Consider the following 72,089-nt stretch of genomic DNA (forward strand, 5'->3'; position numbering starts at 1 on the left):
GCTCTACATTTCAAAGTGTGTACTTCCAGCTGGGGGTTGTCTCACCTGTCTAACTAAGAGACACATCAAGAGCCAAATGAAAGTGCATTACATCAAAAGTGCATCAGCACAAGTGCGGTTCTTCTTTTGATGGGACAAGGGAAGCCTTAAAGATAAAGACTCTCCAGAACATAAGAAATTCCTTTTTCTGTATTGACTCCTTTCTTGGCCTCCTCATATTTGATACATGACAGATGTCATAGAATATTTACCCCTACCTTCTAACATCCTCTATCGACTCAAACTGTCAATGGAACCTGATGGGAGGTAGTCAGAGTCTGAGCTGCTGCACTTTGTCAGCAATACCACAAAACCTCGACAGGAAAAAGCAACTGCCCAACCAGCCCGGCAAAAGCAGTTACAAAATAGAATCAATAGATGGTTGTTGTATGCGAATATGGACATTCAATCTTTCCACGAAACTCAGCACGTACTGAAAAAATAATATTGTTTGGTTTACACTGAAAATTAAGGAAGCAATATCAAGTGGTGGAGCAGCAAATAACTTAGATATATAACTCTCTTATGCAGCTTAATTACATTGTTCCTCCAGAACCACATGTAAATCCAAATTCATGTGAATATTTAGGCTGATGCTAAAACAAAGCCACAAGATAAAAATGTGGTTATCTGATGTTTTTAGTTTCGTGCCGCAAATGAACATTGACACAAATCAATAGATATAAATTTAGACTATTGTACCAACTGTCGTAAGACCATATTGGCCGAATTCTGAATGCCTTAGTCACAATTGTATGTAAGTATGTATGTATTATTATTGTTATTATCATTGTTATTATTATTAGTTTAGGATATGAAAGGTCAAACTGAAGGACTTTTAAGAACTTTAAGATGGAAACAAGTGCCAGTAAATACTGTTGCATACTCTACTACATGTTATCTGTATAGGTTTATGAAGATCCATTCATTTACTTTGCAAAATGTAAAACTTTCATCACCGCTTGACAGCTGTGTAGGCATAGATGCTTTTTGATGATTTATTCTTTTAACTTTTCATATTTACTTTTAGCCCTAATCATATTTTCATTTCAGAGCATATGGCTTTTTTTCAAGTTACCAGTGTGGATATAAATGAATGCCTGATTACTTACCTGGTTCAATAAATGCCAGGTTACAGTAAAGAAGGTTTGAGTTAGGCTTAGTTTTTGTTTTGTGTTTTGTTTTTTTAGCCACATGCGAATTAGGCACGTTTTCAGACACCCTTAAAAAAGTCTCAAACAATAATTTTGGAACAGTGATGAAGCCTAAATTGAGATTTTTGGTTTAAATATAAAAATAGCATAAGAAAATCATGCAGGTTCATGATAACCAAAATTTAGCATCCACAATAATATAAAATGCAAAAGACAGTTAAACAAAGTTTTTTTGTTTGTTTTTTTGTTTTTTACATTTTTGTAGATTTAAAAGGTATTGGTTAACATGAAATGGCCTTTTGGCACCAGTGAAAATTTTACAACATGCTTTACTTTTTTAGAATGCAATTAAAAAAAAAAAATTTCAATATTTGTTTTGATCAAATCAAGAAAGAAACCAAAGTGCAAAAATAAAACACAGCTGAAATGAATCAAGGAAGATAAAGCAAAGCAAGTTAAAACTTAAATGAAAAAAAGGAAAACGTTTTTAAAATATTCATAAAAAAGTTCATAAGCTTAAGCAGCAGTAAAAACCGAAACCAAAATTTATTAATATAAACCAAAAGACTAAAACACACAAACCTAACAAATTCCAGAGACAGTGACATCATGGTGGTCACTGTACTGTACTGTCAGACTATGTTTTCGCTTTTAGATATGACCCACATACGATATTTATATTATTTATGAAAGGATAGGATGAACATGACACAGCATTTACAGAATTTGCAGAAAAAATCTATTATATACAAAACATTTACTATATAGAAGGTGATTACATATTTAAGACGATTAGGAGATCAATCAAATATCAGCACATGCAATCAGATGGTAAGTGTTTATCATTATTAATGCTTTTAAATATTCTTCACTTAGATAAGCTATTTTTGGAAGATATTCATAAACTGAATAAAAAGAAAATCTTAATATCATAAATAAACATTAATAATATGAACAGGGTGGGTGGGGGGGAGAGAGAGGCACTCATTTTTCATCTTTAAACAGCCTTGTTATCTTGTCACCGGATGTGCCTTTGCCATTAACTTGCACGCAGGGAAATATGAAGGAGCAAACAATGAACATGACAAAATGTGAAATTCCCCAAGCCTCTCTCAAGGTCTCATTTCCCTGGCAGCTGCCGGGGAGCAGGAAAGATAGATCCTCTATCAACAGCCTTTGGGAGGAGGGCTGCACATTTTTTTCCCCAGGCAATTTATCTACATTCAGTCAGCTTAAGTTGCAAAGAAGCTTAATCCCTCTAAAATGTATCTAAGAGAAAAAAATTATAAATAAGTAAATGCTCTGACTGTGAAGTCAATTTAATCTCATGGATTGAGCTCATTAAAAGCAACCTGCAGTGAATTATGCCCAGAATGAATTACCCCAACCCTTCATTGTGAAGAGAGCTGCTATGTGCAGGTCACCTGTCATGCAGACATATTCACGTGCTCAATCACAGCAGCAATGATCCCTGTACCTGCTACAGTTGAGTCACAGGAAAGTAATCTCCAATTCTAATAATGCCCAGATTTGAGTATCCTCGCAAATGGTGAATAGACCTCAATCATCTTACAAATTGCCACACTTGGGGTTATAAATTTAAGAACATAATTTTTCATGGAAAGACTGATGGACTTCATTTCACATGCTGCTCTTACACTGCAGAGTTTGGAGCAGGTGTGCAAGTGTTTCTCAGTATGCCTAGTATGTTACTGTACAGTACACGCAACAAATAATGATCAAGCTGGGATATAAAGATATCCTGCTCTGTTTAAAACAATATCGCTTCTGTTTCCTCAAAGCTGTGGCAATACTTCGTAGAGACAACCTGTCAAACAATATTCTTCTGGTGAAAGTATTTGGTGCAGCCACAACCTTGTTTTTCCAAAAACAATATCTTTCCAAAGGCTATGACTTTGAAACTTATTAGAATTTTTATAAACTCCATTTTTCATTTATATACTGCATTTCCATGTATCATGTCCTGTTTAAATGAACTGCTGCACCTGGTTCCCGTTTAACTAGAAAAATCTAACGGTTTGATTTAACAACAATCCAAACAAGATTTATCAAACATAAATGAATGTAAATAAAACAATTATGAGCAGCTACTGTTTGTACTTTCATTTATACAAGCTTGGTATGGTTCAATAAAAAGGTATAAAATGTTATATGTCTAAAAATGTTGGTGATATTTATAGAATGGAAGAAAACAGAATATCTTTTGAAAGAACTAAAATGTTTTTAAAACAATCCATGTCACTTGCTCAAAGTTGCCTCTTTGTTATGTGGACATGACATTTAGCTTCTAGTCCTATAATTTAGCATATATGATGTATTTTGTGACTTTTGTTTGTTGCTGTATTTAAAATCCTAAAATGTGAAAATTAGAGATGAAACAAAATATAAAACTTTTCTAAGTTCAGATATTGATGATAGACAGCAAGTAGCTTTTTACCTGGTTCACGTTCAACATTAACTGATTTGCCCTGCAGTAGTAAGCAAGCAAGTATGAGTGGATGGATATCAGCGGAATATCTGAAGCTGCAACAGCTTTAAGAATAAAAGTGAAAAGTATACACAAAGCCTACGACTGACTGTCCTGTTTGGAGTGTTGGGGAGTAACGGAATACATGTGCTGGCGTTATGTATTTAAAATACAAAATATGAGTAACTGTATTATGTTACAGTTACCGTTTAAAAATGTGGTATTCCGAAAACAGTTACTTTGTGGAAATAAAGGGATTTTCCTGTTTCATATGTTAGGCTGTCCCCTCTCTATGTTTAGTAATTCCACGCCAGTGGAAACCCAAACAAAACACGCATTAAGAGGCTCTAATGCCCGTGTCTCAATCTCGCGGCTCATGTCACCTCTACTTGCAGCTCGTATAATGACATGAAGAAAGAAAATGTTAAATTCTTGTTCAAACAAATTATTTAATATGAAGGCAATAGGCAGAGTGTTATAGGTATAGCCCTAAAGAATGAAGCCTCATGGGCAGTATAGCGTAGTTGTAAGTAAGCTGTTAAGACTTGACTGTACACAACTGTACTTTCAGCGCCTCTCTCTGTCTCTCACTAGCAAAGTTGATCCAGACAACAAAGTAAAGCTAGTTTTTGGTTACGAGCCCGACACAGAACCCGACATATTAGCCAGAGGTCCATTTACTACGGTTCGGAGTCGTGGACCTGTTTTATATATGCGCGGAATAGTTTTCTATACGAAAGCGCTGCAAAAAGTGTAGCCTTACCTAATGTCCACCCTACTGTTACTCATTTTTATTAAGATTTAAAAATCTAGTTGGTATTGGTATGACGAGTAGCCTTCAATAATAATAATAAATCACACAGAAATAGTACATTCATGTGGTTTTAAAAAGCATGATAATATATTAAGTAATCCAAAGTATTCAGTATACGTTACTCTCATTGAGTAACATAACGGAATACGTGACAAAATACATTTTGAAGCATGTTTTCTGTAATCTGTAGTGGAATACATTTTAAAAGTAACCTTCCCAACACTGCCTGTTTGTAGCAACAGTCATTTCTCCTGTTTTACAGGTCTGTCCTCTATCAGTCACTGCAATTGGGCCTGTACGCTAATGTTAGTTTTTATGAATCACAACTATTTGACCAACATTTTGTAACACAATAACTGCAGGTAATCTGGTAAAGTTTTTGGTCAACTAGTTTTTTCAAGCAATAAAACATTAACAAACTGGAATTTCAGCACCACCTTCATGTTTTTAAAGTTGCCACTTGACATATACTGTAGCCATCACTTTCACAAGCAAATTTGGCCATTGCGTATCCACCTACTGCTAGGGCATTCAGTCACGCTGTCCCACAAGCTCCAACGGCAAACAGATGTTGGCTGTCTAAAGAAATTGTCACCAAGTGCAAGATATACAGTTCCCAAGTATGCACGCATACTTCCAACACTTAAAGGAAATACTGTCAACTGTCTGACAACTAGTGATGTGCGGATCGATCCGGAAATATCGATTCCTCCGATACCAATCATTTATGTTCTAGAATCGATTCTCACATTAAAATATCGATATTTTAGTAATTTAGGGTAAATTTATAGTTTATCATTAACAGGAACACAGTGGAAAGAAACTATATCATTCGGATTGTCTACATTCAAAGGAACTACTTCCTCTTCCGCCTTTCATAGTTGTGTGCGAAATACGGCTGTATAAATGTCTCACAGTCGCTGGCGTGCGCACTCACATATTTTACCTCCACAAACAGCTGAGACATGGTTTGCGATACATGTGGCAAAAAAGTGAGGTGTTGTGGCCATACTTGCCAACCTGTTGGGGTGGGGGGGAGTGATAAATAAATTTTACAGTGTTTATTTATCGGATAAAATACGTTAAATGTCACCATTATTATTGGCCGGCCCGGAAACAGCGGGGGTGTCCAAATTCAGAGGCTGCTTCCACCTGAGGACTTCGTGGTCTAAAGAAAGCCGGGTAGTACGTCACGAGCTCCCTCGGTGGAGTGAAACTCTGCCGTCTGCTCCTTGCTATCTAAAATATAACCGGGCGCTGACGTAAACTCTCGACCGTCTCACACTTCTGTTTAATCAGTTTTCTGTTTGACGTTTATTCAGCTGTGTGAAAACCCAGAGGAACCCACCCGATGGATTAATAAAGTTAAATTTAATTTAATCTAATCTAATAACTTTAATCTCAGCCAAACCGATTTACTCACGAATAAATAAAACACTGAAAAAGCCAAACAATAACATTTTTAAGTTATCAAAGTGACTTATATATCATGTTTAACCCGAGTAGCGAAAGACCGCGGGGGTTTGAAAACGATGTGTCGGGTTGGCTCAGATATTTGAAGTTTACACGGCTACATTATCACCTGAAAATATGTTAAAAGTTTTTTTGCGACCCAGAAAGAGAAATAAGAGTAATATTAAAACTAAGTATCTGCCGCCATTGTTAGAGACTGGAATTGGCTGGGCTGCGCTATGAATTCTGCGATATGGTTTTTCAATTTTGTTGTCCAGGTGGAAAATCGGGAGAATGGTGGCTCCGGGAGATTTTCGGGAGGGGCACTGAAATTTGGGATTCTCCCGGAAAAATCGGGAGGGTTGGCATGTATGGTTGTGGCAACATCACTAACCTTGTCAAACACCTCAGAGTAAATCATATCACAGAATATGATGAGCGTATGTTGAGGCAAACTGAAGAGGAGGACAGGGACAGGTGCTGCTAGGGCGAGACAGACGTCTCTCACGGAGTCCTTTAGTGCTGCAGGCAGGCAAGGTGTTCAAATAGCGCACAACTTCAGTTTTTTTTTATTTCTACTGAACTCTGCATTATTAAGTGATAAGAACAAGAAATCTGATGTCCTGTAATCATTATGACGCTATAATTTGAGATACAATAAATAAAATACGTTTTTGTATCTGTATCGGATCAGTATCGTCGATACCACCCTGAATATTACTTGGTATTGGATTGGAAAGGAAATCAGTGGTATCACACATCACTACTGACAACTCAAGAAAGCTCGTCGGGTAATCCCTTCCCATGTCTCAATCTTGGCTGGGCCTTATCTGAAATTTTGACTTGGCTACTGTCACAGGATCTGCTATGCCTCTCTTTTACCTCATTTTCAGTGATTTAGGATTCCACTGAAAACCTGTCTAAAAGTCTAATATAGTCAAATGCTAATGCAGATGTCAGGCACTTACAGTTTTGGACATAATGCTATTAATATTACATGACACCAAACATTTTTTTTTAAATGGACGTGTAAAATGGACGTAAAATGTGGTGGTACTGGCAAATGTATTTGCTTGCTAGTTGTAGTGGTTTCACTCCCAGACCGCTCCTTGAACCTTTCTCACCTTTATAATGTATACTTTAAAAATGTAATTGTTTATAAAAAGTATAAAAGGCAAGGTAGACACATTTTGTGTATTTAAGAACCACAGTTTATTTCATCTTTGTTTGTTTGACATTACCCAGCTCTGTGATTAAAAAACCAATGAATGTAAAACTAACTTAAACTGGGTTAAATGATAGTTTAGCTAAAACTAAATACTTTTGTCTATGTTAAATGGCTTTACGGTATAATGCATTTAATTTATCTGAATGATTAACGAAATGTTCTTTATTTTTTGTGTTTAACCCTTAAGGACCCACAGTGACACTGGTGTCACCGCCCCTTTACACTTAGAGAAAAACTATTTATAATGGTTTAACTTTGACTTTTAACTAATAAAGTCCCTAAGTGACATCTACTGCACAAACTAGTTCAGTCATGTGACAAGTGAGGCACTCTGGGTGTTCAAGACACCATTTTCAAAGTCTTGGTCCACCTGGTTAGCTAATGAGACCACTATGCTAATTTTAAAAACTTTCTTTTCTTTTTGCAAAGGTAAGCTTTTACTCATTCAGCAATTCTAAACTATAGATAAGATGTCATAGGTCATTTGTAACCTAGTTTGGTAATATTTCTGAAACAATTTGATCTAGAATCAGTTTGTTAAATATCGCTGTGACAAATATGTCACATCGGGCATTAAACTCCAAATTTTCTTAAAAAAAATGTTGTGACATATTTGTCACAAAAAGACAAAAACTGATCATTTGCTTAGTCAGTTTAGCTCATTCAGTTATTTTAAGTAAATGTATTCTTTGTTGTTAATTCTCAGTCATATTTAACTAAATTCAAGCATAACTAATTTATTAAATTACCTAAATTTGTGATGGAACTTTACTTTAGCTTTTTTTTTTTTGTCATTTTCACTCTTTGGTAGAATGGATAAAAAGAAAAAAATATAGTGTTCAAGATGCGCTAGAGTTTATCACTGCAGAGGAGAGTGAGTATGAGGGATGTGAAAGATTCTGGAGACCCTAATTACATCCCCCACAAAGATGTGGAGAGTGATGAATCAAGTGAATCCAGTGATTCAGACAGTTGTGATTCAAGTGATTTAGAGACAGAGCCACAGCCATATGGACACTGGGCAGCCCAAGGCAGCTATCAAAGGACAAAAATTCTCCTGGAGAAAGAAAACGTTCGAAACCTCTGAGACCACATTCAAGGGACCCTGTGCCAAACCTCCAGATGAGATCCACACTCCACTGGAGTACTTCAAAAACTTCATCACAGATGATATGCTGCTGTTGTTAATGGAACAAACAAATTTATACAGTGTACAAAAATCCAACCACCTGAGAAATGTAAATACCACTGTTAAAGAACTAGAAATACTCATTGGTCTCTATCTGAGGATGGGTCTATGCCAAATGCCTGGAAATCGAGCATACTGGGAAAATGACACCAGGTGTCCTATGGTAGCAGATAACATGTCCCGCAACCGATTTCAAACCCTGTTGGGATCTCTACATTTCACTGACAATACAGATTTATTACACAGAGATGCAGAAGACAAGTGCTGGAAGATCTGTCCATGGCTTGAAATGTTTCGCAAACAATGCCTGGATATCGTCCCAGAGGAGTACAACTCTGTTGATGAGCAAATGGTACCCTTCAAGGGGACACACAGCCCAAGAAGGCAGTATGTGAAGGGAAAGCCCCACCCCTGGGGATTGAAAATCTGGGCCCAGTGCTCATCCTCTGGTATGCTCCATGATTTTGTTGTTTATCAAGGTGGTACTGGGAAGAAGACTTTACTTGGGATTGGAGGAGATGTTGTGGTGAAGTTGTGTGAAACTCTGCCAGCTGAGCAAAACTACAAAGATTTGCTGATAACTTCTTCTCCTCAGCCCCACTTGTGCTCACACTTCTTCAGCGACAGATCTGCTTTGTAGGAACACTTCGTGGAAATCGCTTAGCAGGTTGTCAGCTTGAAGATGAAAAAAAGTCTTGCCCAGAGAGGCAGAGGATCTGTTGATGCCAGGGTGACTAAGGAGGAGAGCATGGTTATTGTGAAGTGGTATGACAACAAATCTGTTACCCTCATCTCATCCTATTGTGCAACTGAGCCTCAAGATACAGTCCGTCGCTGGAGCAAATTGGGCAAGGCATTTGTTGAGGTCAAAAGGCCACACATTGTGAAGGAGTACAACACATTCATGGGGGGTATTGACCTGCTTGACGCCTGCATTGCAAGGTACAAGTACCACATGAAGTCACGGAGGTGGTATCTCTGTTCTGGCAAACCACCATGCTCGGTGTTGTCAACGCATGGTTGATTTACCGTCGTGACTGCAAGCTACTTGGTGTCCAAAAGCCACTGAAAGAAAGAAGCTTCCAGGCAGAAGTTGCCACAAGCCTGATCCTTTGGAAATCACACAGGGGGCGCCCATCACAGAACAGAATTCTGTTTTTAAAAGCAAGAAAGTGTTTACAGAATTACTTTCTAAATATGGAACAAATGTACCTTGTATGCCCAATGTGACGCATATGTGACATTTCAGATCTGGGGCAGTGGGTGGAGCTATTACAAAAAAAACTTCAGAAATGTGTTATATATGATTCATTTGATATAACTTACAACCCCCGTAATTTTCATGAAAGTAGAAATAGGTCTGGGTTCTTAAGGTTTTTCACCTACCTATCTAGCAAAACGGCTATCTAACTAGCTAACTACCTGATTGACTGAATGAACTTGAAACTGGTCAAAATAAATTGAGTGAAATTCAAAGTCTGGTTTTTTTCAAGTGTGGGCACCTCACAGACAGAGAACACTTGACACAGACCAGGATGGGACTGCCTGGCAAACAAGCAAGGCACTGCCAGGCTTGTATGGTGATCATTTGTAAGCATCAAATGCAGAAAACTTGATCTGCGAATAACCAGACCTAGTATGCTTTGCAGCTCTTGCACTCTTCCCATGCCAAAAAAAGGGCCAAAAACACAATGTTTCATGCTATTGAGCAGACGTTGTTCTGAAGTTATGAAAATATATTACTGTAATTTAATTCTTGCTTTGCGTTGTGCTTCTGTTGCTGGCTGTTTTCGGTGAACGTCTAGGTTTCCAACATGATTTTGCTTGACCTTTGGCGTGAATGCACCATTAAAGGCGGTGTGACAAGTTGAATCTTTCAGGGGAAGATTGAACTTGTCACACCGCTTTTAACTTTCTTGGAGTACCACTGTTGGCCCTCCACATCAAAAGGAATCAGGTGAAATGCTGCCTAGACACCTCCTAGCTGAGGTATTTCATGCAGCTTTTTGGACGATGCAAGAAACATCTTGGCTAGGAGAAGGAAACCCTGAGGCAGATCTAGAACAGACTGGAAAGTTTATGTCACCTGACTGGCTTTTGAACACCTCAGTATCCCCCATGAGGAGCTGGAAGTTGGTAGGAGGGAGGACAGTTCTCCCAGGGAGCCACATCCAGATAAAGGGTAGAACATGGATGACTTCTGAGTTCTTTCCCTCGCTTCAATTGGCCCCCCTGGTAAGTTCAACCAGCCATGAGCAAGGCTTTTGACAGCTTCCTATTAGCGAGCAAACAAATCCACGTGGTGCTGAAATCAAGAACAGTCATTTGAGAGTCACATATAGAGGGAGTCCAATCCTAACAAGAGTCCCAGTTCAACTCTGAACCAACCTGATCTGCATAACCATCAGTAAAGCAATGCTGTTTGGGGAAGGATTTCTGTATGCCTAAGCCAAATGCTGCTGGATTTCTTGTTCTCTATATTGATTTATGTCTTGGGTTGAGCAGGTTAATTAAATGTGAATAACGTGGCAGCAACATTATATTGAGCCCACAGTAAAGGCAAGTGGAGTGATTGTTTGAGTTGCTACAACAGCAATCAATGCAAAATAACGAGGGAATATCTGTCAGCGTGCCCCAAATGGAGGGGGTGGAGTGTGATGTGCAGATGAATTAAGCAGCTGCTATAAGACACTTGGGCTGTGTCTGAGGTTTAGCTGTGCATTAGTAATGAGTTAGTGGATTAACAGGGGGAAGATTCTCTGACACTTTCAGGTTACCTGTGGAAAATGCCATCACAAGGATTATAAGGGACACCATGTGGAAAATATGAATGATATGAATAGGAAAATAAAGCCCTGTGTTTGTGCCTTACATCTCCGCTCTCGAGTTATGCATTCGGGAAAAAAAAAAAGTCCTTTTTCCCTCTAACATTTGAGACTGCAGAAAAGTTCACAAACAGGAAGACGACTTCCAAACCACGCGAACAAATTATATTTGTATGTGCTCTGTGGACTAGTTTTTATTACTGCATCTACGGCTCACTGAGTCTTCTCAAATCTGTCTCTCAGTGGGTCATAAAGTGTGAAATCTGTGTTCACACAAATCATCTGACAGCAAGACTGCAAAAAGAACTGGAGCACTCATGTCAGAGATGGCTGTTTTTAACACACTGCAACAGCCAAAAAAACTATTCCTGGATTTAAAACTGAGTATTTTAATATTCCAATAAACAGGATTATGTTTGGTCAGTTGGATTTATATTTTATCAGGCTGCTGGGCCCTGTTATCATTCCCAGGGCATCAAATATGGCCATTTTGTCCAAACCTCTTTGGAGTCCCTGAGGACCTCAGTCAAAAATATGAAATTCTGCCTACACAGTTTTAATAAATTGCACTACTACTCACTTAATATTTGTCAAGGTTTCTAAAAGTAACCTACAGTGTCCAGAGATGCAGGGGCAGTCGGTCGGGCATTTTAAAGAGAACAAATCAGATGCCCTTGCTGTCTTCATCATCTGGATGGTGAACTTTGCAGACTGGAGGTTATCAGAACTGGAGTTTTTCCTTCCCACTGTCACCAAGTGCTTGCTTGTAGGGGTCATCTGATTGTCGTGGTTTTCTCTGTACAATTGTAGGGTCTTTACCTTACCATATAAAATGCCTTGAGCCAATTGTTGTTGTTTTGAAGACAGATCAGGTGGTCCTTTTTCTTCCCTGACTTCCTTGCTTTTCTACTGGTCTGTTTTTCTTTTTTGATGGCAAACTCCCCCCCCCAAGAGAGACAACATTTACCATCTAGGTCATAGGTGTCAAACTCTGGCCCGCGGGCCAAATTTGGCCCACAGCCTAATTACATTTGGCCCGCGAAGCCATACCAAATTACTATCAGAGCTGGCCTACTGGTTTTATACAGCTAATTAGGGCTGGGCCATATTATACCATTCACGGTAATACCGGTATAATGTTAGGCAACGATAGGAAAATGAAATATCGCGATAGAATATAAGTAAAACGCGCATGCGCAGTGCCTTTGTTTTCATACGCACATGGCCGATTGTTGAGTGAAACAGATGAACCAGAATTGGTTTGTAAAAATGGTGCAACTTCAGTGATGTGGAACTGGTTTGGTGTTTGTCCGTCAGATACATGACAAAGCATTTTTTTTGCAGATGATGCAAGCGGCCGTCGTTATTGTCGTATTTGTCGGACTAAGATGCTCTTAAATCTGGGAGTAATCTGGGTCCTAAACCCCCCTCTTCAGGTCAAACGAACACTGCAGCATCACTGAGAGTTAAAAACTGTCTAAATTCTTTACTGCTTTACCAGGTGTAACTATGAAGTTTAACTTCCAGGCATCCATGAGAACAAAAAGGATTACATTTAACGGAGTTAGAAGTTAGCAGGAAGCTAGCGGAAGTTAGCTCGCTAGTTTTGCTAGTTACCTAAGCATGATATTGCATGTTTTGACTGAGAGATTTCTGAAAAAAATCAAACGTATAGCTCTATCACTTCCAACATAAATGAAGACAGGAGACTAAACAGCAGTGACGTTTGTAGGGTTACTGAAGTTGGGCTAGCTGGTATATAATGATGTGCTACGTGATCGCTAGCGACACAGCTATGTTAGCATAACATAAACAGTGAAGCTGGAGGACGAACACTAACACTTTTCCACTTATAAAAGTTAACGTGACGGTTCCTTATGGTTAGAGACAAATGCAATCGCATGGCAGGATGCTGTAAACGGACCAAACTTCAGTCAGGAGAACAACTGAGATAATCCATCCACAATACGAGGTTAGTCATTAATATACTGCAACAACATGGGAATAGAGCAGCTGCCAGAGAATTCAACATTAATGAATCAATGGTACAGAAGTGGAGGAAGCAAGAAGAATGAGTTTAATAAAGTTTGATTTATCTGACTGCTTTGTTTCGCTTAATGTGCCATATAATCCTGTGCACCTCATGGTCCGAAAAATACGTACTGCACACTGCAGTTTAATGTTGCAAAGCACCTCTTTTTAACTTCAGTGGATATTATGCATGGTTATGCTCAGGATATGTCAGCCCATTTCTACTGGAAATGCCTTTTGGTTAAACTTTCAGCAAGGAATTTGCATTTGCACTGTTAAATTTTTATAAAGCTTTAATGTACATAAAAACCAGCTTCTTGTTTAAGTGAAAATAAATGGAAGGTTGTCTTTTTGTGCTAGTAATGTTGTGGAGTTGTATTTTGTCTCGCATCAATTATATCGTCAGTTATATCGTTATCGCAAATTTTCAAATATATATCGTGATAAATATTTTTGGCCATATCGCCCTGCTCTACAGCTAATACATATATTTAGTATTAAGCTTTGCTTGTTCCATATTTAGCAAAATGTGTTTGAGTCCATAAGAAAAGATTCATTCTTATATCTGGAGGAATAAATATATTTCAATAAATATTAACGTTAGCCCGCGACTTTGTTCCAGTTTTGAATTTTGGCCCACTGTGTATTTGAGTTTGACACCCCTGATCTAGGTTATTGCAGCCCAAGTTGTCAGTTCTGAGGAAACACTTCAGAAAGCTGTGCCTTTTTTGGCTTCCTCTTTGGTCACCATTGTTTCGGTTTTTCAAAATTCTCATTTTATTTATTTCTTTAGCCTTTAGGCAAAATTTCTCTCTTAGAATAGCTCTACAGCTTTCTCCCTAAGGTTAATGGTTTTTTTCAGTATAGACACACTAGATATGTGAATATGCAGACTGAAGATTCTGAATATACCCAGACTTTGGCACACGCTTTACTGTTAATTTTTAGGCACAAGGTTAGGACATTTCTACACACAGTGAATACTGGAGCCTCTAACAACAAACAGGAAAAAGCAAATTACACATCCCAAACAAAATTCATCAAGAAGACCAGGGGGTTGATGTTATGAGTAATAGATTTTTTTGATTACTGTAAATCACAATAGATAATAAAAAAAAAAACACAGCCCTCACAAGCATATTACTCTTTAAGATGCCTCGATGGCACTGTTGCTGCCACCTTGATTTTTTTTTTTTTAATCCTTATATTTGGATAAGAGGATAAGAGTTCTACGGTATCACTTACAGGTGCCTAGTTTGATCAGCAGCTTAATTCAGTAACTATATAGGTGCAAAACACAGTTATGTGGTCCTTCTTCTGGAATGGACCACACATTAAGCCATAATTTATGTTTTTATCATATTTTATTATTATTTATTTATTATTTATTAATAATCCATCCAAAAGGCTCCTCCAGCAGTACAAATGCAGCGAAGAGACCTAGCAGAAAGGGATCAGTTCTAGCTATCTGTGAATAAATTCGCTCAGCATTCGTCTGAAATCAGAAACTGTCCATTGAGGCCCAAACTTTCTTTTCCGGCTGTAAATATTCTTTTTAATGCTCTTAAGTTGGCCAATGTAACATTTTATAGGTATGCATTTTGAGGGTGAGCAAGGTCCAAATGTCTTGACACAGTTTTGAACTTTGCAGTTATGTCCAGAACATTTAATAACACTTAATTGATATTTATGGTAAATGGACTGGTTCTTATATAGCACTTTTCTACTAATCTGAGCACTCAAAGCGCTTTACACAACTTGTGCATTCACCCATTCCCACAAGCACATCTTTCTAAGTGCTTCATAGCTAACATTCACACACAAATACTCCGATGGATGCATCGGAGAGCAATTTGGGGTTAGTATCTTGCCCAAGGATATTTGGCATGTAGGGGAAGCCAGGAATCGAACCACCAACCTTCCGATCCGTGGATGACCTGCTCTACCGCCTGAGCTACAGCCACCCCAGATTTATGTAAGAGAACAATGCACTACATACACATGGAGGAAAGGGCAAAGAATGCTCGAGAATGATTGATTGATTGATCATACTTTATTCATCCCGAGGGAAATTGGGTTAAGGCTGCCAGCCGTGCCAGCGCCAAGTCAAGTGATATACTGCTAGAGCTTTGACACATTGACTCTGCCTTGAATACACGAACAAGGAACGTGGTTGTGGATCAACTACTTATTTCATGTAATGATATCAATTTAAAACTCTTAACCAGATTGTATTTCTGGACTTTTAATATATATATTCTTTCTCTATTAAACCAAAACTGCAATAGAATTTTCTTTGTAAGTGAGCAAACTTACAAATTCAGCAGGGGATGAAATAAATTACATGTTGTCATGTTGGATATATGCAATTTTAATGAATGATATACAGGTGGAGGAAATAATTATGTCACACTTCTCAAATTCTGAAATGCTCTCAATAGGACTCACAACGCCGATGAGAGATGGCTAGGGAAAAAAAGGAATTTCTTAAAAATAGAAAAAGCACCACATTAGACATGCTAATTCAAAATCCAACAACAACAGAGATTCTGGAATAAGGGAGAGTAGAGACAACAGCATGACAAAAAACCAAAGGAATAAACACACAGTAAATACACAACATGGAGTAGAGGCTAATAAGGAGCAAGTGACCTCAATCAGACACTAATGAGTGCAAGAAAAAGAACAAAGTGGGTAAGTAAGAAAACTAAAAGCCACGTGAGGTTCTAACTTTTAAAACAGGAAGCAAAGTGGATGGGTGGACAAAAGGCCAAACACACACACAAACACACACAGACACTAGTTGGACACAAAGGGGGAACACAGGAAGCACTTGGAAAAGGAAAACACTCAAAAAACTACAAAACTCAGAAGACTACAGATACACTTGTCTACCTTCACACATATGAATTTAAGTGATATCCTATCCGATTATTAAGTGATGACGTGACGAATCCTACTTCCGGGCCTAAAGTAGTCTGCATTTAATATGGCTTTTGTGTTGTTAACATGTTTAATGCTTTGTATTTTCTTCTATTTAATCTCAAAAAGCTCCTAAAAAAAGTCAGTGATCACCGTTGACCTCCCTCGGCTTTTATTACCACTAATCATTTATTTAAGCTCAGTTTTTAAAACCTTACGATGTAACTACAGCCCAGCCCATGCAGCAGTATATGAATGACTAACCTCGTATTGTGGATGGATTATCTCAGTTGTTCTCCTGGCTGAAGTTTGGTCCTTTTACAGCATCCTGCCATGCGATTACATTTGTTCCTGACCACTGAGAACCCTCACGTTAACTTTTATCGAGTGGAAAAAAGGTTAGCTTGTTTATATTATGCTAACATAGCTGTGTCGCTAGCGGTCACATAGCACATCATTATATACCAGCTAGCCAAACTTCAGTAACCCTACAAACGTCACTGCTGTTTAGTTTTCTGTCTTCATTTATGTTGGAAGTGATAAGAAAGCTGTATGTTTTAATTTGTTTCCAAAACCCCGCAGTCAGGATATGCTATATTGTATTTAGATAGAAGCTAGCGAGCTAACTTCCTGCTAACTTCTAACTCCGTTAAATGTCATAAATTCCGTTTTCATGGATGCCTGGATGTTAAACTCAGTTGTTACACCTGGTAGAGCAGAACGCTGATCATTTTATTAAAGATGAAAGACTTAATCAGAATCAGAATACTTTATTGATCCCTGGGGGAAATTATTTTTTGTTACAGTGCTCCAATATAAACCAACATAAACCAACATTAAGACAAGACAGACAATACGCTAACTAAGAATAGTACAATATATACATATATATATATACATAAGTCACTCATAAATAAATAGCTGGAAAAGAAACGTGTAGTTGTAGCAGTAACCAGTGTGTTAAGTGGATGCGTTGTACAGGGAGACAGTCACAGGCAGGAAAGATTTCCTGTGTTGTTCAGTGGTGCTTTTCGGTAATCTCAGTCTCTCACTGAACGTGCTCCTGTGACTGACCAGCATGTCATGGAGTGGGTGGGAGGTGTTATCCAACATTGTCTTTATCTTGGACAGCATCCGCCTCTCCGACACCACCTTGAGGGAGTCCAGCTCCACCCCCACAACATTGCTGGCCTTACGGATCAGTTTATTAAGTCTGTTGGCATCTGCGACCCTCAGCCTGCTCCCCCAGCATGCAACAGCATAGAGGATCGCACTGGCCACAACAAACTCATAGAAAATCCTGAGCATTTTCTGGCAGATGTTGAAGGATCTCAGTCGCCTCAAAAAATAAAGACGACTCTGGCCCTTCCTATAAAGTGCTGTGGTGTTTTTAGCCCAATCCAGTTTATTGTCAATGTGTACTCCAAGGTATTTATAGTCCTCCACAATGTCAACACTGACCCCCTGGATTGAAACAGGGGTCAAGTGTTTCCTGGTCTTCCTGAAGTCCACGATCAGTTCCTTGGTCTTTGCCACGTTGAGCTGCAGATGATTCTGCTCACACCACGTGACAAAGGAGTCGACCACAGCCCGGTACTCTGTCTCATCATCCCTGCTGATGCATCCAACCACCGCAGAGTCATCAGAAAATTTCTGAAGATGGCAGGTCTCTGTGCAGTGGCTGAAGTCTGTGGTGTAGAGGGTGAAGAGGAAGGGGGAGAGGACAGTCCCCTGTGGTGCCCCTGTGTTGCTGATCACCTTGTCAGACACACACTGTGGGAGACGTACATATTGTGGTCTTCCTGTCAGGTAATCAACAATCCAGGACACCAGAGAAGCATCCACCTGCATCGCTGCTAACTTATCACCCAGGAGGGTCGGCCTGATGGTATTGAGAGCACTAGAAAAGTCCAAAAACATGACCCTCCCAGTGCTCGCCGGCTGGTCCAGATGGGTGTAGACACGATTGAGCAGGTAGATGATGGCGTCCTCAGTTCCACGACGAGGCTGATAAGCGAACTGAAGGGGATCCAGGTGTGGTCTTACTGTGGGTCGCAGCTGGTCCAGGATGAGCCTTTCCAGGGTCTTCATGATGTGGGAGGTCAGTGCCACGGGCATGTAATCTTGGGGGCCACTGGGACGTGGCATCTTTGGTACAGGGACGAGGCATGATGTCTTCCACACCACTGGGACCCTCTGCAGACTCAGACTCAGCATAAACAGTTTATGAAAGACTCCACACAGCTGGGGGGCACAGGTCTTGAGGACGAGGGGACTCACTCCGTCTGGTCCAGCAGACTTGCCTGAGTGAAGGTGATGGGTGGGGGAGGGGTGTCAGGAATCTCACAGGAGGCAACAGCGCCATGTGAAGAGAGAGGCTGGCACAGTGGTGTGGCTCTGGATTCCAGGCTGACTACAGGTGAGGTTGTGGGGGTGGGAGCAGACACTGTGGTGTCGAATCTATTGAAAAACAGATTCAACTCGTTAGCTCTATTCTCACCTCCCCTGCTGTTGGTTGGCCTGAATCCAGTGATGGTCTTCATGCCCCTCCACACCTCTCTCATGCTGTTCAGTTTCCACTCCAGCTTCCTCCTGTAATTGTCCTTAGCCTCTCTGATCTTGTCCTTTAGTAACACCTGGACCTTCCTCACCTCCTCTTTATTGCCCCCTCTGAAAGCCCTCTTCTTGTTGTTGAGGAGGGCTTTGATGTCCTTAGTCACCCACGGCTTGTTATTTGGGTAACAATGAACAGTCTGAGCTGGAACAATGGAGTCGGTGCAGAAAGTTATGTAGTCTGTGATACACTCAGTAAGCCCATTGATGTCCTCGGCGTGAGGCTCACAGAGTGTTTCCCAGTTGGTCACCTCGAAACAGCCCTGTAGTTCCGCTATTGCCTCCTCTGACCACCTCCTAACAGTCCTGGTGGTCACAGGTTCCCTCCTCACAATTGGCACATAGCGGGGGGTGAGGTGAATCAGGTTATGATCTGACCTACCAAGTGGGGGGAGGGAGGAGAAGTGGATAGTGTCACATGCAGCTGTGGGGTTAGCAGAGGGAGGAACATAAACAGCCACCAAGATGACGTGAGAGAATTCCCTGGGTAAATAATACCGCCTGAGTCCAACAGCACACAGTTCAATGTCCGGGCAACAAATCTTTTCTTTGATTGTTATGTTGGCAGGGTTACACCACCGGTTGTTAACTAAAACAGCAAGCCCACCTCCTTTCCTCTTACCGCTAGCGATGCTGTCCCTGTCCGCCCGAAGAGTGTGGAAGTCTTCCACGGAAGCATTCTCATCAGGAATGTCCTGGTGCATCCATGATTCGGTGAAACACATCAGGCTACACCCTCTGACTCCATACCAGTGCTGAGAGCTCGTCGATTTTATTTGCCAACGATTGCACATTTCCCATCACGATAGACGGCAGACACGGTTTATACCTCCTCCTTGCTTCGAGCCTCCGCTGTCTCACCGCCTCCTTCTTTCTTCTCTTCTGTCCTTGACCTCTGCATCCCCGATGTGTTTTCCTCCAAATTTCAGCTGGTGCTACTGCGGGCCTGGCCAGCGAGCTGGCCGGCATCAGGGCGATCAGCTGATCTTTGGAGTAAACAGTCCGTGAGTGTAGGAGATGTGCCGCGGTGCCGTTCCTTGATAAAAGTAACAGTTCCACAGCCACCAGAAGAACAAAAACTCTCTCAATCCACATGATTGAGTAAAAGATAATAAACGGATGAAAATACAAGTCAGAAAAAAAAAGAATACGTAAGAAAAAAGAGCTAAACTAAGAGAAAAAGCAGGAGCGACTGTAACAGGCTGCACGCTGGTTGGCGCATGCGCACAGCAGTTTTTAACTCTCAGTAATGCCACAGTGATCATTTGATATATGGACCTGCAGCAGAGTTTAGGCCCAGACACGGCTAGTGACGTCAGACTGAACGATTGGATTGTTACTCAAATGGGATGTCCCATTCGGTTTGAAACCAACCTAATTACCACATATTTGTGAAAGCTAAGTTCAATTTCATTGGCAACACTCTGGCATGATTACTGCCAGACCTTTAGAATCAATATATCATTTTAATAAAAAAAAAAAACCTCTCTGACAAAGAGAAGTAACAAGATCTTAAAAACCCACACATCATGCCAATATCTGAAAAAACAAATGAGAATCAAAGGCACTGACAGCCATCATTCTAGAAGTCATTTCTTAGGTTTTGGGACTATAGTGAGCCACAGTGAGAGCCATTATTCACAAATAGAGAAAACTTGGAATAATGGTGAACCTCGCTAGGTGTGACGGGCCTACCAACATTACACTCAGAGCGCATCAGCTACTCATCCAAGAGGTCACAGAAGGACCCAGAACAACATCTAAAGAAGGCAGGCCTCACTTGCCTCAGTTACAGTCATGGTTGTAATTCAGCAATAATGAAGACACTGACAAAAATAACACTCACGGTAGAGTTCCAAGGTGAAAAACACTGCTGATTATCTTGATGACATCCAAGATTTTAAACACATATTTAACTCTCTTTAAGAAGAAAGAAAGAAAGAAAGAAAGAAAGAAAGAAAGAAAGAAAGAAAGAAAGAAAGAAAGCTTGTTTATTCCATTTATGTGGATTTCTTTTAAGTTGTGTATATGCAAGAAGTGACTTGCAGTGACATGGCAACTAGAAATAAAAGAGAAAGTGACTGACACACCTGCATTGTGAATTGATTCCTTTATGGGTTAAACATTTCTCAACTTCAAGCCAAGTGGTTGGTATCCTGCCTCTCATTGGTAGTTGCTTCAGTGACTGACACACAACAGGGTGGGAAATGCTTTACACGGTTACCTAGGCAACTGGAGTCTGGAATAGCTGCTAGCAACTAACTGTCCACTGCAATGTGATGTGCAATGAGAAAATTATTGGATTTTTAATGGCTAGGTTGATGTTGTTGTCATGACAACGGAACCACTGCAATAAAGTTCATATTGAAGACAAATAAACTCTGAGTCAGATTAATCACGGGTCGCACCACCACTGGCTTTAATATTCACCCCAAGTAACAGACAAAGACTGAATGAATGACTGAGTCATTCCAAACATATCTGAATCACGATACTCACAGCACTCAAGCGGTCACACTCACAGGCAGTCAGTTGTTGAACAGTGACACAAACATGACTGTGCAGCAGTTTAGGCACACCCTGTGATTTATGTTCATTATTTTTTCAGTTTATTTTGGTGTAGAAAAAAGATGCAACTGCTGCTGGGATTTTGAACTGTCTCTGTTTCCAGCTTACAATGAGAGCTTGTTCAAGTCTCATCATAAAAGCTGCAGTCTGACACTTTGGTGTGCTAATTTGTACTTCACTTCTTTGTCTTAAAACAAAGTGACAAAGTTTTCACATCAGCTGCTTAAGAATTAACTCACAGGTGTCAGTATAGTAGGACAATGAAACTAGGAAATCCCCCCTATATCAGTATTTCACGTTTTCAACAACTACCAATCATTTCGGTTGCTCTGCTTCTGTAATTTATGTAGACAGCAGTATTTCTTATTTAATGCATATTCATAGTGTACTGGGTAATCGTACGGTCTTATGATAGATAGTGTTCTCAGTTATTGATTCAAGTGCAAGTGCAGTTTTATTACCGTCAGCTTTCATTCACAGTGTCGTTATGAGCAAAATGAAAGGTGGCAGTAACATTTGTCAGTTTTTTGTTCAGAAAGGAACAAAAGTTGAGAGTAGTAATCAAAAAATATCAAACGAATGATGGAAAATATAGATTACTAAATGAGATGTGTCTTTTGGTGGTAGTCACTGCCATTCAGAGAATATTCATGAAATAACTCTTTCTTTTTTTTCTCTCGTCTTCATAACTGGTAAAAAGTGAATTTTACCATTACAAAAATATATTTAAACAGTGTCACTTAAATGAACTAAAAATGCATATTTTCATTTAATTTTAAAAAGGAGTATGCTTATTTAATTAATCAGTACCTACTAACCCTAATCTTTTATAGTCTTCCCAAAATTCACCAATCTAATAGACAAGTAACCTATCTCTTGTTTTCAGATATTTTGGATTTGGCAAGGAGTATTAAACTGACTGCCACCTACCAAGCAGAAAACCTTGGTTTTTACAAAGCTTGCTGCTTCAGTCTTTATGATGGGAATTAGCAAACATTTGAGAATGTTATAAAGATAAATTGCAATTAATTGCAAAGTCCCTCTTCGCCGTGAAAAGCAAGTTAATCCCCAAAAAAAACCCATTTCCAGTACATTTCAGCATTCTCACAAAAAGATCTGCTGAAATCATTTGAGTGATCCTCTCATTAACGCAGGTCAGAGTGTTGATGAGGATGAGGCTGAAGAACACTCTGTCATGCTGACTGAGGTAGAATAGCAACTGGATGTTTGATGCTTGAAATAAATGTTCTTACTCTGTTGATCATGGTTACTTGCAAGGAAACATGTGGAGTCATCTTTGCTTTGCATAAAAAGGGCTTTACAGGGAAAGATATTTCTGGCACAAGATTGCACCTAAATCAGCCAATTGTCAGATCATCAAGAACCTCAAGGACAGGTGTTCTGTAGAAGTCTTCACAACCACTCAACAACCAACGTAAGTCCACCAAGTGCTAGGACCATCACCTAAAGACATTCAGCTTCAGGACTAGGGCAGTATTGATCCTGGCACAATTCGTCTGTGGGGTTGCTTTTCCTTGAATCGCTACCTTATCGTGGTGGAGGGGTTTGTGTGTCCCAGGGATCCCAGGGGCTATGTTGTCTGGGGGCTTTTGCCCCCTGGTAGGGTCTCCCATGGCAAACTGGCCCTGGGTGAGGGACCAGACAAAGAGCGATTCATAAGACCCTTATGAAAAGGACACCGAGGGAACAGTTTACCCTGCCCGGGATAGGGTTACCGGGGCCCCGCCCTGGAGCCAGGCCCGGGGAGGGTGCCCGAGGGCGAGCGTCTGGTGGCCGGGCCTTAGTCCATGGGGCCCGGCCGGGCACAGCCCGAAGAGGAGACATGGGCCCATCCTCCCGCAGGCCCACCACCCGCAGGAGGCGCCATAGGGGTCGGGTGCATTGTGTGCCGGGTGGCGGCCAGGAGCGGAGGCCCTGGCGGACTGACCCCCGGCTGCCAAGACTGGCAATAGGGACATGGAATGTCACCTCTCTGGTGGGGAAGGAGCCTGAGTTAGTGCGTGAGGTTGAGAGGTACCGGCTAGATATAGTCGGGCTCACCTCTACGCATGGCTTGGGCTCTGGAACCAGTCTCCTGGAGAGGGGCTGGACTCTGTCTCAGTCTGGAGTTGCCCCTGGTGAGAGGCGGCGGGCTGGGTATTCTAATATCCCCTCAGCTTGCTGCCGGTACGTTGGGGTTTTTCCCGGTGGACGAGAGGGTTCGTTCCCTGGGCCTTAGGGTCGGGGAACGGGTCCTGACTGTCATCTGCGCTTATGCGCCGAGTGGCAGTTCAGAGTACCCAGCCTTCTTAGAGTCCCTGGGGGGGTGCTGGAGGGTGCTCCACCTGGAGACTCTGTTGTCCTGCTGGGAGACTTCAATGCTCACGTGGGTAACGACAGCGAGACCTGGAGGGGCGTGATTGGGAGGAACGGCCTCCCTGATCTGAAACCGAGCGGTGCTTTGTTATTGGACTTCTGTGCTAATCACAGTTTGGCCATAACGAACACCCTGTTCGAACATAAGAGTGTCCATAAGTGCACGTGGCACCAGGACGCTCTAGGCCGTAGGTCGATGATCGATTTTGTAATCGTATCAGCAGACCTGCGACCATATGTTCTGGACACTCGGGTAAAGAGAGGGGCTGAGCTGTCAACTGATCACCACCTGGTGGTGAGTTGGATCAGGTGGCGGGGGAGGACGCTGGACAGACCTGGTGCACCTAAACGCGTAGTGAGGGTGTGCTGGGAACGTCTAGCAGAGGCCCCAGTCTGCGAGATCTTCAACGCACACCTCCGGCAGAGCTTCAACAGCATTCCGAGGGAGACTGGGGACATTGAGTCCGAATGGACCATGTTCAGCGTCTCCATTGCCGAAGCTGCTGCATTGAGCTGCGGCCGCAAGGTGGTTGGTGCCTGCCGTGGTGGTAATCCCCGAACCAAATGGTGGACACCAGAGGTGAAGGGAGCCACCAGGCTGAAGAAGGAGTCCTATCGGGCTTGGTTAGCCTGTGGGACTCCGGAGGCAGCTGACAGGTATCGACAGGCCAAGCGGAATGCGGCTCGGGCAGTGGCTGAAGCAAAAACTCGGGTGTGGGAGGAGTTCGGAGAGACCATGGAAAAAGACTTTCGGACTGCCTCGAAGAGATTCTGGCAAACCGTCAGACGTCTCAGGAGGGGAAAGCGATGCTCTACCTGCACTGTGTATAGTGCTGGCGGAGCGCTGCTGACGTCGACTGAGAAAATTGTCAGGCGGTGGAAGGAATACTTCGAGGACCTCCTTAATCCCACTGACACGTCTTCCGAGGAGGAAGCAGAGTCTGGGGATGAGGGGAATGACCTGCCAATTTCCGGGGGCGAGGTCACTGAGGCAGTTAAACAACTCCTTGGTGGCAGAGCCCCTGGTGTTGATGAGGTCCGCCCCGAGTTCCTGAAGGCTCTGGACGTTGTAGGGCTGTCCTGGTTGACACGCCTCTGCAATGTTGCGTGGAGATCAGGGGCAGTACCTGTGGACTGGCAGACCGGGGTGGTGGTCCCCATCTTTAAGAAGGGGGACCGGAGGGTGTGTTCCAACTACAGGGGGATCACACTCCTCAGCCTCCCTGGGAAAGTCTATGCCTATGGCGTTATTTTTGTGCCACTATTCTGAGCGCACGTAAAAAAAAATTGAGCGCACGTAAAAAAAAATTGCAGGTGCAAGTGTTGCATTTTGAGGAGAAATTTATTTTGAGCTTACAAAAGCTGAATTTGAGTGAACAAAATTCATTGCTTGTGCAAAAAACGTATTTCAGTGTTTGCGCTTATCCATATACACACACAATAGCACCCCCTCTCGCTCAGTTTTTTCATTTGCGCTTGCTCGCAATGTGTTGCTTGCGCTCACAACATTCTCTGCTTCGTACGCTCAACTCTCTGTACACCGTTATAAGTGTGCCACAAAACCAACCAATCACAGACTTGGTTTCAAAAATTCTGATTGGCTCTTACAGTCTCCAATCAGCTCGCTAGCTACTGCTTTCCGGACACCGGAAACACTGTCCACTCAGCCTCGCTTCTTGCAGATAGAGGGATTTTTGATTTACTCTGCAGCTAAAGAAGAGATGGCAGAATCAAACAATGGCTCCAATAATACTACACCACAGTATCAGGTGAGTTTAATTTCTTTTGTGTGAATTTAGTAATTTGCTGTCCTTTCTGTTTAATATGCTGTGAAATTGTAGTTACAGATGCAGCTGTAGAGTTTAAGCTAGCCTTATGGGTAATTACCAGCGTAGTTGTCTTACTGAGGCAGTGTATCCTAATCATGTTTTTTAGGGTAATGGTGCAGTTGAGTCAGCAGTAAGAAATCTGGTGTCTTTGCTGCTTAACAACATATCCACAAATCCTTCAGGGAGGCCAACAGAGAGTGGGCAGCCGGAGCCTAGAAATCTGACTATCCAGCAAGAGATGACAAGGTTTTTGCTTTTTTTGTGTGTTTTTTTTATTTTAACTTTTTGCAATCTTTTCTGTTAAAGTTATTTGGTTTGTGGATTTATCAACATTGATTTTTAAATTAAAATGTGCTATTAAGGACTGATGTCATATTTAATAACTTTATTAAACAATAACCCTTATGTTATGCAACACTGCATTTTTTAAACTCATGCATTTTCATCCCACAGATCATTTCCAGGATATTTCAAATCACACTTGAGCCGTGGTAAAAAGAGATGTTTAACATCTACTAAGCAGCTTGTTAAGGCAGGCAGTAAGACCACAGGCCTCAGTTTTTATTTGCTGTCAAAAAACACATCCTACACACCTTTGCCAGCTGAGGAGCTTGAACTCCTACAAGCTGGCATGGGGAGACAAACAGTGTCTCTTCCAGAAGATGGTGACCATGCAGAGGTAAGTTTGTGTAGTCAGTATTAAAATCAGTCATTGGCAGACGCATTTAGCCTGAATCATATGCCACAGTCCATTTAGTGTTCCATTCTGCTTAACGGTGTTTTTAACTAAGATTTCTAGACTTCTGGAAGAAACCTTTCCAAAAATGGAATATCTTTGTGGAGGATGGCTCTTACATAAGGCAACAGGTTTGTTGTTAATTCAGTTTTTATGTATTTTTTTGGCATTCTTGCGTGCTCATACTGCATTATGATTATGTAGTTGATACTTTTGCTGCTTGATTGTTTATGCTATTTTTCTGTCAATAAAGGTGGCAGTGGTCGACGAAAGCTCACTGTAATTCCACCTGAAACAGAAGGATATTCTGTTAAAACACTGAAAGCTGTGTCAGGAGGTGGCAAATCCACTTTTTACATAGTACCTCTTCAGGAAACATTAGACACATCTCCTCTACCTCCCGACTCACAGCACTTTTCAAAGATGCCAAAGAAGATATGTTACCAGTGTAATGAAGTTATGCCTCTGCAGATGCTTGCAGTACACATCAATACGTGCAAAGGAAAATTCTCTCCTGATGAGACTGATGATGAGGTGAGACAATTTTGATGAAATCAAAATGAGCAATTTTGATTAAATAATATAGTATCACAATTACTGTTTTTTGATTCAGCAGGAATCGGAGTTATGCATTGTGAAAAGCAAATGCAAGGTAAACCTAGCACATTACTAAAAACCATAGTAACTACAATGAATTTTGTATCGGTAATGATCTTTTTCCCACTATGCCTAACATGTACCCATTTTTGGAATTGTAGGTTATTTGTCCAATATGCACTAAGGATTTTCCTGAAGATGAGATCACAGTCCATGCGAGTCTGTGTGGGGATAGGTAATCTTTTTTCAGCCGTTTATGAAAAAATGTTAATCAGTAACAGTCCACGCAAACATATGTATTTTTATTTTATTTTTTTTAAACTTTGTTTTGTCATCAGCTTTCAATGCATGGTGCCTGAAGAAAATGACCAAACTACAGGGACACCAGCTCAAACTTCAGTATGCACAACAGACAGGTACTTTTTGCTCTATTATAATTCATATACACACTATTATGCAGAACCATTTGTTAAAATTATGTGTAAGATCTTTTACACAATACCTGGGGTTTAATTTCATATAAAACATTTTATGATCACACTACTTTAAATTATTGTTAAAGGTTGTTGCACAGAACATGCTGCAATAATTTCTAATCACGTTTAATGTGGTAGCCTCTTTTAATCTAAAGATGATTATTTTTCTTTGAGAGCTTAGGATGTTTTCTACCCTGTTTTTGTTAAGCGTGGAAGATGTATTGCGTTGCCTTGAACAACAAGTCGACACCACAACAGAATTTAAGTTGTGTGTGGACAGAGAAGACCTTCCAGACAGAGGCATTCTCCAGTGGCAGAGAAAAAAAGCTGCATCTCCCACCAGTGTTCTTAGGGTGGTTTTCATTGGAGAGGCAGGCATGGATACAGGAGCACTTAGGAAAGAGTTTTTGAGTGGTGAGTTGCCTATTACCTGTTTTGTCCTAGTGTCAATAAATAATGGATAACTTAAAAATGCGGATATTTTTTGTATGAAAGACATGATTTCAGGTATTGAAAGCAGATTCTTTGAAGGACTTGAGAACAAGGGCAAAAACCCCAAGTATTCTCTGACCGATCTTGATAATGAAAACTTCAGGTTGGTTACATACGAGCTTTGTGTATTACATTTAATACGCATCCGATATTTTTGTAAATGTTACCTGAAAATGAATTATAATCATTTGTCTACACAGAACTGTTGGTGAAATAATTGCAGTCAGCCTCGCCCAAGGAGGCCCATCTCCTGCCTTTTTCAAAGAATGGTGCTACAATTTCCTCTGCTCAGGAGAGGTTGATTTCAGCTGTCTGTCTAAGGAGGATGTTGCAGATGTGGAATCTTCCCTGCTCATCCGCAAAGTGAGCACCTGGTTTAGCTCTGGCACATGATATATTATGAGTATGGTGTTTTTAAACACTTTTAACCTTCTGTATTTCCTCTTTCACATTATACATTTCCAGGTTGAAGATGCAGCAGACATACAGTCTCTGATGATGTGGGCTGATGAAATTGTCAGCTGTGGATACACAAACCAGATAAAGATGGATAGTAAGGAAAGCATGATCCGGTAAGGGAGAAAAAATCAGAGAGATCATTAACCCCCCCCCCCTCCCCAACTAGTTTTTCTTTTTTTTTTTTTTTTTTTTTTTTTTTTAAGTGCTATTGTCTTACACTCTACAACAAGACTGATTCCAATGCTACAGCAGCTCCGAAAGGGCATGGAACTGTATGGTCTTGTGAACCTGATGGCTGTAAATCCTGAAGCTTGCCACAGTTTGTTTGTTCCTGGGAAAATCCTCAAAGTAAGTATTAACATAGCAGCTTCAGTCTGATCCAAAGACAGTCCACTTATCTGTACTGTAGTTATCCTGTATTTATTTATTAGTTTTGAATGAACAATATATCTATAATATAATCTACTTTATTTCCTTATTTACAGCCAGACGCTGATTTCATTATGATGAGCTGCCAACCACATTTCAGTGAAAAAGGGACATCTAGGGAGAGAACTGAGAGGAAGATCATAAATTTTTTGCAAGATTTCTTGCAGGAGATTGAAGTATCAGGTACTATATAGTATTAGCTGTATATACCTATAGTATTGTATATATACCGTATGCATCTGTTAAATATTTTTGCTTTAACATGCAGGGCACTAGAAAGTATTCTTAGTTGTTAATTTAAAACATTGTAATCCAGATTGCTTTTTATTTAGAAAAGACTTCAGAAACATTTTCAAACATCACAGATGGAAACACAGGCGGTGCAGGTGGTGAAAAATCAGAGTCTCTTGCTGTCCACCATGTGCTCCAGTGGATGACCGGCCAGTCCCATGTTCCCATCCTTCCTGATGAAAAGAGACATTTCAAAATAACATGCAAGTTTGACCATGAATGTAAGGAGCGGCTGGGAGATCACTCCATTTGTTACCCAGTTGTGAGTGCATGCACTTGTACTGTGACTTTTCCAGTGCAGCATCTGGACACTTACACAGTGTTTAAAACCATAATGAGTGCAGCAGTTAAATATGGTGGTGGATTCCACAGAGTTTAACACATTGTTGTCTTGTAATTTGGAAACTAAATGAGTAAAAATGTTTGTAAACATTAGCTGTTAAGATGTTCGTAGCCGTTTCATGAAAATGACAAGACTTCAAAACTTTGTGTAGGGTCCTACGTTGATAGATAATAAGCAAGTGCTTTGTTTGCTTGTCTACTTGTAATCTGAATGTTTTAGCAAAGAAATCCAGTATTTGAGAACTTAAAAGAACGTTGACTTTCACGTCCATGTTAAGTGTCACTGTTGGTTTGACACCTGTAGCAAGAATTGTATGTACAGGTCACGACCGTGTGACTCAGAATGTTCCAAGGGATTAATAGTTCTCTGAAGCCCCTCCAGGGTTTCCTCATCCAGTGGGCATTCAACTTCAGGAACCACAACTGTGCTGTTAGATTCTTCTTGCAGTACAGCACTCTCCCAGTCAATGCCTGGATCCCGAAGCTCCTTCAAATCCACAAACATATATAATGGTCATTATTCCAGAATAGGTACTTTTGGGAGGAATGTTATTTTGTGTAAGCGTTTTTTCCATTAAAATACAACAATTTAAAAAGAATGCCTTTGTTTTCATGTTCTTCTTACTGTAATTTAGATTAGTGGTAATTGATAAGCAAGAATGTATAAAATCACCAGAAGCATCTCCCAGATGTGCTGCAAGTGTTTTAATTTGTTAATTTCAGAAGAGCAGAGTTAACTGCTAACTAAAATTTTGAAATTCAACATTTAAATAAAAAAAAAAAAAAAAAAAAAAATCAGATTATGAGCTGGTACCTCAAGTCTCTCGCCCTCGTCCAGCTCTTGTAGATGTCCCATACACCAGAGCTGTTCAGGAGTGAGACCACCTTCTGTCCTGAGGGGATGATTATTCCATCCTCCAACAAAGGTGACAAGATCTGCTCGGAGTCGAGGGACAAAGATGTAGTGGACACCAAAAAGATGAATGACATCTGAAATGTCAAGCAGGCCATCCTCCTCGAGTGAGTGAAGAATATCATGGTACTTGCTAGTGACTGCAATCCAGACATCACGCCAAAGTCGTTCTACTCTGTAAATACATTTGAATTTGGATTTCAAGTATTTCATGCTTCAAATCAATATCAGAACTGCTACAACAATCTACCCATGCAGTCAATAATAATATAAAAAACATCAAAAGACTAACCTCTGATTGTGGACACTCTTTCCAGATATGAAACTCGCTCTCCCTGTTCCTCTTGTGGCAAACATGAAATGTGCAATGTCCAGGTTTTCTACTCCTTGATCTGCCCTAACCCTATGATAAAAATACATTTTTAAGGAATTTTTAAAGTTTTCTTTAATGATACTTGTTGCTAGCATATAAATTAAATCAGGGCATAAAACCTTGATGGCAAGCCGTGAAGCTGGGCTGATCTCAGGAAAAATGAGAATGCAGTTTTTGCCCTGTTGTTAGTTGCTGCATCCAAGTACAGGACCTGCAGTAAAAACAAATGGAAAATTAAAGATCTGGTTTCAGATCATGTATAGTTTTTCAGTTAATAATGCAGTTTCATAATAAGTGTTCAAGGAATATTGTACGGTTCTATGTTCATAACCATAATTCAAAGCTTGAGTAGTCTATACATCAATATTGGTAGTACTTATCAAAAAATGAAAATGGCCTTTTAGTTTAACCTTTTTTGGTAAAGAACTGATTAGAAATTTAAAAAAATAATAATTGCAAATCGTCCACTATGTTGGCTTGCTGAATAATTGATGTTCATAAAAAAACAACCTAATAAAGCTCTCATTTCAAAACTACCAAATATTCTACATAACAGTTACACTTTTACCTTCCTTGAGTAGCCATCCACTCCACCAAAGATCACAACATTGTACCTGTTTCAGAGGGAAAACAATCTCACTAAGGCTTGATTTGCAGAACATGAAAGACATTGAAAATACATTTTTCAGTATGCACACTTGCCACTGACTTAAACTGGACACTTGTCAGGTGTGCTGAAAATAATACCAACATTTTTATATGTTTATAAGTTCAATGAGACTAAATATTTTAGTTCTCTTGTCATGATTTTTTTTTAAGTTTTCTGGAGCACTTAACATATTATGTGTTGATAGGCTTGTTATCATGGAAAATATCGATATACAAAGTGTAAATAATTGCTCAAGAAAATTTACAATTAACAATATTGCTGGTTTTGTTACACATCCTGTATTCCTTTTACTTAATATTACTCTATCAAGTGCTTTTTAAAATATTATAAATACACTGAAAGACCTATCAGATAAGGTTGATTAAAGCAGATTTAAAGTATAACGTGCATCTTTCTGCCCAACTTGTGTTAGAGCTATATAAGTGGGTATTTTACCTTATTAGCTTGTGATTTGTGTCTATGTGGACCAGGGAGAGAGGGCCTCGCACCGAGTAGCTTCTTCGCACAACACAGCCTAGTTCTGTGATCCGTTTGAAGATCCCTACAGCATCAACTCGATGCATGGAGGCCATCATTCTCCACCACTGAACACGGAGACCCATAGAAACCAAATGTCCTTGAACCATTCGATAGCCAGCATTTGGCATCTGATTTTTGATAGCCGATATGATGTTGTCCAGCTCTTGGTCATTCATTGTGCTGTATGTTCCTCTCACAGACAAGTCAAATTCTTGCATCCTCCTGTAGATTGTTCTTCTTGAAACACCAAGACATTTAGCAATGCAGCTGACTGGCAGCTGAATGTCCAACAAATTCTTGAGTCTTTCTCTCTCTAGTACGATTTTGGGGTGGCCAGGTCCCAGACCAACTTCTGTTTCCAGTTCAATAATGGCCACAGAGCTGATGTTAATTTCACACTGAACCAGATGATGAATGTTTTGTAGAGCCTCTGTAATCTCTGACAGACCGCCTATTTGCTGAGAGAAAAATTCAAACAGAACAAGCTCATGACGAGTCAAGAACTCCAAATAATCCAGATTTAGTGGTTGTTGGTTTAAAGCAGCTTTCAGTTTAGAGAGGAGTCTATGCATCATTTGCTGTCTCAGTATGTCCTGTTAAAAGCAGCAAGGAACATGGACAAGTACAATGAAATGATGTATCTCAGACAAAAATAAACAACCCATAAAACAAACTACATGAGGTACATCATTTTTCAAGTTTGCATAGTTTGCAAATTAGCTAACGTCAGTTATCAAGCGAATAATAATTAACAAAATGATTTTATATTACTTACATGTGGCCGGGACATGCTCTTTTCGTGCTGCTATTCAGTATTCGACGACATAAAAGAGAGCTACTCAAGTATAATTTGGAAAAATTAGTCAGTTGGCATGGTTGTATGATGCAACTACATTCTACTACACCAACAATAGTCTTAAAAAATAATATATTTTAAAATAAAATGATTAAAGATATTATCCGCAAATTGGGGTTTAAGAGATTTTAGCTGGATTTAGCTACATTTCGGACAGTGTTTCCGGAAAGCAGTAGCTAGCCAGCTCTTCTTTAGCTGCAGAGTAAATCAAAAATCCCTCTATCTGCAAGAAGCGAGGCTGAGTGGACAGTGTTTCCGGTGTCCGGAAAGCAGTAGCTAGCGAGCTGATTGGAGACTGTAAGAGCCAATCAGAATTTTTGAAACCAAGTCTGTGATTGGTTGGTTTTGTGGCACACTTATAACGGTGTACAGAGAGTTGAGCGTACGAAGCAGAGAATGTTGTGAGCGCAAGCAACACATTGCGAGCAAGCGCAAATGAAAAAACTGAGCGAGAGGGGGTGCTATTGTGTGTGTATATGGATAAGCGCAAACACTGAAATACGTTTTTTGCACAAGCAATGAATTTTGTTCACTCAAATTCAGCTTTTGTAAGCTCAAAATAAATTTCTCCTCAAAATGCAACACTTGCCCCTGCAATTTTTTTTTACGTGCGCTCAATTTTTTTTACGTCCGCTCAGAATAGTGGCACAAAAATAACGCCATATATGCCAGGGTGCTGGAAAGGAGAGTTCGTCCGTTAGTCGAACCTCGGATACAGGAGGAACAATGCGGTTTTCGTCCTGGTCGCGGGAGTGGGTGCATGGGAGTTTTGTTTTGTGGACTTGGAGAAGGCATTCGACCGTGTCCCTCGGGGTGTCCTGTGGGAGGTGTTGCGGGAATATGGGGTGTCTGGCCCATTGCTACGGGCCATTCGATCCCTATACAACCGTTGCAAGAGCTTGGTTCGCATTGCCGGCAATAAGTCGGACTCGTTCCCGGTGGGTGATGGGCTCCGCCAGGGCTGCCCTTTGTCTCCGGTTCTGTTCATAATTTTTATGGACGGAATTTCTAGGCGCAGCCAAGTGGCGGAGGGCTTTCGCTTTGGTGGCCTCAGAATCTCATCTCTGATTTTTGCAGATGATGTGGTTCTGTTGGCTTGATCGGGTGGGGGCCTCCAGCTCGCACTGGAACGGTTCGCAGCCAAGTGTGAAGCAGCGGGAATGAGGATCAGCACCTCCAAATCTGAGGCCATGGTTCTCAGCCGGAAAAGAGTGGAGTGCCCACTCTGGGTCGGGGATGAGTTCCTGCCCCAAGTGGAGGAGTTCAAGTATCTCGGGGTCTTGTTCGCGAGTGATGGGAGAAGGGAGCTGGAGATCGACAGATGGATTGGGGCTGCAGCTGCAGTAATGCGGACGCTGCACCGGTCCATCGTGGTGAAGAGGGAGCTGAGTGTAAAAGCGAAGCTCTCAATTTACCGGTCGATCTACGTCCCTACCCTCACCTATGGCCACGAGCTGTGGGTAGTGACCGAAAGAACGAGATCGCGGATACAAGCGGCAGAAATGAGCTTCCTCCGAAGGGTGGCTGGCCTCTCCCTTAGAGATAGGGTGAGAAGTTCGGCCATCCGGGAGGGGCTCAGAGTAGAGCAGCTGCTGCTCCACATCGAAAGGAGCCAGCTGAGGTGGTTCGGGCATCTGACAAGGATGACCCTGGGCGCCTCCTGGGTGAGGTGTTCCAGGCATGTCCCACCGGGAGGAGGCCCCGGGGCAGACCCAGGACACGCTGGAGAGATTATATCTCTCGGCTGGCCTGGGAACGCCTTGGTATTCCCCCGGATAAGCTGGAGGAGGTGGCTGGGGAGAGGGAGGTCTGGGCCTCTTTGCTTAGGCTGCTGCCCCCGCGACCCAGCCCCGGATAAAGCGGATGAAGATGGATGGATGGATGGATGGGTTGCTTTTCATTCCAATGGAGTGGGTTCACGTACAATTTTGTCCAAGAACACAGCCAGGAATAAAAAATGGTATCCTCAGCAGCCAATAGCCAATATGAGGATCAATTCTCAAGTGGCTGGTGGATCAACGATAACCCACGAATTCTGACAAAGTCAAGCATTCATTACTGCCATCAGTCAGGATTTGGGCTAGAAATTGATTAACTGCATGACAGGATGAACTGAAGAGGTCTTGAAAAACAACAGCCAACATTGTCAATTTTGACTCTACATAAACTTAATGTAATTGTCAAAATTAGCCTTTGAAGCCTCTGAATGTGTTAGTCAGGTAAAAAACAAGTGCACTTTGTTTTTCACAGGACTTTGTGCAGACCTGTAAAAAACTAAGTACGCTCTAACTAAAAACTTTTTTTGTCACAAGGGTGTATCTTGGTTTATTTAAGAAATACAGAAATGCAAACACATAAGTAGGTGGAAATTTTAAATATGAGAATATGTGATGCATGTATCAAATCTACTTTTGCAATTGGCCCTAAAAGGCCAACCAGCATTTGAGTGCGCTGGATCCAGCAGTAATGTGTATCCAGTCTCTGATCTGTATTTAAAAAGTGTACCATGTATGCCAGTCAAAATAAAGAGGGATCTATCAAATGATATAATTTCAAAAATTAATTGTGTGAAAATACATAACTACACAACTAATGTCTAAATTGTCAGTCCCCTTAACAAAATGTTTGCACAGACTCTTCAATAAAATTAGAGTCACTCTCGAGGCTATAATACATGCAATCACTTACTGAGCCTGACTAGCAGAGGCTAATTTGAGGGTAAGTTCTCATTTGAACCACCCCCATGAGACATAATTGTCGTTGGTGACTTAAAAATTTTAGTTTAGTTTAGTTCATTTCCACACACACACACACAAAAAAAACTATGCAAATTGCATACAATACAAAAGCCAATAATTACAGTGCAGGAGCAGAAAGAAGCCTGAAGGGATTATTTAGAGATCTCCCCTATGTAAAGATGAAGGGAAAAATTAAAGCAAGAATTATTTACGCATTATTGGTTTGTTAAAACTTAAACCAGCTCAAAAGTATTTAACACAAACACTTTTTAAAAAGATAAATAAACAAACCTGGACTATTTTTTGCAGTATTTTATGGTATTTGACAATGTAATGACTTTTTTTTAATAATGAAAGAATTGATTTCATATTTTTATGGAATATGGAAGCTGTTCTTGTCCTTTGTTCAACCTCTTGTAGATGTATCTGGGAAGCTAAAGCACTAGTTAAAGTTTGCAACATCTTTAAAATACCATTAATTTACAAAGCTTTGAACAAAACTTTGACAAAATCATTTGTTTACATTTAACCATACTACGTATAGTGCTATGAAAAAATATTTTTCCACTTCCTGATCTTTAATTTTTGAGTAATTGTCACACTTACATGTTTTTGTTCATCAAACAAATTTTAATTATTAGAAAATGATAATTTGAGTAATAAAACTGCAGTTTTTAAATTATTTAAATTATTTCATTTCTTAAGGGAAAAGTGATGTTCAAATCAACCTGGCAATATCTGAAGCAAAGCTTTCAATTTATTCATTAGTCTACACTCCTGCTCAATGGCCTATGAATCCAACCTATGGATCCTGAAAAAAGAATGAGACTGTGGAAATAAGCTTCATCCATAGGATACCTGGGCTCTCCTTTAGAGATGGGGTGATCTATATCATTTGGGAAGAGCTTGGAGCACAGCAGCTATTCATCCAGATCAAAGAATTGCTGTCTCCTTAGTGCCTTCTAGCTGAGGTGTTTTGGGCATGTTCTACAGGGCGGAAGCCCATGGAGGTTGAGGCAAGATGAGCTAGAGAGAAGAATCTTTAAAACAGCATGACTAGGTTATACAGATTTTATCAGATTTGTTTTTGTAATAGGTGGATTTTGTGTTACAGGACTTAAAACACACAAATCTTAGATGTCACACACCCCTGAACACTGTGTGGCTAATGCCTTGACTGACGTTAATTACTATACGCCAAGTTGTGTAAAAAGGTGCAGCTGTACCTACAAAAAATGTCCCAATGTATAGGTTTCCCTTTTTTTACTCCCAGTTGGTGTTTTAGTGTGAATTCTGCATCACATAAATGTAGCATAAGAGGCCAGTGAAGCTGCCAAGAGACAAGTCAGCTAATGTAGTTTCTGTCTGATCTAGTGCAGCTTCCTCACTAAGGAACGAGGGAGCGATAACACTGTCATGGCAGATTTTGTATTTTAAATCATCTCGGCAGCAGTGTGTACTCCAGTATGAAGTCAGTGAGCGAAAACCTCGAGGTGATTTTTAACAGTGTCTTGACTTTTGAAGAGCAAGTGAAGAAGCAGAAGTGGAGCTCTGCTTTCTGCAGTTGAGGAGCAAATCAAAATCAAGTTTTTGTTTTCTCCCCTTCTATCAGGCTTCTTTTTTTCTCATCTGCTATTTCAGCTTTAGTCAGCCACTTTAACATGTCTAACTCCTTCAGTACCAGCAGCCTATTTACACTGAAGTAAAAATTAAATTAAAATTAACAGGGAGCACTGGTTAGAAGATGCAACCAAGGTCATAGACATTTGGACAGTGACCCAATTTTTGTTTTCTTCAGTATACTACCACAATTGATTATGCAACAAAAAGTGTTTTTTCGAGGGATGTAAAAAAAAATAATAAAAGCCTGAATTATCCATTAGGAGTCACGTGCATCTTTTATATTCTGTCTCCATTTTCACAGCTGTTCGTGATTGCTCTCAGTATAAGGTGCAACAAGGTCTTGATGCAAGTGAATCATTAGGCTGAAGACAGCAAACCTTTGAGAACAGTTTGGTACATTCTTAAATAGAAGGAATGCACTGATGAGCTCAACAACACTTAAATGCCTGAAAGAACATGTAAGATAACTGGAGTGGATGATGGCCCAATTCTTTCAGTTGGTAAAGTAAGCCCCCTCACAATAAAGAACACACAGAAAGAGCCACTGTAGGCATATCACTCCCAAAGTTTACAGTTAACCCTCATCAACTTCATGAATGTAAATTTAGGAGGCTTTACAACAAGGTGCAAAATACCAGATTTATGAATAGAAGGGACGATCAGCAATTTTTATTATTATATATAAGTACTGTCATCTTGGTGTTCCAAACATGCAAAAATAGGGGAGGATGTTAACTCGTGCTAAACCCTACTGACCATAGATAGGTTACCAATGACACACTCAATGTTAAAAGGTTAATCTCAGAAAGTCTACACTGCCGTAATTGGCTGATTAAATATTTGCATTTTCATAGTCTCTGATCCTTGTAACAACTTATGTTCTGTGCATTGTAGGAATGAAGTCTGTGCTTTGTATTATCCAAGTAGTGTGCTTTGTTTTCTGAAGGTCCTCTGCATCTTATACCCAAAGCCCCAATGCTTTTATATGCCCGCATTTCTAAAACTCCCAAAGATTTCTTTGTAGTACATACCCATAGATCATTTATGACCATAAAAATGTTGCCTAATACAATATATAATCAAGAAAAAATTAAGCTGTCCTTTCAGACATGTTTGACAAATTAGCAAGATAAAAATGTAAATTCTAGCAGACACATTTGCTCCTTTAATTGGTGATTTGTGATGTTTCCTACACATAAACCACCAACCCCAGAGAGGCCATTTTGCTCAGACGATGATATATAAGCAAACAGTTATGCATCCAAATGTGACTACCTACCTAGATGAAAAGAAAAGCAGTAAACTTGTATAGGTTAAAACATTACCTTCTCCTTTGCTTCCAATAGGAATAGACATACTGATACAGTATCAGACATACTGTCTGATACTGTGATTCACTCATAAAAGTGGTTGCTTTCTCATTCTAATCTTACACAATATCATGTTTACTTGATTCATACAAATGTTGCAAGAGAAAAATGGCAACACTAAGTTGTTCTTTTTCATCATCTCTTGGTGAATAATGGGGCGTGTCATCAAGTGCCTGCAGTGTTTTTACCCAACATGTATACACAAAGTGAACATCAAACCTTTTTTCTTAAAGATTTCTCCCCGTGTAGGAGTTTGTTCTTCAATGCTGAGGTGAAGATGGAGGTAGGCACAGTGTCATCATCCACTGGTTTTAAAGTCTGCATTAACATTTTGGGTTGCCCTTGAGTCCTTTGATCTATGATGCTAATAAATATTTTCATGATGTAACTAAATGCATGTTGATGGCCAAAAAACCCAGGTCAGGCTAACTTTGTAATTGTGAGCTCACATTGTCCTTTGTTTTCTTAGACAGAACCACCTCTGGCTCTGACGGTGTACTACAAAGCAATATTAATGGCTTAGTGGGCTGTGTCGAACTTAACTGTTGCAAAAGGAAGTGGCACGTTTTCACTGATTTGTCTGTTTACAGCATGTTTTAAATGCAATATAGATTTTTTTTTGCTGTGTGGATACATTTTATATGTGCAAGTTATTAAGCTGTACCTTACTACAACCACTGAATGATGTGCAAAATGTGTGTTGCATTGTTACTAGAATGTGAGTGTATCCATTTCAGTGATGCAGAAAATGTATAAATATTAATACTTGATTCAAATCTCCTCTTAAGCCTCTTGTAAACTGCTGGAATTGCCAGTACTAAAACACAGAAGACACACTTTATGCCTAGTCAATCAAAATTAGTGTCACTTTTAATCAGCTGACAAAGTAATTTCTACATTTTCTTTAACAGGCTATTGGACAGTAAGTTTTAATGTTTAAATGTATCCATTTCAAAGTTTCAGAGCTCTAATGTGTAGACCTCATCCTAGATATAAAGAGGAGCACTGAGAATGCACTCAGCATTAAAACAATTAACTCGACTTAAAATGTTTACTTTGCCGCTCTATGCACTAAATCCCAAGATTAATGATTTTCTGGAGCATTAATCTGTGATGTTACTTGTAAACATTTTCTATGTTCTTTATAGATTTTTAACAAGCATTTTGTCATCATCATCATCTGATAACATCTCTGATTGGAAGAGGTGGCATTAATAGGGGTAATTGTGTACGTACATTCACGTGTTGAACTTCTGAAGCCAGAAAGTACAGCTTAACAGAGAAAGTTGATAACCACTGCTGTGATATCTGTAATCTCCTGCTTGGGTTTCAGGTTTTGTCAAGCCAGCTAAAGCAAAGAAAGCCTGGTCGTGTTAAACTTTGTCCCTGTCCATGGTGTGACTACGATCATAATTCAACTGACTCTATACGGTGACTGCTTGAAATCTAAAACTCAAGCACATCCTTCCTTGAGATGCTCCTCAAAGTCTTTACTGTAACCATTGCTGCTTACTGTTTGTGGGTCTGTCTGCCTACACAGCATGATTTATTGAGTTGAAATTAGCTGACTGAGTTGGCTATTAAAGAATATCCAATTTCTTTTCTTTGAGAAAAACTTTTGTATTATGAAGCATCTTTGGTCAGTTTATCCTCTGGCAGTGAAGCCTTGTACACTTCTACTAGCAGTCACACCATCAATAAACACTAACAACCCAGTTCCATCTGCAGTCATAGATGTCCATCCCATAACATGCCTCTACCATGTTTAACAGATGATGTGATATTCTTGTGCCATATGTTCCTTTCCTTGTCCAATCTTTTTTCTTCCCATCATTCCAGTACAAGTCAATCTTGGTTTTATTAGTCCAAAGATTTTTTTGTTAGAGCTAGGGATATTGTTTTAGATATTTTTTACATCTAATCTGGCCTCCCTGCTCTTTAATGTTAGAGTGTTTGTTGTGATTTGGCGCTATATAAATAAAATTGAATTGAATTGAGTGTTGTTAACCCTCTGTGCATTTATAGGTATGAAGTTGTTGTCTTATTGTGGACAAATGATATGCCTACCTCCTCAACAGTGTTCTTGACCTAGTTAGATGTTGTGGTTAGGAATTTTTCCTAACCAAGAAAAGGACAAAGATTGCACCAGATCATAGATTTCTTCAGTCCTAATTTTCTTGCTATATTTTCGGCCTAATGGTGGCTTCCCTCAGTTCCAATGACATCTCTTTTAACCTCAAATTGACAGCTTTAGTGAACAGTTACCAAATGCTAGTTCAACGCTTGGAATCAATTCCAGATTTTCCTTCTACTTATTTTTTATGGTATAATGAGGTAACTTTACCTGACCACAAAATTGCTTTTGAGTCCAATTACTGCTGACCCTCTAAAAATGGGGGACAATGTATATACATGTGTGTGACTCCAGAATAGTCATGGCAATAGTTTTTTTAAGTTCTTGAAATAAAACATGCACTTCAATTGCATGTTTGATTTAAAATGATATGTGATGGTGTACAAAAGCAAAATTACAAAGACTGTATCATTGCCCAAATGCTTAAAAATAAAAACTGTGTGTGCTACCATCTGTAAAATTCTATAATTATTTCATAAATTTTATTTCTGCTTGAAATAAAGTTTGATCTCTGCAGTGGGTTCAACCACAGGTCAGAAGAGTTACCCCTGCAGTACAGCTATTATAATAACAATAAGAGCAATGCTTATCATCATGTAAGATGTTGCAGTGTCCACAACATCAAAATCTCTGCAGTATCAGCTCATGGGCTCTAACAGATCAATAGGAATCTGAGTCTGTGAAATTCAAGAACAGTGTTACCATTGCCCTGAGCATTCTGTGATAAAAGACGGCAGAACAGACAGTGATGGATATAGATTTCGAGAGGGTTTTTATCTCAAAGCCATTTTGTGTCTTGTTGCATATATGATGTGCACGACTAGTGGATGTTTCAATTGAAGCCAAATGTGTCTGATCAAGGTAAATATTGCTAAGATAGGACATCGTAAAATGTTATATGCTTTAGGTGAGAAAACTCAATTTTCCCTCCAGGGAATACTATATTTCAATCACCTGTGAAGACTTTACTTTGTCTAAACCAATTAAAATGCCTTGCTGGATATATAATTGGATGTATATACTGCAGAGGCCTTTGCAGTATATATCCAGTAGCCTCACAAAATAGGTTTACAATGGATTGTTTAGCAGTACTAATGTAAATAAAGACAATTTGCTAAAGCTAAACCTGACAGGCTTCACACATCACCCACTGGAAATGTCAAAGTTGGAGTGTGCTCTCTTTATATGTTTCATTATATTCCCTTTTCATAGAGTTGCTCTCACTACTGAATAAAAAACACAAGGCCAAACACATACTTCTCAGTGCTCTCACTGTTAAATTGCCTGTTTTCATTGTCAGTTTCGTGTGTGTGTGTGTGTGTGTGTGTGTGTGTGTGTGTGTGTGTGTGTGTGTGTGTGTGTGTGTGTGTGTGTGTGTGTGTGTGAGAGAGAGAGATTTTTGTGTTTGTTTTTAGAGTGCCATATTCAGTGTGCCTGGGCAGGAAACTCAGCCACAGAGAGAAAGTGGGAGACAATAACTGATCTTAACTAAATAAAACTCATCCATTTTGCAAAGGTTGAGTTCAATTCAGTTTCATTTATATAGTGCCAAATCACAACAACAGTTGCCTCAGGGTCCTTTATATTGTATGGTAAAGAACCTTAAGGTTATTTCTAAGCACCAGAAAGTAAGGTTATCTAAGGAGTCTCCAAAGGTTGATTCTGTTCATCTGGACGAAGCATATTCAGTGGGAGAAACGTTTCGTCACTCATCCAGGTGACTTTTTCAGTCTCAGCTGACTGCAGGTTTCCCCAATCTTATAAACAGTACTTTTGCATAATGACTGAAACCAGCGCACTGAAGGAACATGGCCATTGATCAGTGGTCATGAGAATTTGCATAAACATGATGAAGGAACTGCCTTAAGTATCAACCTTTGATACATAAGACCTGTGTTGCCGTCTCTTCATCACCAGTTCGTCAACTAACCCATATTGGTAACAGGCTCTCATGCTCCAAACTATTGTCTCTAGTCCTTGTACTTACTTTATTCTCATGTATCGCTTCCAATCTTCAGTTTTGCTCATTCCTCAGATTCCTGGTCATAGACACTATTGTTCACGCTCCACCTGTTGGAAAGCTTCCTGCTCCACACCTGCCTGCCCTCCTGCCACCATTGATCACAGGATCTCTTGGAACGCAGGTCAGCCATCTCTCTCTGCTCAGCCCACCTGGAATCTCACCTCCTTTCTCAAAGTACCTCCACCTGCAACATAAGCTACTCCCTCTGTTAAGATCCACATTCACCTGGAGGAGTTTTAAGAACACTCCTTACCTGCAACCACTCAGTCCTTCTCGCTAGTGCTCCCAGGCCCAAAGCCCTCATCCAGCAAAGTTCGCCATGTTTCTTTACCAAGTTATTACTCTGTGTTTGGTGCAAAGAAAAGAAAGTCTGTTTAAATGAATTCAGCCAACTCCGCACCTGGTTCTGCACTTAGGTCCAGTTTCAGTACAGGCCTCTGTGTCATAGGGGTTCAATGGATTGTGTGGTGGTGAGAGGTAGAGGCCTTGGCAGTTGGATACCAAGCCTTTAAAACTGTCTTGTGGGACATGGAATGTCAGCTCTGTGCTGGGGAAGGAGCTTCAGCTAGTGCATGAGGTTGAAAGATATTGATTAGATGTAGTCCGACTTACTTCATTGCACAGTTCAGCTTCTGGGACCTGTGAGATTATTATACTATCTTATGCCACCTTATACTTCCAATCAAAGAATTGTTGAATCATTATACGGTTATAGGCCACATTATGCCTTGGATTAAGATCATTAAATCATTACACTGTTTTATGATGCATTATACTGCTGAGTTATAAGAAATGCTGTTTGTGTAGAATCATGGCCGTCCTTTTCGGATTACAAAGAGAACAGAACATACCGTAGAGGTTTTCTGCCCCATCTCATCAGGAGGAGATAAAACAGGAAGCCAAGGCCGTCCCTTAGGCGCCATAAGAGAGAAAGAATGTGAATGCTTAGTGTGGAGGGGGGCTCAAGCTATAAGAATGTGAGAAACGGTCAGATACTTCGAGATCTGGCGGGCACCCTCCTGTCCACATCTCCCGTCCGGACGTTTATGCTCAAAGTGTTGTATGGAATAATGAGAATTGTATGGAATAAAGAAATTGTTGATTGAGCATTTATACACCGAGTGTTGTTCTTCCTTCAGCCCAAAGATCAAAGAATTGGGATATTTAACAGACCAGTCTCTTGGAGAAAGGCTGAACTCTGTTTCACTCTGAAGTTGCCTCTTGCACGAGCAGGACTTGGTATAGTTGTATTCCTCCGGTATGGTGGTATTTTCCCTGGTCAGTGACTGAGTTTATTCCATGGGCTTTAAGGTCACGGAACAATACCTCACTCTTACTTGTGTGTATGTGCCAAATGGCTGTTCAGAGTATCTGTCTTACTTAAAGTTTGACCAGAGTATTTACTTAGATAGGAGGTCCATTTAGGCTGTCCAACTTCCTACTCTGGGATTTCAACGCTCACATAGGCAATGACAGTGTGACCTGGTTGGGGCTCCAAAATCTGAATCTGAGCGGTGTTTACTTATTGGACTTCTGTGTTAATCACAGTTAGATACTTTCGTTATTTTGTTGCCCCATGAAAGACTTTGCAACAATGTGCTCTTTAAATAAAGATTACTGAATTATCATAATCATTATGCTTAATGACCCCAATGAGCTTAAAGTGTACTATTGTGCTGCCCCCCCCCCCCCCCCAGCCCCCCAGGGGTGTGTTCTGAGCCCCCTGCTGTACTCTTTGTACACATATGACTGTGTGGCCACTACCAGCTCCACCACCATCATCAAGTTTGCTGACGACACCGTCGTGGTGGGCCTGATCTCTGATAACAACGAGACGGCCTACCTGAAGGAGATTAGGAATCTGGAGAACTGGTGCCAGAGGAACAACCTCCTTCTAAACGTCAGTAAGACAAAGGAGCTGATAGTGGACTTCAGCACTAAGCAGGAGAGGAACTACCAGACCCCCGTCATCAACGAGTGCCCAGTGGAGAGAGTGGACAGCTTCAAATACCTCGGAGTTCACATCACGCAGGACCTGTCATGGTCCTGTCACATCAACACCGTGGTGAAAAAGGCCCGTCAGCGTCTCTACCACCTCAGACGCTTGAGAGACTTCCAACTGCCCTCCAAGGTGCTCAGGAACTTTTACTCCTGCACCATAGAGAGCATCCTGACGGGAAACATCTTAACCTGGTTCGGGAACAGCACCATGCAGGACAGACGAGCTCTACAGAGGGTTGTGCGGTCAGCTGAGCGCACCATCCGCTCCGAGCTCCCTGACCTGCACTCAATCTACAGCAGGCGGTGCTGGACCAAGGCCAGGAAGATCGTGAAGGACCTCAGCCATCCCAACAACAGACTGTTCTCTCTGCTGAGGTCAGGAAAGCGATTCCGCTCCCTGAAGACCAACACAGAGAGACTGAGGAGAAGCTTCTTCCCGCAGGCGATACGGTCTCTCAATCACACCACCACACAGTACTGACCCACACATACAGTTCTTACACACACTGGACATTCTGGACATTGTTTTCACTTCATTACTTAAATCACGCTGCTGTTATTGTGTATATGCTGCTGTTATTGTGTATATATTTATTTATATTTCTTCATACATTCTTATATAGTTCTATATTGTGTATTTTGTTGTACAGTTATTTTATTTTCAACTTTAATTTATATATTTTATCTTATTCTCCCAGTTAAATTTACCCTTCATTCTAATTTGTGTTGTACAGTTATTTCATTTTTAACCTTAATTTATATTTTATTCCTTCCTAGTTAAATTTACCCTTTTTAATTTTTCATATTTATTTCCTATCTTATTCATAGCCTTTTCCTTTTTTGTTTTCTTTAGGTCACGAGCAGTTGTCCAAGCATTTCACTACATATCGTACTGTGTATGACTGTGTACGTGACAAATAAAATTTGAATTTGAATTTGAATGCAAAATGCACATGAAACAGAAAACATTACCCATGTTAACCCAGCTCTGAACTCACGGATGCTAAATATTGCTTACTTGAAAAAGATGTGCAGAGAAACTCGGTGCACCATCTGCAGGAAACAACTCCAAGTTCAACAGCAAACCTTCTTCTGCTGTTTTTTATTCTGCTGTGAATTCTAGGCTTTGGTGACACCTGTGCTGCGACTCAAAAAAGCCAGGCTGACACTTTGACAGGCGCACTCCAACCCTTTGTGGCATTGTGAGCGTTCAGCTCCAGGGCAGTTACATAGCACTCCCACTGGAATACAAAACCAATCCCCACATGGCAGTTTGACAAATCACCCATCGATACCTAGGCCTGTAATTTGCACAAATATGGAACACCAAACACGAGGGATCAGGACAGGTTTAAATATTGGCCCTGTTTTGCAAAGATGGAGGTTATCACCCTGCACCTAAGGCTGGCCTTTTTCTGCAGCATGACTCAAGAGAGCAGTTGTTGTAGTTGTGTTGGTCCGTCCTGTTCATCAGCACAAAGTAATACATCCTGGAGAGTTGCAGTGCCTGCTGCTGCTGATTCATCTGAGAAGATTCACTGGGCTCTGGTATTGATCTGTGAACCAGGCTTGTGCCCAGGAATATCATTCCCCCCATCAGGCGACAGTCAGACGACACTAGGCTCAGCAGCAGCAGCACTAAGAAAATGACATTGATGAGTGGATCTTTTAACTATGCTGGATGACACTCTGCCGCAATTCTACTTGTGGGCCTACACATAGTATAGATTTGTGTCTTTTATGATAAGATGATTTGGTTTCAGGACAAGTGTATGCCATCAAAACGCGCTGGAAACGTGCTGGTATGTGGGAACATGCTATCTCCAGTTTTCCTGATTTGCAGATTCTTTACATTTAAACATTTTATCTTAATAGTCACAAACAAATATAGTCCTTTTCACTTGTCTTCTATTTCCATTTCATTTTAGGAGCGATTATATACTACACTACAAAGCAAAGTTCGGCATTTTCAGAGAGCATTTCTTTTCTTAAGCCACTTAATTCAATTCAAGCATAACAGAGGAAGCTAACTTACCGGTGTTGTGTCTACACATAACAAACAACTTAGCAAAGTGCATACAATTATATCTTTCGGCACTTGGTTACTAGCAGACTGTTGAAATAACATAATTTGTTCCCATTCCCTATATTGAATCTACAAAAATGCCAAAGATAACACAGTTTGACGCCCTGCGACAGACTGGCGACCTGTCCAGGGTGTACCGTGCCTTTCGCCCTATGACAGCTGGGATAGGCTCCAGCGCCCCCCGCGACCCTGAAAAGGATAAGCGGAAGCGAATGGATGGATGGATGGAACACAGTTTGACATCATTAAAAATTATTTTTGTTTGAACGAGGAATCACCTTGAGGACCTTGCATATTGGCACAATAATGTGTAACCTTAAAATTTGCCAAATTTAAGACAAAAAAAAGGAGTGACACACCTGACACAGGACCAGAGAGATGCATATGGCTCTTCAGTTGATCCATGTACTGTTAACTAAAGCCTCATCAGAGACTTGTAAGGGTGGCTGTCAAGAAGCAGTTCTTAATGAAAGGATACAGGGAGAATTTGCTGAGGTATTAATTAAAATTACACATGATCTGAAGTGAAAATCAGTGGCAACAGATCTTAGAGTGCCTTGTCCAATTGAACTGAAGAACTGGAGACTTATTCCTTATTCCCTGCTTATTCCTATGAGAATTCAGAGTATTTAGAAACCTGTGTTTGTAATAGCTTGAAATGCTCTTTCTGACTTATTTGCATGTGCATTTGTACATATTTTGATAAATCACTTTCCTAATAAAATATAAGGAAATGAGAGATGGCTCAAAGCTTCTGCACTGTACTATAAAAGGCAAACGAAATACACACACACTTAATGGAAGACCTCCCCCCCCCCAAAAAAAACAAACAAACAAACAAACAAACAAACAAACAAAACAAAACAAAAAAAACCAAAAGCCCAACAATTTAAGATTTCATACAGTGGTGTGTACTTTTAGTATTGTGGGGTCTTTACCTTACAATATGAAATGCTTTCAGGTGACTTTTGTTGTGATTTGGTGCTATATAAATAAAACTGAATTGGATTGAATTGAACTGAACTACTCCACGTTCAAAGTGGCTCTAATCAGAAGAGAAAGAGAAGTGGGAGATGCTGGTATATGAAGCAGACGCCTCAGTTGGCAGCTTGATTAAACGGAACCTGTCAGCTGAGGTGGTAAAAACCAGAGCTGAAGGGAGCAGTACTCCCTGTTATAATAATAATAATAATGGATTGGATTTATATAGCTCTTTTCAAGGCACCCAAAGCGCTTTACAATACCACTATTCATTCACTCTCACATTCATACACTGGTGGAGGCAGCTACAGTTGTAGCCACAGCTGCCCTGGGGCAGACTGACAGAAGCGAGGCTGCCATATCACACCATCGGCCCCTCAAGATTACAAGATTTTGTTTTTCTTGGATCATCTACAACTTTTTTACACAATTATCAAAAAACACAACATAAAAGGTTATGCTCCAGATAGACAGGTGGCCAAACATATTTTTGGCTAGCTCTAACAAGATCACTTCACCTTTAAATTTGCCTTTTAGGACCTGTTAGGCTTGAGCGAATACAGCCAAAATCAGAGAACAGTTGTGACTTTGTAAACAGTGGCATTCTCAAATATTTTTCATATGAAGTCTTCCTTATTAAAATACAGCCAATATGAATGGAAATAACAGCACAGATGCAAACAAATGTAAGATTAGCCACTTTATCTTTAGACTAAGCATATATTGGTTTCCCTAATGTGGTGCCATTGCTATTAGAAATGAAATTATTCCATTATGTCCTCAGTTCCTTGGACACCGGGGGTGCAAGATATGAAGTAGTTTTGGTGCTCAATGCGGTGCTTGAAACTGAACACGAAAACATGTAATAAACATTTGGGGGTGGGGGGCATCCAGATATCTGGCTGACCTCTGGATTGACTTAAGTAATAATTTAAAACCAGCAAACGAGAGTGTCTGGACTATAACTAAAAACACAGTGCCTGCAAACCTGTGTCTTTTGACCCAGCATTGTGAGTTGTAGTTTATTTTGATGTTTATGGTTTATGTTTAAGTTCATTAGTTTATCTAAGTTCATTTGCTTATTAGTTTCCCCTTGTGTTTTCAACCCCTGTTAAGTCTCCCTTGCCCATCATGTGTTTCATGTCTGTGTGTCTGTCTGTGTGTCTTAAGTTGTCAAGTTCATGTTCTCATGTCTGCGTCTCATTATGTTTCCTGTTTTATTTTGAAGAGGTCCTGGGTTCTGTGTTTAGTTTTAGGTCGTGTCCAAATTCATGGGCTGCATCCTCCTGAGGACCCGGCTTTCGTGGTCTACGTGGACCGGGTCCTCAGAAGGTCGGGTAGGCTGGAAGTGCGAGGCTGTGAAATTGGACAGTCTAGATTTCAGATTAGCGTCACCGCTGTCTCGGTAGAGTTTAATAAACTCAGCTTTCTGCTCCTTGCTATCTAAAATATAACAGGACACTGGTGTAAATTCTCGACCATCTCACACTTCTGTTTAATCAGTTTTCTATTTGATGTTTATTCAGCTGTGTGAAAACCAAGGAGGAACCCACCCGGGGGATTAATAAAGTTTTTTTTAATCTAATCTAATCTAATAATTTTAATCTCAACCAAACCGATTTACTCACAAACAAATAAAACACTGAAAAAAGCCAAACAATAACATTTTTAGGTTATCTAAGTGACTTATATATTATGTTTAACCTGAGTAGTGAAAGAGCGCGGTGATCTGAAACTGATGTGCCGGGAGTTTGCCGTTCTCACTGGCTCTAGTGACCCTCGAGCTCCTGGCTAGCTATCGAGCTGGTGGGTAACAGACGTCTCCGAAAACGTCGGAGCACTTTTGCAAATATGTGAGCAGATATTTGAGCGGATATTTGAAGTTTGCACAGCTACATTCTCGCCTGAAAATATGTTAAAAGTTTATTTTGTGACCCAGAAAGAGTAATAAGAGTAATATTAAAAACTTAGTAGCGGCCGCCATTGTTGAAAACTGGAATTGGCTGGGCCGTGCTATGAATTCTGGGATATGGTGGGCCACAAAGGATTCACCCGACCCATCCTTCAAATTCAGTGAAAAGGAGGACGCATTTGTTGGTTGCATTCGGAGGCAGTGAGTGCAGAATTACAGTATTAGGCGAATGAGTATTTTGTCCACATCATCCTCTTCATGCATGTTGTCTTACTCCAAGCTGTATAGGCTCGAAAGCCTACTACCAATTAAGCATATTAGGTGATGTGCATCTCTGTAATGAGAAGGGGTGTGGTCTAATGACATCAACACCCTATATCAGGTGTGCATAATTATTAGGCAACTTCCTTTCCTTTGGCAAAATGGGTCAAAAGAAGGACTTGACAGGCTCAGAAAAGTCAAAAATAGTGAGATATCTTGCAGAGGGATGCAGCAGTCTCAAAATTGCAAAGCTTCTGAAGCGTGATCATCGAACAATCAAGCGTTTCATTCAAAATAGTCAACAGGGTCGCAAGAAGCGTGTGGAAAAACCAAGGCGCAAAATAACTGCCCATGAACTGAGAAAAGTCAAGCGTGCAGCTGCCAAGATGCCACTTGCCACCAGTTTGGCCATATTTCAGAGCTGCAACATCACTGGAGTGCCCAAAAGCACAAGGTGTGCAATACTCAGAGACATGGCCAAGGTAAGAAAGGCTGAAAGACGACCACCACTGAACAAGACACACAAGCTGAAACGTCAAGACTGGGCCAAGAAATATCTCAAGACTGATTCTTCTAAGGTTTTATGGACTGATGAAATGAGAGTGAGTCTTGATGGGCCAGATGGATGGGCCCGTGGCTGGATTGGTAAAGGGCAGAGAGCTCCAGTACGACTCAGACGCCAGCAAGGTGGAGGTGGAGTACTGGTTTGGGCTGGTATCATCAAAGATGAGCTTGTGGGGCCTTTTCGGGTTGAGGATGGAGTCAAGCTCAACTCCCAGTCCTACTGCCAGTTTCTGGAAGACACCTTCTTCAAGCAGTGGTACAGGAAGACGTCTGCATCCTTCAAGAAAAACATGATTTTCATGCAGGACAATGCTCCATCACACGCGTCCAAGTACTCCACAAGGCAAGGCTGGCAAGAAAGGGTATAAAAGAAGAAAAACTAATGACATGGCCTCCTTGTTCACCTGATCTGAACCCCATTGAGAACCTGTGGTCCATCATCAAATGTGAGATTTACAAGGAGGGAAAACAGTACACCTCTCTGAACAGTGTCTGGGAGGCTGTGGTTGCTGCTGCACGCAATGTTGATGGTGAACAGATCAAAACACTGACAGAATCCATGGATGGCAGGCTTTTGAGTGTCCTTGCAAAGAAAGGTGGCTATATTGGTCGCTGATTTGTTTTTGTTTTGTTTTTGAATGTCAGAAATGTATATTTGTGAATGTGGAGATGTTATATTGGTTTCACTGGTAAAAATAAATGATTGAAATGGGTATATATTTGTTTTTTGTTAAGTTGCCTAATAATTCTGCACTCCCTGTAAATTTGGACAGCCTTCGTCGCGTCACTGTGACGTAATAGGCCTACAAAGGCGGCCTCAGGAGGATGCAGCCCATGAATTTGGACACCCCATTACTCTCCTCTTGTGACATCATTATGTTCATGTTTGTCAGCTGTTTCCCCATGTGTTTCCATTTTCCTCATTATCCTCCTGTGTATATTTAGTCCGTGTGTTATTAGTCATTCCTTCTCAGATCGTGTGTGTTTTCACGTCGTGTCTCCAGGTATTCATGCCAGTTCTCCATGTTTAAGGTTTTTTTATGTTTTAGTTCACCCAGTTTAGGTTATTGTTCAGTTTCACCCATGCCCTTTGTATTTATTTTGCCAGCCATAATAAACTGCTCGTTTTCTGTTAATCCACATCACATTCCACATTCTGTTTCGGTCTGCATTTGAGTCCTTTTTTTGCAACACATACAGTCTGCCTCTGCCAGCCTGTGACAGAACCAAAAAAGTTGTGTAGTTTAAGTGTTTTTTTTTTCTTTCGCAACTGCTATTGTCAAAAAGCAACAACAATAACATTCCTTATATTCTTCTTCCTTGTTTTTATTTTTAATGTTTAGTTTGCAGCTGTCAGTTGTTATCAAGGTGGCACTCACGATTTTCCTTTGACACTTCCAAAAGTTGCTTTGAGGGGCTGTATGCCTAAAATTTAGGCAAGGTCGCTTACGGAGAAAATACCGGAAGACAACAGATGACCACAACAAGAAGCATGGCCAACAGGGAAACAAACGCCGACACTGCGGTGCAAGTCTCGGATGACAGTACACCTAAAGCTGGACATACACTGTGCGTGTCACAGTCCGCTGTGGCAGACCGTGTGGAGAGTGTGTGGAGGACTCAGGTGCAGACACAAGTGATACGGGAGTGAGCTTAAACCAAAAGCGAGCCTTTTATTGTGGCTGATGAATACAAAAGAAGCAAACAAGAATAAGGGCAGCACAAGAGCAATAACTAAACAGAAACCTAAACTGGGAATATACTATGGTAAGGCTATGACTTAGAATACAACAGACCGGGCATGGAAACACGGAGGGTGGGAACACAGACGACGCGACACAGACTGCATGAAACACCGAGACTAAATACACATGAAGGATGATCAGGGGAAGTGGCCACACATGGGAGGACAGCTGACACACATGAACCTAACGACAGGACAGGAGAGGTGAAACTAAATACACTGACATTGAATACAGACTTTCAAAGTAAAACAGGAAACATGGAGATTAGACATGACATGAACTAAACATAACCACGCAGACATGACTCATGACAGGTAGACGCACGAACCAGGGAGACGGAGTACAGGGGAAGATGACAGAAGCGACAGCATGAACTTGACAACACAAGACACACAGACATAAACACATGAAGGGCAAGGGAGGCTTAATACAAGGGTCATATAATTACAAATGAGCTGGAATAACTTAATGAACCTAAAGGGTCTCACACTATACCGCCCGATGCTCTGATGCGACTTGAGTGCTCACACTGCGCCTCCATAAAATGAAGGTTATAACAGAAAATCTGTCGCTCTCTCTCTCTGTCTTTCACACACAGACACACACACCACCACCATCAACTTTGCTAAATTGCTAATGAAAAACATTGATCAGGCAGCTGTGATTGAGCAGCAATGTAAATCCAACTATTTTCACGGTTGTTGTGGTCATGATCATTTTGTGATGCCACATCGAAAAGGCTCGGATGAGCTTTCCAAAGTTCTACAAGTTGTGCCTCCATCGCTTGTGTCCAGATCACAGGCTGCACTGCTGTGCTGCACCGTCTTTTTCACCGACGTTTACGTGTTTGCGCGTGAGCAGTGTGAGCGGCTGCGGTGACACCCTCACGAGCGATTGATGATCGGGAGCTGCTCGAGGTGTTAATCGCTTCTTGTTACCCCACGTATACTACACAATGCACGATGAAGGCCAAAATTGGGCCGATCACCAAATCGGTCGCATGACTCAAAAATCGGCTTAAAATGGGCCAAAAATCGCACAGTGTAAGCCCAGCATTAGAGCAGCAATGTTTGTTCCCCTCAGAGAAAGAAAAAAAGGCTGCAAAAGTACAGGGAGGAATGGGAAAAGGAAAACACCTGGCTGGAAAAGTGCACGATAACACCTATAAAGCGCACTGCACTGTGTGCCGGCGCACTTTTTCCATAGGCATGCTTCTAATGGTGGGCACATGAAGAACATGAGGGGCGTGAAAGCTCGGGGAACCCTTAACCAATTTCTTGTCCGCCAGGCCACGGCAGAAGCAGATATGGTATGTAAACACTGGTTTGTTTTTTTTAACCCTCTGGTTAAGGTTAATATGGGCATGTGCAGTGAATATCAGCGCTATGTGGCCAGAAGTGTGATAATATAATTTATTTTGTGTAATAAACAACTGCAAGGATAGATGATTACAACAAATAGATGACTAATACATAAAAGTAGATGAATAATGATGATGAGTTATGATGCGTAATCATGGGAACAAGTGGGTTTACAAACAGGAGCAGCTGATTAGCATTAGAAAAGCTGAAATAATACCGCAACTGAAGCCAATTGTACTAAATGCACTATATGTGCACTGTTACAAGAATAATTTTGTTCTATTGCTTTCTATTAATTTATATATTTTAAGTTAAGCAGGACAGAGTTCTTTTAAAGAAAGATTTACTTATATTCTCAAAAGTTAAGCATGACAGGCTTCTGTTTAAGAAAGAGACCTGTTTTATTGTGTTAATGTTGTCATTTTGAGCTAAAAATAAATGGCTAAATGATCATTTGTTTCCCATATGGTCATATCACAAAGAATATGCATCTGCTTAAATCAAATTCAAGTCAAATGGTTAAAAAATAATTTCACACACAAAAAAAGAGCTACCACACTGGGAAGGGTGAAGACAACTGGGTTGCCCGGCCCTGGCCACGAGGTGTCCCTTCTTTATTTTTCAGGGACTTGGCAACCCTAATTACTGTTAATATCAAAAATATAATGCTGTCCTTTGAGATTTTAACATAAGACTGTGAGTGTAATGGATCTAAAACTGTTTAAATCTTCAGAGCCCTGTACAGCCTGGTAACACGGAAACTTTAAAAACAGCAGCAGAAGGTTTCAGTAGTGTAAGGCAAGGCAAGGCAAGGCAAGGCAAGGCAAGTTTATTTGTATAGCACAATTCAACAACAAGGTGATTCAAAGTGCTTTACAGAGACATTAGAAACAAGAACAAATAAAAAGCATGATTTAAAATTGATTAAAACAAGCAAATAAACTAACTAATTAACAAACAAACAAACAAACAAACAAACAAACAAACAAACAAACAAACAAACAAAACAGTATATAAAATCAAAACAGATAAAATCAGAACAGTAGATAAAATCAGTAGTTAAATGTAAGTTTTGAAATTTAAGCTTAAAAGTGTGGATTTGGTGCTTTATTCAAATGCAGCTGAGAACAGGTGAGTCTTCAACCTGGATTTAAATAAACTGAGTGTTTCAGCTGATCTGAGGCTTTCTGGGAGTTTGTTCCAGATATAAGGAGCATAAAAGCTGAATGCAGCTTCTCCGTGTCTGGTTCTGACTCTGGGAACTGATAAAAGACCGGATCCAGATGACCTGAGGGATCTGGAAGGTTCATACTGGGTCAGGAGGTCATTGATGTATTTTGGTCCTAAACCATTCAGAGCTTTATAGACCAGCATCAGAACTTTAAAGTCTATCCTCTGACGGACAGGCAGCCAGTGTAAAGACCTCAGAGCTGGACTGATGTGGTCCACTTTTTTGGTCTTAGTGAGGACTCGAGCAGCAGAGTTCTGAATGAGCTGTAGTTGTCTGACTGATTTTTTAGGTAGACCTGTAAAGATGCTGTTACAGTAATCAAGCCTACTAAAGATGAATGCATGGACTAGTTTTTCCAGGTCCTGTTGAGACATCAGATCTTTTATCCTTGAAATATTCTTGAGGTGATAGTAAGCTGACTTTGTTATTGTCTTAATGTGTTTTTCTAAGTTTAGGTCTGCATCCATCACTACACCCAAATTTCTCGCCTGGTTTGTGGTTTTTAGATGTATAGATTGAAGTTCTCTGGTGACCTGTAATCGTTTTTCTTTGGCGCCAAAGACTATTACCTCAGTTTTGTTTTTGTTTAGCTGGAGAAAATTGTGGCACAACCAGTCATTGATTTCCTCAATGCATTTACCAAGAGCCTGTACAGGGCCTCGGTCTCCTGGTGACATTGTGATATATATTTGTGTGTCATCTGCATAGCTGTGATAGTTTATTTTGTTGTTGTTTATAATCTGTGCCAGTGGGAGCATGTAGATGTTAAACAGAAGGGGTCCCATGATGGAACCATGGGGAACTCCACATGTGATACTTGTCTGCTCAGATGTGAAGTTACCTATTGATACAAAGTATTTCCTGTTTTCTAAGTATGTTTTGAACCAGTTTAGTACAGTTCCTGAAAGACCTGTCCAGTTCTCCAGTCGTTTGAGTAATATGTTGTGGTCAACTGTATCAAATGCTGCACTGAGATCCAGTAAAACAAGGACTGACATTTTTCCACTGTCTGTATTCAGACATATGTCATTAAACACTTTGGTCAGAGCGGTTTCAGTGCTGTGGTTCTGTCTAAAACCTGACTGGAAGGCATCGTAGCAATTATTCTGTTTTAAGAAGTAACTGAGCTGTTGAGAAACTGCTTTTTCAATGATCTTACTTAAAAATGGGAGATTTGAGATCGGCCTGTAGTTGTTCATTTGTGTCTTGTCAAGATTGTCCTTTTTCAGTATAGGTTTGATTACAGCAGTTTTTAGTGATTCTGGAAACACACCTGATAATAAAGAAAAGTTGACGATCTGTAACAGGTCTGACTCTAAAGTCTTTGAGACCTTTTTGAAAAAACTTGTTGGCAGGACATCTAAACAGCAGGAGGAGGAGTTCAGTTTACCTAAGATGTCCTCCAGGTCTTTGCTGTTAATAGGTTGAAACTGTTTCATGGTGTTTAAACAGTTTTTTGGTGGACACAGTACATATCCTGGATCTGCTGTTGATGTACCAATTGCTTGTCTAATTTTTTGGATTTTTTCAGTGAAGAATTTGGCAAAGTCATTGCAGGCCATGGTCGAATGAAGTTCAGCTGCCACTGACACAGGAGGGTTTGTTAGCCTGTCAACTGTAGAAAATAAGACCCGAGCATTATGGCTGTTTTTAGTGATGATGTCAGAGAAGTATGACCTGCTTGCATTCCTCAGTTGTAAATTATAATTGTGAAGTTTCTCTTTATAAATGTCATAATGAACCTGGAGGTTTGTTTTTCTCCATCTGCGCTCAGCTTTCCTACACTCTCTTTTTTCATTTTTCACTAGTGTGGAGTTTCTCCATGGAGACTTTTTCCTTCCAGAGATAACCTTCACCTTAATGGGAGCAATAGTGTCCATTACATTTAACATGTTAGCATTGAAGCTATTGACGAGCTCATTGACTGACCCTCTGGACAGGTCAGGTGTTAATGGGAAGACCTGGTTAAAAATTGCACTACTGTGTTCAGTTATACACCGTTTTGTGATCACTGTTGTTGATATATTTGTGTGGGCTGAGATTTTACTTTCAAAGAAAACACAGTAATGATCAGACAGGCCTACATCAGACACAGTAACCTTTGAAATGCTCAGGCCTTTGGAGATCAGTAGGTCAAGAGTGTGTCCTCTATCATGTGTGGCCTCTGTTACATGCTGAGTCAGCCCAAAGTTGCCCAGAGTGTTACTCAGGTCTTTAGTCCCTTTGTCCTGAGGGTTGTCCACATGAATGTTAAAATCCCCAACAATAATTACACAGTCAAAATCAACACAGATCACAGACAGCAGTTCACTGAGGTCATTAAAAAAGTCTGTGCAGTATTTGGGAGGCCTGTAAACATTAAGAAACACAACTTTGGATGGGGCCTTCAGCTGTAAAGCCACATATTCAAAAGACTGAAAACTTCCAGGAGATAGCTGCTTACATTGAAATGATTCATTAAATAAGACAGCAACCCCCCCTCCTCTCCTGCTCACCCTGGCCTCACTGATAAAACTGTAGTTAGGAGGGGTCGTCTCGATGAGAACAGCTCCACTGTTACTTTGGTCCAACCAAGTTTCAGTTAAAAACATAAAATCAAGGCTGTGCTCAGTGATTAAATCATTAATTAAAAATGTTTTCCCAGCTAAAGATCTAACGTTTAATAAAGCCAACTTAAGTGTTTTAGAGGTATTACTTGTCCCCTCGTGTTTGGGAGCAGTCTGTGGCACACAAGGTATGTTTACTATGTTTAAAGATCTTTTAGAGTGCAGCTCTCTGTGTTTTGACCAGGCCACATGTCTCCTGTCACCTAAAAGTACAGAAATTTTAAAACCTTCTAGTAAACAGGGTCCCAGCTTCTCCTGGGAAAAGTCACCACTGCCATAATCCTCACAGCCCGGACCCTTCACACATCACACATCAGACTGCGGAGACAGGGCATGAAGAGGAACTAAGGGGGGCGAGGCTGGGCAATGTGACTTCGATTGCTCTGTTGAGGGTGGGACTCGATGGCGAACCTTTGGCCGCTCTGGTGGGGGGTTTATGGGGGACAAAAAGGGATTGGGACAGGGGGTAGATCTGAGCCCAGCATTGACCCGCTCCATCATCTCTTCAGTGAATTTCAGGTGTGGGGAGGAGGGAGAAAGGGAGGGGGAGGAGGGTGATGGCCTGTCAGGGGTTTGGGGGACTGGGGAAGGTCGTGGTCCCTTGTCCTGGTCGTTGGTGTTGTTGAGAGAGTTGGAGGCAAATAGGGACCCCTCTTCTTGCCTTAGATGTCTCTCCTTTCTGAGGCTCTTCCTCAGATGCCTTAGATGTCTCTCCTTTCTGAGGCTCTTCCCGGGTGGGGGCAAATGGAGCTCCTCCTCAAGGTTTCTGCTGGGCTTTGTCTGTTCTTGGAGTACTGTTTGTTCCTCTTTATGAGATAACTCCTCGTTTATCTCAGCCTTGGCACCAAGCACAGATGGATGACGTATGGAATAAAACAAGTTGGAGGTGAACAGTTTCACCCCTGACTTGTTAAAATTAAATCCATTTGCTTTGAACAGATGCCTGCGTTCCCAAAAAATATTAAAGTTGTCGATAAAATGCACTGAGTGGTCAGCACATGCTGATATAAGCCATTTATTCAGTGTAAACAACCTGCTGAATCTCTCGTCTCCTCCTCTGACCGGCGGTACAGGTCCACTGATGAATACAGCTGCATTCAGAGAGTTTACAGAATTTAATAATCCAGTAAAGTCCCGTTTCAGAACCTCCGACTGTTGTTTGGACACATCGTTTGACCCTGTATGCAGGACAATGTTTGTCACAGTTGGATATTCATCTGCAATTTGAAGAATTCTCTCCTTCAGGTTGTTGACCATATCCTTAGGAAAGCAGAGGACTTTAGTGTTCTTACCGCGCATCCTTTGTACATCCTTTACGGCAGAGTCACCCACAATCAGAGTTTCAGGCCTAGCCTTTAGCTTTCCCTGTGGTCTTTTGCTATTCAACAGATTTTCAGACCTTACTTCGCTGCTTTTAGATGGATGGTTGTCCGATATAGATCCAGGGTCCTTTGATAGTGGAGCAAATCTGTTCTGCAGTTTCACATTCAGTCGTTTTGGGGGTTTGTTGTTATTCTTCCTATTCACGGTTGTCCAGTCCTGTTTCCTCCCGTATACAGGGGTAGAAGAGCTTCTCTGTCTCGTAGGAAGTGAAAGCCAGTCGGTTTCAGAGATTTCAGCTCGCTGTGCCCTGCCTGTGGTACGTCCTCCCCCTTCCAGGAGACATGATTTATGTCTTGGTTTTGCACCAAGACAGTCCAAGGGGGATTATCACTTGAGGATTTATAATAATGCACAGAGTCTACTTTCTTGGTCATGTTATCTGTGCTCCTTAGCTGTGTACTAGCTTGCTCATCGCCATTGTTTTGAATCAGAGGCAAGGTTGTTTCATTTCCACACAGTCCATTTACCTCCACGTTTACTTCTAAGCGATTAATTTTTGTCTCCAGTACTGCAATCTTCTGCAGGAGGCTGTGGTAGTCATCTGTGGAGAGGGAAGGCATCTTGTTGCTAGTTAGCCTAGCGGTTAGCCCCTTTCCAGGCTATTGAGGCTGCTCGGTGCCCAGACGCTGTAATCAGGCTTCAGCTGTGTCTAGGCCACAGACACACGGAGCGCTGAGGATAAGGTAACTATAAAAATGTTGCTGTTTCTGTTAAGAACTGTCATGGTCCGCGGCCCGGCGTCTGAGGTGCTGATGGGATGCGATCACCAGGTGGACCATTTAATCCTGCCCAGCCTGCTGCTCCACGCCAGTCCGTAGTCGTCCTTCAGCGGTAACGTACACCTGCGGGAAAGCCCTTATGTAAACCTATCCGTGTGAACTAACACTAACTCTGCCTTGTATACTCAGATCACAGCTCGGCGTGTTTGAGCCACCAGCCTGTCCACCTGCCTGTCCGGAATTTGGATCACAATCAGCCCCAGCCCCCTCGCCCTTTCTGGAGCTTCTCCCCACGGACCCTCACCCCTCCCTCCGGTTCCCTTGGCCCCGCTATCATCGTAAGACGCGTACACTACCTCCCCTCGTATGCTGCCGGTTTACCCGCACCCCAATAATCCTTTTTTCGTTTTCTGTTTCAGCCTCCCACGGTCCCGCTCTCGGCGTTTCCTGCGCGATTCTTCTCCCGGTCCCTCGGTTTCTCTGGTTCCGTGCGTTTTCTCCCTTCTACTCTCCCGGGACACTCTCAGTTATAATAAAGTTTATTTTTTCTCTCGTACCGCTGTGTGTGTGTTCTGCTCCTGGGTCCAGCTTGTGTGTGTTGAACTTCGGTTCTTGACAAGAACACTTTAGTCCTAATGATCTATGAGTGTCCAGAAGCTATCGCAGATCGGACGCTCTCGGCTTTCTCCGGAGGAGAGGGAACGCCGATTTCGGGCTGGAGAATGCCTGTACTGTGGGAGACCCGGTCACCGCATCGCTGTCTGCCCGGTCCGCCCAAACGACCCGGCCCACCGGTAAGTCCGGGGATACGGGTGGGCAGCACGTTAAGCACTACTAGACCCCGATTATTACTGTCCGTTACCCTCGTAACTAATAACCAGACCTTTACATGCTCCGCGCTGGTAGACTCCAGGGCGGAACAGAATCTTATGGATGAGAGACTGGCTAAGAAATTAGCTGTGTCCCTCACGCCACTCGAGCCGCCCATCCCTGCGTCCACGTTGAATAATCAAGTGTTTGCTTATATCACCCACCAAACTGCACCTGTACAGTTAGTCACATCAGGGAATCACCAGGAGCAGCTTTCCTTTTTCACTTTTCCCGCTCCTGACACCCCGCTTATCTTAGGTTACCCCTGGCTACAGAAACATAACCCTCGCATCGATTGGGCCGGAAAGAGGATCGCAAGCTGGAGTGTGTTCCTGTCTGGCGAACTGTTTGGGGTCGGCCGTTCCCTCCGCCTCAACGAAACGAAATTCAACCCCGCCACCCGCACCGGACCTCTCTTCCGTGCCCCCCGAATATCACGATCTTCGGCAGGTGTTCAGTAAGGACGAGGCGCTCTCACTACCTCCTCACCGTCCTTATGACTGTGCCATTGATTTACTCCCGGGAGCTTCGCTGCCCTCTAGCAGACTGTATAACCTGTCTCGCCCCGAAAGAGAAACCATGGAGAATTACATCCAAGAGTCGCTAGCGGCAGGACGAATCAGGCCGTCGTCCTCCCCTGTCGCTGCGGGTTTTTTCTTTGTGGGAAAGAAGGACGGGACGCTTCGCCCCTGCATCGATTACCGGGGTCTTAACGACATCACCATCAAGAATAAATATCCCCTCCCACTAATTAATTCTATTTTTGACTCACTCCAGGAAGCCACAGTCTTCACCAAGCTGGATCTGCGGAACGCCTATCACCTGGTTCGAATACGTGAGGGTGATGAGTGGAAGACCGCCTTCAACACCCCACTGGGGCATTTCGAATATCTGGTGATGCCGTTTGGACTAACCAACGCCCCGGCGGTTTTTCAAGCTCTAGTCAACGACGTGTTACGGGACTTCCTAAATGTGTTTGTTTTCGTATACCTAGATGACATTCTGATCTTTTCCAAAACACCCGAAGAACATCACATCCATGTGAGAAGCGTACTACAACGGCTGCTCGAAAACAGGTTGTACGTCAAGGCGGAAAAATGTGAGTTCCACGTTTCATCCATCTCCTTCTTGGGCTACATTCTAGCAGGTGGGCAGGTGAAGACCGACCCGGTGAAAGTCAAGGCAGTGTTGGAATGGCCGGTTCCGGAGTCACGGAAGAAGCTTCAGAGCTTCCTGGGGTTTGCGAACTTTTACCGCCGCTTCATCCGGAACTACAGCCAGGTGGCAGCGCCGCTCACCCAGCTCACCTCACCCAAAGTGCCCTTCACCTGGTCCCCTGAAGCCCACGCAGCCTTCGCTAAGTTAAAACGGTTATTCACTTCCACACCCATCCTAACCCACCCAGACGCTGCTAAGCAGTTTGTTGTAGAAGTTGACGCGTCTGATGCGGGAGTGGGAGCGGTTCTCTCCCAGCGGTCTGGGCCTCTGAATAAGCTCCGGCCATGCGCCTTCTTCTCACGCCGACTCACCCCCGCAGAGAAGAATTATGACATCGGCGACAGGGAACTGCTAGCCGTTAAACTCGCTTTAGAGGAATGGCGCCACTGGCTGGAGGGGGCCGCTCAGCCCTTCCTCATCTGGACAGACCATAAGAACCTCCTGTACCTGAGAACCGCCAAGAGGTTGAATCCACGCCAAGCTCGCTGGTCCCTATTCTTCGCCCGCTTCAACTTCACGCTCTCCTATCGTCCAGGATCGCGGAACACCAAGCCCGATGCGCTCTCCCGTCAGTACTCCTCCGACAGCGAAGCGACTCCCCCCGCCACCATCCTACCCGCCACCTGCGTGGTGGGCGCCCTCACCTGGGAGATAGAGGAGACCATTCGCCGAGCTCTCCCGGGAGACCCCGATCCAGGGACCGGACCACCCGGACGGCGCTTCGTTCCTGCTGCCGCCCGTGGAGCTGTCATCCACTGGATCCACACAGCACGATTCACGTGCCACCCAGGCGTGAACAGAACGACGCACCTCCTCAAGAAACATTTTTGGTGGAAAACGCTAATAAGGGACGTGAGGGACTATGTGTCTGCCTGTGCCGTCTGCGCCCGTAATAAGTCATCCACCCAGCGCCCCGCAGGCCAGCTCCACCCGCTCACTACACCCCACCGGCCCTGGTCTCACATCTCCCTCGACTTTGTTACCGGTCTCCCTGCCTCATTCTCACCGTTGTAGATCGGTTTTCCAAGGCCGCTCACTTCATCCCGCTAGCCAAGCTGCCCTCAGCCGCTGAGACTGCCCAGTCGTTGGTTGCTAATGTGTTCAGGCTCCACGGAATCCCCTTGGAAATTGTCTCCGATCGAGGTCCCCAGTTCACCTCACAGGTGTGGAAGACCTTCTGTTCCGCTCTCGGCGCCAAGGTTAACCTAAGCTCCGGCTTCCACCCGCAATCCAACGGACAGACTGAACGTCTCAATCAAGAACTGGAGACTATGCTACGGTGCGTGGCCAGTCAAAACCCCTCCTCTTGGGTTACCTACCTGCCCTGGGTGGAGTACGCCCACAACACTCTAACCTCGTCCTCCACCGGTCTATCACCTTTCGAAGCGTCTCTCGGATATCAGCCTCCGCTCTTCCCTGAAGAGGACTTGACTCTCTCCGTCCCGTCGGCTCCACACCACCTTCGGCGCTGCCAACGTGTATGGCGCAGCGTTCGCAGCGCCCTCCTGCGTGCGAAGGAACGGCATGCGCACTACGCCGATCGTCGCCGCGCCCCAGCCCCTGACTACCAGCCGGGACAGAAGGTTTGGTTGGCTGCTGGGAACATCCCACTCCGGGGCACGTCCCGCAAACTAGCTCCCCGTTTCATCGGGCCATACGAGGTGGGCCGAGTCGTCAACCCGGTGGCGGTCAGGCTTCGGCTTCCAGCCTCCCGGCGTGTGCACCCCACGTTCCATGTGTCTCAGCTTAAACCAGTCCGCCTCAGCCCCCTGTGCCCTCCTTCCGCGCCCCCTCCTCCCGCCCGGCTCATCGGCGGCCATCCGGCCTATGCGGTCCGGCGTATCCTGGATGCGCGCCGGCGCGGGCGCGGCTGGCAGTATCTCGTGGATTGGGAGGGGTACGGCCCCGAGGACCGCCTCTGGGTCCCGCGCTCCTTCGTTCTGGACCCTCGCCTCATCTCTGCTTTCCATGCTTCTCTCCGCAGGCGGGGTCCCGGCCTGTCGCCTGGGGGCGACTCTTGAGGGGGGGGTACTGTCATGGTCCGCGGCCCGGCGTCTGAGGTGCTGATGGGATGCCCACTCCCGTGGGCGTGGCCGCTGACTCCACACCTGCATCCCATCCCAGGCGATCACCAGGTGGACCATTTAATCCTGCCCAGCCTGCTGCTCCACGCCAGTCCGTAGTCGTCCTTCAGCGGTAACGTACACCTGCGGGAAAGCCCTTATGTAAACCTATCCGTGTGAACTAACACTAACTCTGCCTTGTATACTCAGATCACAGCTCGGCGTGTTTGAGCCACCAGCCTGTCCACCTGCCTGTCCGGAATTTGGATCACAATCAGCCCCAGCCCCCTCGCCCTTTCTGGAGCTTCTCCCCACGGACCCTCACCCCTCCCTCCGGTTCCCTTGGCCCCGCTATCATCGTAAGACGCGTACACTACCTCCCCTCGTATGCTGCCGGTTTACCCGCACCCCAATAATCCTTTTTTCTTTTTCTGTTTCAGCCTCCCACGGTCCCGCTCTCGGCGTTTCCTGCGCGATTCTTCTCCCGGTCCCTCGGTTTCTCTGGTTCCGTGCGTTTTCTCCCTTCTACTCTCCCGGGACACTCTCAGTTATAATAAAGTTTATTTTTTCTCTCGTACCGCTGTGTGTGTGTTCTGCTCCTGGGTCCAGCTTGTGTGTGTTGAACTTCGGTTCTTGACAAGAACACTTTAGTCCTAATGATCTATGAGTGTCCAGAAGCTATCGCAGGTAAGCTCATAAGGAAAAAAGGGAAAAAATCAGCATAAAAATCAATAAAATCAATAAAAGAAGCAAAGCATTAAAGAGCAAAGAGATGAAGCGTCCACACTCACAAAAGGGGAGGAGTAATAGTAATAGGGGAGCAATAGTGTAGTCTAATTTGTTCTTTTCATTTAATAATAGAGTCCATATTATATCAACAGCTACATTCACCCTGGAGAGAAACTAGTGAGAGAGACCATCAGGACCAAGCTGGGTTTCCTGGGTCCAGAGGTTTGGAGAAACTTCTTCCCTTTCTTTCATCACAGCTGTCCTGTGCCAGAAGTTCTGTTGACTCTTAGAGCCGGATCTTTGACGTGAACGACGCGAGCCGGCTCCTTATTGCGAGCCGTAGGGTTTTTTCTTTTCTTTCTCTCACCCTCTCTCTGGCACTTTTTTCCGCTTCACTCCGCACGTGAGCCATATGTGTTTTGCGCTGGGAAGAGGGGGGAGGGGCGGTAGTTACACTCGCAGTAGCACAGGAGCAGAGCAGGAGGGAGAGAGAGAGAAAGAGCAAGGGACAACAACGTCACGTTAGAAAGGTATAGTAATCATCCACAACTATTTTCAGTTGCAGATGACAGATGATGATGCAAAGGATTCAGAAAGTTTTGTCATGCAGGCCCATATGACAGAGAATATGCATCTTCTTTTAGTTTTCATATTTTAATTTATATTTAATTGTGTTGTGGTTTGCAGTGTTTTCTGTTGTTTCACTTTAAATTTGTTTAAAAGGAAAAAGCTGAAAATTTAAATAGTTAAAAGTTGAAATGTGAATAGTTGGTTTTTGTATTATATGATTTATTTATTACATTTTCTGTGGAGCGAATAAATAAAGGTATATTTACGGTGGCCCCTAGAGACAAAGCACGTACAAACTTCAAAACACATAAAAACTCCAAAGCACGTAAAAACACAACACAAGTGCTCCAGGATGCTAGGCACAGTGTTGAGCTTTTGTTACCTAGTGGCTACACAAGCCAGCAAGTACCAATGACCGGATTTGGTGTGTGGTAATAACAGGTAAATGAACATTTTTTTTATATTATTTGAATATATATGAGTGCTTGTGTATAAATACACAAACAATATACATATGCTTTCAATTGTGCAATTTAAGTCATCTAGGTAGCTCTGTTTTGGAAGTTCAGTTAATGCTAGAAATGTGTTTTGGAGTTTGTACGTGCTTTGTATCTAGGGGCCACCGCATATACTTATATATAAACATATATAAATAAAACCACTTTTTTTTTACATTAGTAATTCCTTGTGTGCATAATTTTATATTATTGTTAATAATAAATTAATTAAAGCAACAAAACAACCTGAAGAGCCGGTTCAGAGCTGAAAGAGCCGGCTCTTTTTAGTGAGCCGAGCCGAAAGAGCCGGTTCTCTAAAAAGAGCCGGAAATCCCATCACTACTATCAATTTGTCCATTAAACTACAATATTCACTAAAGAATCCTCACAGAGCTTTTAGACATAAAGCGAGATGAGAGGGCTGCCAGAATGTGGAAGTTTTGAGCTCTGGCCGCGCTACATGCAAAGACACAATTGCTTACAGTTGTCACAGCAAGTTGCAGTGCCTTCATCTTAATCAGAGTGTGGAAATGTTGCACTCTGAACGCTCGTTAACACTGTTCAGAATGACATGACAACAGTTCTCTGACAGATTTATCACATCTTTCTTTACTAGAAACCCCATATACATATTCAAATACAGTAGGTGCATTTAACCCAACATTCACATGCTCAGACAGAAGTGTCAAGGTAACTTGGGGTTCGGTATCTTCGTAATGGAGAATAAAGGAGCTGGGAATCAAACCACTGTTCTTCCGATCGGTAGATCACCCGCTCTGCCTGCTGAGCCACAGCTAACCCTTATTAAACTAACTATATAGGAAAATATAGTAAAAGGAGGAAAAAGGAAATGTCTTTGTGAAATCGGTCAAGTTTTCTTGGTGAGGCTTTAGTGCCTTCGGGACTGGTTGTCAAGTGTTTGTATTCTTCTATTGCAATATAGTGATCTTCTGAATATACAGTGTGACAGAACAATATCATATAAAAAAAATTAACTGAAACTAAACACGACAGATGAGCAAACCCACTCTGAGGAATAACTTCAGCAAAGCTGATTTGGAAACAAACATTTGAAACCAAATTAAATTAACTAGTAAAAAGTACAATAGGTCGTGCAGTCAAAATTATCATAAATATGCAACATTTAGATAAAGGCGAATTATTGTGTAGGTGTGAGGAGACTGATTTTTTTGCAGAACAGTGCCACATTATTTTAATCCTCTCTTTGGGTATAGAATAACGGTTCTTTTTCCAGGGTGGAATGATTCTCCTTATTAGATATTCACTGAGTTCCTTCGACTTTCCCATTGTTCTGAGTATTGGTCAAGAACTTGAAACTACCAATTATTACCAGTAATCACCACTTTTTAAAACATTTGCATTTTTGAGCCTGTATATATACTTTTGTTCCCATGTGTAAATGTAAACTTGCCTCTCAGTGGCTATCTTGGTAACGCCTTTAGGCATTTAAGATTTGCTCGCATTAGGCAGATATGTACACTGTCTCTGCACATTTGACCCACAAAGTCCAGTTTATTTAAAATTGTGTGATCACTGCCCCCATGTCAAGGTGCAGATAAATGTGCAGTGCCCACATCTTTTCAAGTGACAATGCATGTAGTGTAGTCACTAATCACAGAACTGAAATACTTCCTCAACAACAGCTCTGTGTTAATAGTTAAGTAAGTGTTAAGTAATTAGTAGATTTAAAAGGCATGTAAGAGGAAAATGTGTCACTGCAAATGAAATCGCCCGAGTTAACCAACAAAATAAACAAAATCAGGAACCTTACTTTGTTCTTTGCTTTGCTTTGAGTGACTGTGAGAGACAGTAATGTGAGACAGGATTGAGAGCCCATAGTAAGCAGTGTTTGAGGTTAATAACCATCCATCCATCCATTCGCGTCCGCTTATCCTGTTCAGGGTCACGGGGGGTGCTGGAGCCTATCCCAGCTGTCATAGGGCGAGAGGCGGGGTACACCCTGGACAGGTCGCCAGTCTGTCGCAGGGCCAACACACAGAGACAGATAACCATTCGCACTCACATTCACTCGCACATTCACACCTATGGGCAATTTGGATTAACCAATTAACCTATCCCCACTAAGTGCATGTCTTTGGACATGTTAATAGGTTAATAACCCTCTACATTAAAGAATGGCCCGAATGCTGCATTTGTAGAATCAACAGACAAATCTGATTGAAAAAAAAAAACACACAAAAAAAAACCCACCAAAAATTTTTACTGAGTTTACTTCAAAATAAGATTTTAAAGAATTCATTTTTTTTTTCACGGGTTAAATTTACATCACATGCGTACAGTTTACCAGCATTACAGCTTCTTTTATAGCTTAGTCCAGGGTCCATGGTGCACAGTCAATTTCAGATCAATTCAATTTTATTTATACAGCGCCAAATCCCAACAACAGTCGCCTCAAGGCGCTTTATATTGTAAGGTAGACCCTACATAATACATACAGAGAAAAACCCAACAATCATATGACCCCCTCTGAGCAAGCACTTTGGCGACAGTGGGAAGGAAAAACTCCCTTTTAACAGGAAGAAACCTCCGGCAGAACCAGGCTCAGGGAGGGACGGCCATCTGCTGCGACCAGTTGAAGGTCAGACTCATGCTATAGCTAATCCAACAACCTAATGTGCTTATATTTTCCTCAGTTTGGCTTTTATAAAACACACAATTAGCTTTATTGTTTGGGGAGTGGTTTGTTTGTTTTTTGTGTTACGGTGTGAGACAACATCAGGCATCTTTGCTGTTGCAGAATTCTCCACTAGATTTCATTTCTGGATTAACTGGCAGACCTTATGACCTCTGTGAGGCTGCTAACATCACACCAAAAACAGAAACAGGAAAATACACACTCACACCAATTCATGATACCAGGCTGAATGTTAGGCTTTCAGCATGGCATCTCCTGCTTCCTGCCTACAACCTGTTTTACCTACCAAAGGTCTCCACAAAGCTCCGAGGCTGTGTGTACTGTACATTTGCGACCGAAGTTACATATCTGCTAACACTGAAGCTGAACAAAAATGGTGTGCACAGAGCAACAGATGGGGCACCTTGTCTACTTCTGCTATTCCTTACCTTTTGATGCCTTCAACAGCACAGAGTTCAGCCACTACACCTTGTTGTTTTTCTTTTACAAGAAGTAATAAAACAAAAAATAGGGCATGTTGAGCTGAGGGCACACATCATGCTGCACGCAACAAAATGTGTTTTGATTTTTGTGCAGGCTGTGATCATTCTCAGCACCTCGTATTATTCGGCTCCACGAACAGGTTTCCCCTTCCCTAATATCCTTTGAACAAGCAGCATTTTGTTTACATGAGGCCCAAGTAAATGTTTGAAGTGCCTTATACACCATCAAACCTAGTTGCCTAATCTGTTATTCAGGTGCGTTGAGCTCTGGTAGTTGAGGTCATAATAATAGAGGCTCGTCTTTGATGAGAGCAATGTCATAATAGAGCCAGACTGTGTTTAAGTCTGTATGCTGAGCAGCTCATAAAAAAATCCTCCTCACAATACACCAATAAAGTAGAATACATTTATATGCAAATTAGAAGCCGGTGATACCACGTTGCCAGCAGGTATTAGGGAATAAGCGTGTCTTAATGAAATACCTTCTGCTTGCTGGCCACAGTATTATATAAACTTGCTCGCCATTCAGCACAAAGAGGGTCAATTCTACTTTTTATGTTGCTTGCTCACCTTTGACAAATTTGTTTAAAGGAGCAAGGAAAGTCTGCTGTTTCTCCTGCAGCAGCAGGAAGGCAGACAGGGCGGCAGCGGAGGCTCTGGCAGGATTTGATGTGATGCCAGCGGGGGCGCCGAGGAAAGTTTAAACTGCAGAAACAACAACTGCGAACATGATACTGTTACTGCAGATTCACCAGATGCTGCTGCTCTGTTACGCTCCAGCCCTACTGTCTTTGAAAAATGAGGTTTGTGTAAGTGCCCATAGCTTCTCCCCTTTTGTCTTATACTTACTTATTATCATCCAGTAGATGATTAATATTGTGACTCTGTTTTTGCTTTTCTGTCATACCGTAACCAACTTATTTAATTGTTTCCATGTTTCAGACCCTTAAGTAGTGTATTTGGACAAATGGCACAACTTCCGTGTCATTGGCTCTGGTACTAAATTAATTGAGCACAAAATTAAATTCTCAGTCACCATGCCGCTCAGAGCTGCAGGGCTAACATGATTATAGTTTGGGTTAAAAAAACACACACCCTTGTACAACAAGCTAAACTTTCTAGATGTAGTGAAAACTGAGTTTCACCACATTTTACATGCACTGACATACGCAACCACTAGCAGTTACATAACTGTAAAATGTACCTTGAGGCTGTAATAAAACATTGTAGTCTCAAACATGATGTGCTGAGCTCTGCCTCAGCAGATGAAGCTGTCACTAATCGCAAATGATACGAGAATCTCAAGATAAAGTGCACAACTCCAATTTGACCCTTTAATTCTGACTCTGGGGTGAAAGACGAAGCCTCTGCAGCCGACAAATGCGTCCTTCATTTCCCCGAATTTGAAGGATGGGTCGGGCGTGTCCTTTGTGGCCCACCATATCCCAGAATTCATAGCGCGGCTCATCCAATTTCAGTTTTCAACAATGGCGGCCGCTACTAAGTTTTAAAATTAGTCTTATTACTCTTTCTGGGTCACAAAATAAACTTTTAACATATTTTCAGGCGAGAAAATAGCTGTGTAAACTTCAAATATCTGCTTGGTTTATCAAGACATCGCATATTTGCAAAAATGTGCCGACGTTTTCGGAGACGTCTGTTACCCACCCGCACGATAGCTAGCCGGGGGGTTCAATGGTCACTCAAGCCGGCGAGAGCAGTAGACTCCCGGCTTCATCGTTTTCAGACCCTGTCTTTCACTACTCAGGTAAAACATGATATATAAGTCACTCGGATAACTTAATAATGTAATTGTTTGGCTTTTTTCGGTGTGTTATTTGTTCTGGAGTAAATCGGTTTTGCTGAGATCAAAGTTATTAGATTATTAGATTAAATAAAACTATTAATCCATCGGGTGGGTTAAACAGAAATCCCTGCAGCATGGACTACCCTAAAGCTACATTCTTTAGGGTTATACCTGTAACACTCTGCCTATTGCCTTCATATTAAATCATTTTTGTGAATAATCTTTTTAAAATATTTCTTCACGTCATTATGCGGGCTGCAAGTAGAGGTGACATGGGCCGCGAGATTGAGACACAGACATCAGAGCCTCTTAATGCGTGTTTTGTTTGGGTTTCCACTGGCAAGGAAACTAAAAATAGAGAGGGCATAGCCTAACATATGAAACAGGAAAATACCCCCATGTAATCCATTCATTTCAACAAAGTAACTGTATTCTGAATACCACCTTTTTAAACTGTAACTCTAACAGAATACAATTACCCACAATTTGTATTTTAAATACGTAACGGCGGTACATGTATTCCGTTACTCCCCAATACTGGTCACCAGTGAACAGACCAGAGGCGCTGACCTCACCTACTCATGCAGGCACTGACAGTTTGGCTCTTGGTGGAGTAAAAAGGAGTCCTCGTATGCAGCGTTCTGCATGTTGATATAAGTAGTGACCATATGAAAGACGCATCAACCAGGTGCACGCAAGGTTCCAAATCCAACACATTTTTTACTCATCAGGCTAATTAACCTATCTGCAGCAAGGCTACAGCTCTATATCAGCAGCCATCTGCTGACGTGCTGTCTGTGCCATTACTGGCTCCTCCACCCACGTCTCAGCAGGCACGCCACCCATCAATCACAATCTGTTGCTCTCACTCGCTCTCTGATGATTTAGGCCTTCTGCACCATCATGGGCTAATTATTAACAAGGCTTAACAAGGCAGACATGCAAAGAGATATATGGCTGGACAGAAAGATGACCTCTGCTAATCTGCTGCCTCCTCATGTTAAGTGCTGCAGGAGAAGGATTGGAAGTATGAGTCTTCTGCCCAATAATAAGAAACAAATTATACTCATCAAGTATCCTTTGGATATATTTGAAAAAATGTCCTGCCTGGTATACAAGGAACAGGAAGATAAGGACATTTAGAATCTAAATGTAATTCCTGGCTCACTGCTTTTTTATGAAAAAATCCACCTGAGTGTGTGATTATGTTGTGTTTTCTTTTTTTCTTTCTTTCTTTAAACTAACTTGAATGCACAGAGCTCTCTGTGTTCAACTTCAAGGGCAGAGAACTAGACTAGGACATTCTTAACTAAGAAGGTTCTAAGACATACTATACAAAAACATCATTTTTAGTATATGCATAAGACTGCATATACTAAAAATGTTTTTGAAAAGACTGAAATTTAATCTAAATATCTTGTATGTTAATTGTATGGATTCATGGCCACAACATTACACCAGTCTGACTGAATTACATAATTCTTATAATGCAGTGCTCTGGGTATTTTTATTTCTGAAGTTAATCGGTTTTAGTTTGACACAAAGACCAAGCAATGACAAAATGCTGATATGTACTATTTGGTTAGGTTCCAATTCAGACTATGCCGACCTTAAGCTATCTTTTTTTTTTTTTTTAAGTCAGGTTGCGTTGGCAGCAACAGGCTATTTCAGATGTCCTCTACCCCCAGCAACATTTCCCAGTTCTTCCTGGGAGACAAGAAAAGATGAGATATTTGATCTCCCTAGCAAGTTCTAGG

At 41.8% G+C, this 72,089-nt stretch overlaps 2 protein-coding genes and 2 long non-coding RNA genes across 4 annotated transcripts; 3 read left to right on the forward strand and 1 right to left on the reverse strand.

Moving 5' to 3' along the window:
- Positions 1 to 25,124: 25,124 nt before the first annotated feature.
- LOC143421451 (uncharacterized) lies at positions 25,125 to 26,570 on the forward strand. Its single transcript, XR_013101100.1, has 5 exons — positions 25,125 to 25,468; positions 25,635 to 25,774; positions 25,982 to 26,207; positions 26,320 to 26,395; positions 26,518 to 26,570. It is a non-coding gene; the product is annotated as an uncharacterized LOC143421451 (long non-coding RNA).
- A 24-nt stretch (positions 26,571 to 26,594) lies between these two features.
- LOC112435639 (G2/M phase-specific E3 ubiquitin-protein ligase-like) lies at positions 26,595 to 29,387 on the forward strand. Its single transcript, XM_024804410.2, has 11 exons — positions 26,595 to 26,798; positions 26,881 to 26,916; positions 27,023 to 27,096; positions 27,200 to 27,277; positions 27,546 to 27,751; positions 27,833 to 27,932; positions 28,030 to 28,192; positions 28,295 to 28,401; positions 28,492 to 28,636; positions 28,774 to 28,900; positions 29,050 to 29,387. Exons 1-11 carry the CDS (start codon positions 26,688 to 26,690, stop codon positions 29,385 to 29,387), a joined length of 1,485 nt encoding a protein of 494 aa, XP_024660178.2. The 5' UTR covers positions 26,595 to 26,687.
- Positions 29,388 to 29,630: 243 nt separating this feature from the next.
- On the reverse strand, positions 29,631 to 32,615 carry LOC112435621 (uncharacterized). The gene is made up of 7 exons (XM_024804345.2): positions 32,601 to 32,615; positions 31,742 to 32,283; positions 31,205 to 31,250; positions 30,756 to 30,847; positions 30,556 to 30,666; positions 30,165 to 30,438; positions 29,631 to 29,837 (listed from the first exon to the last, which is right to left on the reverse strand). Exons 1-7 carry the CDS (start codon positions 32,613 to 32,615, stop codon positions 29,631 to 29,633), a joined length of 1,287 nt encoding a protein of 428 aa, XP_024660113.2.
- A 26,850-nt stretch (positions 32,616 to 59,465) lies between these two features.
- LOC143421337 (uncharacterized) lies at positions 59,466 to 60,032 on the forward strand. Its single transcript, XR_013100971.1, has 3 exons — positions 59,466 to 59,531; positions 59,609 to 59,757; positions 59,839 to 60,032. It is a non-coding gene; the product is annotated as an uncharacterized LOC143421337 (long non-coding RNA).
- The last annotated feature ends 12,057 nt before the right edge of the window (positions 60,033 to 72,089 follow it).

This window comes from Maylandia zebra, linkage group LG12, assembly GCF_041146795.1.
Source record: "Maylandia zebra isolate NMK-2024a linkage group LG12, Mzebra_GT3a, whole genome shotgun sequence".
NCBI lineage: Eukaryota > Metazoa > Chordata > Actinopteri > Cichliformes > Cichlidae > Maylandia > Maylandia zebra.

Coding starts and splice junctions, on each gene's coding strand:
- LOC112435639 (XM_024804410.2), top strand. CDS start 26,688: ATGCCAAAGAAGATATGTTACCAGTGTAATGAAGTTATGCCTCTGCAG. Junction 27,933..28,029: donor CTTGATAATGAAAACTTCAG/GTTGGTTACATA, acceptor TTGTCTACACAG/AACTGTTGGTGAAATAATTG. Junction 28,193..28,294: donor CTTCCCTGCTCATCCGCAAA/GTGAGCACCTGG, acceptor ATACATTTCCAG/GTTGAAGATGCAGCAGACAT.
- LOC112435621 (XM_024804345.2), bottom strand. Junction 30,667..30,755: donor CTTCACGGCTTGCCATCAAG/GTTTTATGCCCT, acceptor TTTTTATCATAG/GGTTAGGGCAGATCAAGGAG. Junction 29,838..30,164: donor ACGAGGGCGAGAGACTTGAG/GTACCAGCTCAT, acceptor GTGGATTTGAAG/GAGCTTCGGGATCCAGGCAT.